General features: G+C 36.0%; 1 pseudogene; it reads left to right on the plus strand.

Moving 5' to 3' along the window:
• The first annotated feature begins 24,950 nt into the window (after positions 1-24,950).
• Positions 24,951-43,318, plus strand: LOC149255180 (uncharacterized; annotated as a pseudogene).
• The last annotated feature ends 28,771 nt before the right edge of the window (positions 43,319-72,089 follow it).

Genomic DNA, 72,089 nt, shown 5'->3' on the forward strand with positions numbered 1-72,089 from the left:
CATGAGCTTTCCCATAGTGAGTTATAGAGTACCTCTACCCAAAAAAAATTTACTTTTGAAATATTTAACAATGTCTAACTTCACGTAATGTAAATTAAAATTTGAAATGCATAAAAAAAAAACATCACTAAACACTATTTAAAATTTGAAGTGCATGAAAAATATCTTCATTAAATCATTTATTGCCAAAATCATTAAATCATTTATTGCCAAAATCACCAATATCAATTGTAGATATTTTAATAGATTGTTATTTTTTTTTATAAATTTTATGCTGCATTAAAGCCTTCCTTAAGTAATTTTTCCTTTTAATGAAAAATTCTACGACCGTGGTTATTCTTGTTGGATATACTATTTGTTAGTTGTTCTATCAATCCTCATTGTTGTGGTTTACCCACTCTTTATATCTTATAGGATTCATTGTTGTGGTGTACCCACTTTTTATATATTATGACAAACAAGTCATTTGCATATATTATCTTTTAAAATTTAGGTTTTGGTACATAAAACAATACCTTTTAACTAAATGATAATTTTTCATTCACATTTGACTAGATGTATTTGATATAGAATTATAAACATGTATAAAAGCATTGATCTTTTACATTAACTTATTTTAGCATATTTGATAACTTATTCACCATCATAGAAGAACATTATTGTGCTTATTACATGGTCCAATAAGTAGAAGAACATTATTGTGCTTATTACATGGTCTAATAAGTAGCCTTATTTTAGCATATTTGATACGTTATTCACCATTATAGAAGAAAATTGTGCTTATTACATGATCTAGTAAGTAGCTTTTGTCTTAACCTCTAATTGCATATCATGGATAATATTACGTAGATTTTTTTTTGAAAATGATTAAAAACACTACGGATTATGCTATATGCTTGATCTATATGTTCCAGTATTTTCTTTTATTTTCACTAGGTTATGTTATATATATATATTATATGGATAAATCTTAAAGGAATCATTTATATAGTAAATAATGGATGAAAATTGTGAATTAGATTTGGCATGGGTGGTTAAGAAAATAAGTTATTTTTTTTTTATGGTAAGTTTTTTTGTTAATGTGTATTTTTTTTTGGGTTAATACGAAGTGTTCCAACTATTTGATGTTGTTGGTAGTGAGAGGCATTGTGAAAGGCTATGAGTAGTTTCCTACAAAAATAAATGCATGTACACCAACTAATTTACACTAAGTACCATGCTAAAAATACAAGGGAATCCCTAAATATTTATTTAAAAAAGTTAAAAAAAAACAACTTTACCCAATTATTATAAATTTTTGAGTTTCCAACAAATACTCCTAATAATTTTGGAGATTAAACCAAAAGAAATACTAAAAATTTATGTGAAACCTTCATTATATAAAATATAAAAAAACTATATAAACTATAATAACAAAAAAAACAAACATGAACCAAAATCAAACATTCCATTATCTTCGAATCATAAATATATAAGTTGTAAATTAAAAACATAGAATACAAATGAAAATAGGGCTCGTAATCTTAATAGAATTATAACATTGGTTATCGTCCATTAGCTATGAGATTTTGGACATTTCATTATCTTCAAATCATGACTATATAAGTTGTTAATTAGAAACATAGAATACAAATGAAAATAGGGCTAGTAATCTTAATAGAATTATAACACTAGTTATGGTCGATTAGCTATGAGATTTTGGTTAACCTTATTATTTTCCTGCTCCAATTTTTTTTTGTTATGATCCGTTAGTTATGGAAGTTTGCTCATTTTATTTTGGTATATTTAGTTTTTGTTTATGTTTTAATATATTTTTCTTTGTAAGAATAAATTTGATTTTACATAACTTTAAATAAGAGAGATTATGAGTAATGATTTCATAAATTCTAAATAATTTTATGACGCTAACAAAATTAAGGAATAAGTGCCTTAGATTATGTAAGGAAAAAATCATTATTTTAATAATAACAATAATAATAGTTGCTGTGAAATAATATACCAATGTTTATTTTCATAATGTTTATTTTCATAATTGTGTTTAAATAATATATGAGTGTTTATTTTTATTGTAAAAATTACTAAAAGTAAATTTTTATTTTTATAATAAATATATGTGAATAAAATATAAAGATTATAATTATGGTACATATATGAAATCTATCTATCAAAAATAAAAATAAAGTAATTATCACTTATTTTATGTTGATTAAAATATTTCATGGAACTAAGTCATTAATCTTAATATCTAGAATTTATGTGTTAAAAATAAAAACAATTATCATATATTATATATTAAATAAAATCTTTAAATATGAAAAATAATTATCATAAACTTAAATTTATTTATTCACAGAAAATAAATAGTGATTTGAGAACGTATATTTAGAATGATATACGAGCCACCTATATTCATAGTTGGATTTGTATTTATTTACTTATAAATCAATATTTTTTTGACATAAAATACTTTGCTATACCTTGTCACCATTTTTCCAATTGATATTAAAAAAAATTGATTAAATAACTAAAAATTTAATATTTGAATTTTGTAATTTACTACTTAAACTGCTCTGCTCTTTGATATTATGATATACTATTATATTTATTAAAAATATATATAATAAAATTATTTAATATAATAATTGTTTATTAAGTACCATAAATTATAATCTAATTATTATAATATTTTTCTTTCCAAAATAAACAAAATTTTAGATCAATTTTACTAAAAACTTATAAATATAGCTAAATTTTCATATTTAAAATATGAAATATCTCAGGTGAAGAGTTGAATTTATTTATACAATCATACCATTTAATTAATTAAAAATTGTGATAAAACAATTATGTCATGAAATATATATAAAACTATCAATATATTAATAATCCTATTTCTATTATATTTTTATATATGATTAATGCTGGCCAACGTAAGCTGCGACCTGTATTGACAACCTTTACCAATGAATCCTGCTCCAGTCATAACATTTCATTTCATGTGGTTGTTGGAAATTCTACTAATAACAATGATATAAATTAATGGCGGTTAAGATATTTTCGTTGTTTTAAGCAATAATTATCTATTAATTTGGACTGGAGTCGGCATGAAGGTCCACGCATTCAACGTTATGATTTGAAATTGGTTTTTGATAATAGGCCTATATTTTTTAAAGTTTAGGATTTCAAGCGGTGAAATTACGTAATGCTTATAAGAGTGTTTGAGTCCAACGAGATAAAATCCCCATATGTTATAACTCCCAATGATACCATATCGAACCTGGCAACCGTGATTGCTCGTGCCCGTATGAAAGCATGACCTCCTTGCTGATGTCTTTCTGAAACTTTTGCTGGCCACTCGGCACGTAATCTAAGACAAAATCGACCTTATGTATTTTGGAAATATAATAGGCATGAAAGGGCACTATATGCATTGGCCAATCACGTCGTTTGGTTAGTTTTTTTTAATAGGTAAAGTTGTATTTTTAAATGGAAAAATATATTCAATTTTTATTATATTAAGACTGTGCAAATTTAAAAATTTTAAATTATGATTTTTCAATTTAGGAAAAAGATCAAATCTATATTAAATATTCAAATATATAACATTGAATGTTTTTCGTATCAAAATTATTTGACGCATTGTAACAACTAATGAAACATCACCATTATAAATTATGATTACATATTAGTTGATAAAGTTATAATAAATTAATTGTGCAGGTGTAGGTTGACACATACGCAACGTAATGTGATAGTACAATAATAGCATACAATAATGAGTAACCTTAGCCTAGCAAAGAATCTTTACTTTCACTGGTCAATGGAGAAGATGTTGCTCAATTTCTTGGTCTCTATAATGACTCCAATCTGATTAAATTTTTTTATGGTATTTATGTTACCGGGATTTACACGATATAAATATAATTATATACAACTATTCGAAACCATATAATTTCACCAATTGCACACATTTGCATGTGCCATTGGCTTTTTATCTACCCCGAAGTACTAGCTATAGAATAAATTTAATACACAGATTTGGTGATTCGCATGTTTGTCCACGCGGCAAATGAACAGATGGTAACTTTCCTTTTTTGTATTGGAGTTGTCTATAATGCGACTTTTTGAGATTCCGGTGACGGAATCCGGCGGAAGAAATTGAGATGAAATCATGATTTGTTGCAGTTAAAATGGTTTTTTAACTGCATATTCGGATTCAGCACCCTGAAAAACCCCTGGGACGCTTTCATTGTGCAGAAACTAGTTATCAAACTTCGATTTCAATAAATCACTGCCGGATTTTCACCGGAAAAAATCGCCGGAAAGGCTTTCAAAAAGTCGCGTTAAAGACTACGGCTTTTGTATTTCGCCATCACGTGGCTTGCCTTCTCTGTTACAGGTCTAATTAACACTGCCGCTCCGTTCTGTTCGAGGCTGGGCAGGCTGACGAGTCTCTTTTCTCACTTGGTAATCCCGCCTCATCAACGGTGAGGATCATCCTTCGCCATCCGACGGTGGCAACCATTCACGGGTTTTCGACCTATACTACCGGATGCTTTGTGACGGTGCTCATTTGGATGGGCAGCTCCTTGCGGAGCCTGCTCTGGTTCGGTCCATGCATTGCAGCTCCAGAGAGCCGACCTATCAAATCTTTACTCAATTGCTGGCATATTTGGCATCCAATTCCTACAGGTAATCAAATATTGTAGAGTTTTCATTCTGTTTTCTTTTAACTGAGCGCTACTCCATTCCACTGCATGTAATCTTGACTCGTTCATGGGCTTCATGCTATCTGCAGGTTGGTTTGGTATTCGAGGGCTTCCTGTAGTGCGAGAATGAGCTGCTCTTACGTTTGGTGACTCAACTCTTTCTGGGTAAGTCCTTTGTCAAATTGAAGTTGATTTCTCCTAATTTTCTGCCGTGGTCTACATTCATACCCACAGATATCTAACTATGATCTTTGTGGCTTGTTTTCATGCAGGTTGGGCACCTATCCCTCATGTGGTTGCCTAGCCTTATCTAAAGGAAACCCTCCTTCAGCATGGCCAAGGGTTCCAGGTATGAAATGTCTTCCGATCGAGGCCCTCGACTGAAGAGTTTTAGTTAAAGGTTTCGGAGGTCTTGTACCCATCGAAGGGTAGTCCTTCCAGGTTTTATATTCTGTTTGAAATTTGAGTGGAGGGTGATGCATCCCCTCATGAGCTCCAAGTTTCTATTGAATGGAATGTATAACTTTGTTTGTTAATGGTAATGGAATTTGGGCATCCAGCTGGAGATTATGTTATACTCGTCGACCTTTGTGGTTGGATTATCTTATTGCACAATTGTGCTTATTATGCTCGTGGCACTTTTTCTATTTATCGCTGTGATGTATTACCGTGAAGGTATAATGGTCAAATAGACACAGTAGTTTTTTTTTTTATTATTCATGTCTATAGACTCTACCTGCCACGGACTTCTCTACATTGGAAATTTAAATGTAGCTTTCTTTCATGGACACTTGGTCTCTGTTGAGATTGCAACAAGATGATGGAGCTTAGTGAAAAGAGTCGCTTTCACTAAGTGGGCCCGCGGGAAAATTATGGCACAAGTTCTATTTTTGATCACAGTGTGGATGATCAAAGTGTGAGTGATCACAATGTGGGTGACCAAAGTGTGGGTGACCACAGTGTGGGTGATCAAAGTCTATTTTTAGACTGGCTGTCAAAAATAGAAAAGTCAAATATTATTGTCTCATAATAATATTTGGACTATAAACTTGATCTTATTCTCTTGGAGCACTTTAGTTTGAGCTACAGATGTGGCCCATGTAGCTGTCAGAAGGAAGTACGCTTTTCTTATGAGTCAGTTGAGTTGTTGCATGCATGACTTCAGTTAGGACTCAATCAGTTGAGTTTGGTGGAGTTGATTATGGAGTTGCTGGAGTTGTGTTCAGTTTGACTTGGTTAAACTAGTTGTAGTTAGTCTAACTGCAAATAGACTAATGATGAGTTGTTAAACTAATTATTAACTCATAATACAACTATAGAATACATCAGTTAACTCAATTGCATGTCAGTGCATGTTCAGTTCAGCAGGGACAGGTGTTAGAGAATCAAATTGCTATCAGTTGTGACTATAGTTGTGCATCAGATCTTGGACAATCAAGGGATTGAGTACACCAATGAGTTTGCTCATGTATTTGCCCAGTTTGTAGCTTCTGCTCACGTCTTACACATTGTGAGTGATTCTTTGGAGGTGAAATACGAGTTTGGTAGACCATTCTCATTCATTCTTCAGCAGGTATTGAGCAGTGGAGGCAGGCAAGCAGTGGAATAGATTTGGAGATCAGATCTTAGCTGTATTGTGTGTAATAGGTGCAGCTGGTACTGGATTGCTTGTGATAAGCATTGTACTTTGTAATGTTACATGGTCTCAATCATTAATATACAAATAGTGTGGGGTTTTTAGCAAGATGCTTTCCCTGGGTTACATACTGTGTTAATGTGTGAATGCTCTTGATGTTTTATTGTTATTGATGCTGCTATATTGATGATCAACATAGAGGAGCTTATGTATTTTTTATGTATTCCGCAATAGTACATGATCAGGATAATCTCTGTTGAATATGTGTTAAATTATTCAAAATTACTACATGGTATCAGAGCTATTGATCATCAGATCTACTATTCAGGAAGTGTTTACATTCTATTTCTTCAGGCAGAGTCTGTAATCGGGTCAGGTAGCCTCTGGATTCATCCTTCCTTTGGAAGGTGAGATATCCGGTGAATGCCCATACAGTCAATCTCTGTACGAGAAATATTGTGTTCTCACGAATTTTAGATCAGAAGCAGTTGAGTTTGAGCTAGTGGAAATCGAATTTGCAACAGTGTTGTTGAAATGTCTTTCAACGGATTGCAAATGTTATTCCAAAGCAAGAGCGACCTGGTGCTCAAGGATAAACTCAGAAACAATAAAGGTGAGAATGGATCTTCATCAAAGGTATCTGATGAAGAGAATTGCGCTTTGGCTGCCAAAGCAAAGAAAGGGAAGAGCAAGAAAGCTTCTCAGTCTGGTGCGAAAGGAAAGAAGCAGGATATGTCCAAGGTGAAGTGTTTTCACTATCACCAGCATGGACACTATGCCACTAATTGTCCGCAGAAGAAGAAGAACAAGCAGGCTGCTGGATCTTCAGCCGGAGAGGCTCTAGACTCATAGTTTGAGCTTGATTTTTCATTGATCGCATGCTTGGTTTCAAGTGTGATGGGATCAGTGTGGTTCTTGGACAGTGGTGCGTCTTATCACATGACGGGAGATAGAGATTTGTTCTCTGATCTGGAGGACAAAGATCTTGGAGTGCACATCGAGATGGGCGATGATGGTAGATACAGTGCGACCAGTATCGGTAGCATTTCCTTTGAGAAGGAGTCTGGTAAACCCTTCGTATTGAAGGAAGTCATGCATGTTCCAGGATTGACAAAGAATCTCATCTCAGTGGCGATGTTAGAAGACAAGGGGTATGATGTTGTTTTTAGCGAGGGAAAGGCTTTCCTGCGCAGCAAGACAACTGGTGAGACCCGGAAGATAGGGGTTTGAGTGAGGAACCTTTATCAGTTGCATGTAGATGGATGCGCAGCAATGGCGGGCAAGGTAGAAGGATTGGTGATCCGAGATGATGGCGAGTTGTGGCACAGGATATTGGGTCACCTTCACCATGGAGCCTTGAAGATACTGTGGCAGATCACTACAGGGCTTCCTAAAGGCACACTTGCGTAGTCAGATCAGTGCAAGGGGTGTATTTTGGGGAAGTTTGTGAAACTTCAGGACGTGGATCAGCCACAGGATGAGGTTCATGGAGTGGAAGAGACCACTCATGCAGCGCCAACCATCAGCGGGCGAAAGTGCTTGACAGAAGCTGAGCGACTGGCTCAAGATGCAGAGAAAGTTGTAGGACCACCTACAGCCCAACACAGGCAGAGACACTCACTTGATCGGTACACTGGATACATGGCTCTGATGAGCAAGTGTGTTGTGACTGAGCCATCCTCTTTCAAGGAAGTTGTGGAGGATCCCGCATGGGTAGACGCCATGGTGGAAGAGTATGATTCTATTTTCAGAAACAGTGCACGGGAGATTGTTCCTAAACCGAAAGGGAAATCAGTGGTGGGTTCGAGATGGATCTACAAGGTCAAGCAGGCAGCTGACAGGAGTGTGGAGAAGTACAAGGCAAGATTTGTTGCTTGAGGCTTTTCACAGATAGAGGGGATCGATTATGACGAGACCTATGCACCTGTCGCAAGGTATTCTTCCATACGGACGATTCTTGCTCTCTCAGCGCAGATGGGATGGCACATTCATCAGATGGATGTGAAGACTGCGTTCCTCAATGGAGTCATTGAGGAGGAGGTGTACATTGAGTAGCCCGAAGGCTTTGAGGTCTTCAGCAGCGAGTCGCATGTGTGCAGGCTCAAGAGAGAGTTGTATGGGTTGAAGCAAGCACCACGTGCTTGGTACACACGGATAGACAACTATTTCACAGGTCTTGGATTCTTAAAGAGCGAGGCGGATCCTAACCTATACCAGATTGTGGTGGAGGGTAAGTTGCTTATCATTGTACTGTATGTTGATGATTTGATTCTAACGGGTGATGAGTTGTTGATACTGTCATGCAAGAAGGATCTTGTTACAGAGTTTGAGATGAAGGACTTTGGCCTCCTTCACTATTTCCTAGGATTGGGAATATGGCAGCGTATTGGTGGACTGTTTGTTTCTTAGGGCAAGTATGCTCGGGAGATACTGGAGAATTTCAACATGCATGGCTGCAAGCCTGTTGATACTCCTCTTCCTGGAGGTTGGAGGAAGGAGGATGCCACTTCGGGAGAAGAAGTGGATGCCACTGTTTATCGACAGTTGGTGGGGTCGCTGATGTATTTGGTCAATACACGACCTGATATATGCTATGCAGTTAACCAGCTTTCACAAGCTATGGTTAAGCCTGCCAAGCTCTTCTGGAAGGTGGGCAAGCATGTATTGCGCTACTTGAGAGGCACATCGGGATATGGTTTGTGGTACAGACAAGAGGATGAGGTGAAGCTATGTGGCTTCACGGATGCAGATTGGGCAGGGAGCCCAACGGACAGAAAGAGCACATCAGGAGGGGTCTTCAGTATTGGATCGATAGAAGTTTCTTGGTACAGCAGGAAGCAGAGATCCGTGGCACTCAGTTCAGCGGAGACCGAGTATATGGCAGCAAGTTTGGCGGCATGCGAGGCTATATGGATGAGGAAGATCCTGGTTGGTTTGTTCGGTTCTCATTTGGATCCTACTGTGATTTACTGTGATAACCAGAGTTGCATTAAACTCTCGGCTAATCCTATATTTCATGATAGATCTAAGCATATTGACATCAGGTACCATCATATCAGAGATTGTGTGCAGCAGAGGATCATGTTGCTTTCATACATTCCAACAGAGGATCAGGATGCTGATATTCTGACGAAGGCTCTCACCAGGAGCAAATTCGAGTACCACCGAGGCAGGATAGGGGTTGCTGATAATCCATATCTTGTCGAGAGGGAGTGTTGAGATTGCAACAAGATGATCGAGCTTAGTGAAAAGAGTCGCCTTCACTAAGTGGGCTCGCAGGCAAATTATGGCACAAGTTCTATTTTTGATCACAGTGTGGATGATCACAGTGTGAGTGATCACAGTGTGAGTGATCACAATGTGGGTGACCAAAGTGTGGGTGACCACAGTGTGGGTGATCAAAGTCTATTTTTAGACTGGCTATCAAAAATAGAAAAGTCAAATATTATTGTCTCATAATAATATTTGGACTATAAACTTGATCTTATTCTCTTGGAGCACTTCAGTTTGAGCTACAGATGTGGCCCATGCAGCTGTCAGAAGGAAGTACGCTTTTCTTATGAATGAGTTGAGTTGTTGCATGCATGACTTCAGTTAGAACTCAATCAGTTGAGTTTGGTGGAGTTGATTGTGGACTTGATGGAGTTGTGTTCAGTTTGACTTGGTTAAACTAGTTGTAGTTAGTCTAACTTCAAATAGACTAATGATGAGTTGTTAAACTAATTATTAACTCATAATACAACTATATAATACATCAATTAACTCAGTTGCATGTCAGTGCATGTTTAGTTTAACAGGGACAAGTGTTAGAGAATCAGACTGCTATCAGTTGTGACTATAGTTGTGCATCATATCTTGCACAATCAAGGGATTGAGTATGCCAATGAGTTTGCTCATGTATTTGCCCAGTTTGTAGTTTCTGCTCACGTCTTACACATTGTGAGTGATTCTTTGGAGGTGAAATACGAGTTTGGTAGACCATTCTCATTCATTCTTCAGCAGGTATTGAGCAGTGGAGGCAGGCAAGCAGTGGAATAGATTTGGAGATCAGATCTTAGCTGTATTGTGTGTAACAGGTGGAGCTGGTACTCGATTGCTTGTGATAAGCATTGTACTTTGTAATGTTACATGGTCTCAATCATTAATATACAGATAGTGTGGGGTTTTTAACGAGATGCTTTCCCTGGGTTACATACTGTGTTAATGTGTGAATGCTCTTGATGTTTTATTGTTATTGATGGTGCTATATTGATGATCAACGTAGAGGAGCTTATGTATTGTGTATGTATTCCGCAATAGTACATGATCAGGATAATCTCTGTTGAATATGTGTTAAATTATTCAAAATTTCTACAGTCTCGGCCAAAATTTGATTCTATAATGTATTTTTTTTAACATTTAAATAAAAGTACAGTTTTTGGTGATCTATATATTCGGTGCTTTGGTTTGGACATGTTTCCACTGTCGCGCATATTCTGGTTGAGACGGTCCGAGACCTTTCTCTCAAAGTCACAGCCTTAAGTTTCCTCCTGACGATTCTTATGTTTTACTTATTTCTTATATTTTGTTCTTAATATTAGAGGGTTATAATTTTGGAGGGCTTCAGACTCGACCCAACCGAGGGTACACAATCATGCTTTGAAACCCCAAGTGCCTTGGGTTCATTCACAGCTCAAACCCTGTTGCACCCATAGTGACTCTAACCTTATCTTTGATACAAAAGGAGAGGCATGCTTGGAGTACCTTATGTTCTTGCAGTAAACTCTATTTTCGGTTGGTGTTGTCTTTAAGGTTGCTTGCAGACGAGGCAACCGATGGCATCCTCTGCTTTGTTTTATTTCTGTTAAAATGCTCAGCCCTAGCATGATGCAAGCCATCTAATATTAGTACTGGAATTAGCCCTGTGTAAGAATAAGTTTTGTTTTCTTTCGTCTTCTCAGGACTGTCTATAATTTGCATAGTTTTCCCACAGTATTGTTTATTATTGTTCATTAGAACAGACAACCTAATTCGATTGTCTCCCTAAGATCGTATTTTGTTTCATTCTCCTAATGCATGGAACTGGTTAATATAATTTGTATGTTCTCTTTGGGACAAAATCACTCTTCCAACACCTTATCAATTATTGGTAACGCTAGCGTTAACTAAAACGTGTCTCAGTTTCCATCCTGAAGAAAATTATCTAGAACAGAGACTGTTAAATTTAAACTCTAAACTGAGATTAACCCTCTTCTTGACAACTTGCCTCTACTTTTACCCTTCTAGAATTAAAGATCCTAAATATATAGAAATATCTGATCTCACTGTGTTTTTTCTTTTCTGTAGGTAATAATCCTAGGAAACTGTAGCTCACAGAAATAAACACTTCTAATTTCAATTCAGGTATTGGTGTAGTCTTGGTTAGTGCCTCATACTTGTGTTGCTTCCAATAAGTAATTCCAAAGAAAAAGGTCACCTTTGTTTTCTGCAGCTAGCCAACCACATGACCATGAGATTGTCTTTCGAGACCAAATCTCCCCATATTCAAAATTGTTCTGTTCATTCTTTCAGCTAAACCATTCTGTTGAGGATTATAAGGCACAGTTGTTTGATGTTTAATCCCATGTTAGCGAAGATAGTGTTCAAATTCATTTGATGTATATTCTTTTCCATTATCAATGCGAATAGACCCAATATAAGATTGTGCATCATTTTCAATCCATTTATGAAAATTCTTGAATGTTTGAAAAGCATCAGATTTGTTCTTCAATAAATAAACCCAACACATTCTGGTGTAATCATCAATAAATGTCATGATATATTTATTTCCATTTGCAGAAGAAACAGGCATTGGACCACATAAATCTGAATGAATGAGTTCAAGCTTCCTATGTGCTCTTGAATGTGAATCATGAAAAGACTGTTTGCTATGCTTTCCTAGAATGCAAGCATCACATTGCTTATGTTTTCTAGGAATTGTAGGCAAACCAGCAACAACATTTTTCTTCAACAAGCGGAGACTATCATAGTTTAAATGTCCAAATCTAGCATGCCATAATAAACTTGATGGAAGTGTACCTTCTTCATGATGAGAAATATATGAGAAATGTTGTGTATGAGTAGAGGTTCCTTGCAATTTAAGAAGTCTTTCTTCTTCTATACCCCTCATGACAAGTGAGTGGTCAGATGCCTTTCTTACCTCAAGCTTTCTATCAAACATGTGAATGGAGTGACCTTGCTAGCGGATGTGGACCAGGGACAACAAGTTTCTCTTGAGCTGTGGGAGATATAGAACATGATCCAGAAGAATGTCTGGAAGACCAGGCAGTTTAAGCCTGATTGTGCCAAGCCCTGATGGCTTGATTTTTGACTGATCTGCAAAGTATACTGCTCCATCAACATTATCAGTGAAATCTTCAAAAAAATCTTTCCTATGAGTCATATGACAGGTTGCTCCTGAATCAAGCAACCAGTCATTTTTCGAAGAAGCAAGTGAAGCATTAAACAAATCTTCATTTACTCCAATGTTACATTATGCCTCAATATAGTGAGCGGATTCAGGTGCTTTGCCTTTGTCTGTGTCATCAGTTTTACCTTTCTGCTGGTTTCTTCTCTGCTCAATTTTGTCCCATGGTAGCTTGCATGTAGAAGCATCATGTGATCCATTTCGTTTGCAGCGAATGCAATGCATATCTGCTTTTTCACCTTGAGAATGTCTGCCCCCCCTGCCTCTGAAGTATCTTCCTCTTCCTCTTCGTCCACCTCTTCCTCTTGTAGAATCTTGAGCAGGATGCTTTTCTTTATGAGCAAGGCAAACAGTCTCTTCAGAAGATTCAGGGATTGTTTTCTTTCCAAAGGCTTTCTCTCTTTCAACAAACTTTTTCACAAGAGACTCAAAGGTTATGTCTTTAAGATTTCCATTTGCTTGTAAAGACTCAAGATAATTGGAGTAGGTAGGATAGAGTGCTTTGAGAAAGGCAATAAGAGAGATATCCAGCTCAACCTTAGTGGATTTAATATCATGCATTATAGACTTTATTTCAGATGCAAGAGCAAGAGGATCATTATTTTTCAGTTCAAGAGTGAAGAGTTTAATCATGAGCTGAACAACTTCAAGTGCAGAATGTGAATCATAGAGTTCTTTCAGCTTTTGTAAAGCTTCAAAGCCAGTGGAATATGATGAAATATGACGACTTACTTCTTCATTTACAGATGCTGCGATCAATGCATAGGCTTTGATGTTCTTGTTTTCCCAAATGACAAGTTCTTTATCTGATGTAGGCTGCACAGGGTCTTTGTCTTCTTCTCCGACACACACTCCTTTCCACAACTCATTGTAGATGAAGGTGTGTTTTACCATCTGGGACCATTCAGGATAGTTCTCCTTGCCAGTGAGAACTATTCCTACCATAGAAATGATTGAATGCATTCTGTAAAAAAAAAACTTCTGTTGATTGAAAAATACTTTTTCTGTTAATGTGGAGATGATATCACTTGTGCAATGTACCAAATAATACGATGTTTAAACAATACATATGGTTGCTTTAAAAAAATACATATGGCTGCCTTCAACAAAATACATGTGACTGCGTTAAAAAATACATATGGCTGTCTTCAAAACCATATAACAGCAACACATCTCCACGCAGATCATATGAAAATCTTCAGGTAAAAAATATGGTTCTCAGAAAAAACATGTAAGCCAAGAACACAACAACTGAAGTCATAAAAGAAGCGGTGAACGCCAAGAAGGAACGAAGTCTATGAAACAGTCTCACTGTAGTTGTTCCGTGGAGACCGCACCATTAACTGATCAATAATTTAAACACAGCGCGAATTTTAGAATACTCTGAAAACCACTTTAAAGTTGCATGCGCTGACTGAAGCACTGTGCCCTTCTTCCTCCAACACCATAACCTCTGCCACTTTTCCAAGATTCAGAGAATGGAATAAATTTCGATTTCGATTCTCTTAAACACCATTACCGATTACGAAGTAAAAAAATTGAGGCTCCTCATTACTACACCGGATAAAGGCGCAGCGGTTAGAGCGTGCAACAATCTCGGAATTGAAACAGGGTTATATCCTATTGAACCCCTCAAAGATACTAAGGCAATGCAGCTTGTCGAGGAAAAACTGAATGGCAGGGATGAGAAACTAGATTCTAACCAAATAAACCAGATAGTCCAAATATGCGGAGGAATTCCGAAACAGGTAGCACACCATATAGGATTATCGGGAAACAGAGAAGAAGCACAAGAATGGTATCGGAGCTCTTACCGAGCGCTCACAATAATCAAGGTCGCGGTCTCTCAGCAATAATCAGTATATTCTCGGCTTTGCCATCGGCTTCAAAGGGTGGTGATGCTGAGATCAATTCCTCAGCATAGCAACAAAAAAGAGTTGGTCTCAGATACGATAATCAGCGATGGAGCTACGCATAGCCTCCTGGATGAAAAATCGATCACTAATGGTGGTCGGGCTCGTAATCCTTGTATTTGTGCAGGTCTTCCTTGAAGATGGAATAGGCATGATCGATGGGAGGGGAGATGGTGTTGAGCCAAATTTGGAATTAGCCGAGGGGGAGATTTTTGCCGGAGATAAAGCCCTGGAGTTCCATGGGCATGGTTTCTGGAATACGAGCGAGTCGGAGCTCATTAACATCCACCATGCAATTCCTTCACCTCCATGCCGTGGGCATGGGTTATGGAATGCGAGCCAGTCAGAGATCACTAAGACCAGAGCCGAGGCGCAGAGCGGATTGGTAGAACGTTCCAGGCAGACAAACGTTCCAGGCAGAGGTCAGACAAACGTTCCAGGCAGAGGCGTTATTGCCAGGCAAACATTTCAGGCAGAGGCGCCAGGAAACGTTCAGGACAGAGGGCGCAGTCTCAGGACAGAGGGCGCAGAACGACAGAGGATAATAGCAGAAATGAAGGAGTTACGGCTATTTCAAGAACTTGGGACCTGTGCTCTGATACCATGTCAGGCCAGGGTAACTCCACATTGAACAGAAGAAAACTGAGATGATATTTCATTAAGAGAACTATTGTTTATATACCAGAAGGAGACGGAACAGTTCATCTTCTTGATGACTGTTCACGTTCCAGTTCACCCATCCGTTGAGGATTAGGTGTCAACAGATTGGAATGTACCTTTTTAACCAGTTCTTCCATTTCCTTAAGCATTTCAGGACCTAACATTGATCTATCTTCTGGTCCACCCCAACTTGAGGGGGTGCGGCACTTCCGCCTGTACAATACTTCACATGGGCTCATTTGCAATGATGTGTGGTAGCCATTATTGTATGCGAACTCAACCAAGTGTAGGTAGTCCTCCCACTTGGTTGGTTGCTACATCACATATGCTCTTAACATGTCTTCCACCACCTGGTTCACCCATTCAGTTTGCCCGTCATTTTGAGGGTGATAAGCCATGCTAAAATACAATTGATTCCCCAATTCTTGAAACAATGTTTTCCAAAAGACCGATGTAAATTTTATATCACGGTCTGAGATTATTGTCTTTGGTAACCCATGCAGCTTAAATATATTTTGCATGAAAACATGGGCGATCTCCATAGCTCTGTAAGTAGATTGCACTGGTATAAAATGTGCTGACTTACTTAGCTTGTCCACCACCATCATGATGGAGTCGTTATTTTTCTTTGACTTAGGAAAACTCATTATAAAATCCATAGATATGGTTTCCCACTTCCATTCTGGGATGGTTAATGGTTGTAATAACCCCACGGTGTTGGTGTTCTGCTTTAATTTGTTGGCATTCCAGACATCGTTCCAAATAACTAGCCACATCTTTCTTCATACTCGGCCAATAATATTCTTTTCGAAGTGTAGTGATAATTTTTTGATATCCTGGGTGTCTAGCGTAATGACTCTTATCATACTCATCCAATATCATATTTTTAATGCTATTCTGATTGGGCACGTACAGCCTTTTCATGTAATACAACATTCCAGTAGCATCCAAAGCATAATCTGACTGTTTTTCTTTGCTAGTTGGTTGCTGAATTTGTGGTTTTATTTGTTGATAAACAGTATTTTGTTCTGTTGCCTTTTTAATCATTTCCTCGAAGGGGATTTTCCCTTCACTGTAGGAAATCTCGTATAGGCATTGCAATTTCTGACTCAAAGCGTCCGCCACCTGATTCTCTTTCCCTTTTAAATGCTTGATCTCAAAATCAAAACCACTTAAGAAATCCACCCATCGTACATGCCTTGCATTTAAGGTGGGCTGGCTAAAATAATTGGTTAGACTGTGGTGATCCGTCAATAATAGAAATTTTCTTCCCATGAGGTAATGTCACCACATTTTCAGGGCTTGAATGATGGTTGCCAACTCTAGATCATAAGCAAAATATTTATGCTCATGCTTTTTTAATTTTCTTGATTCGTTGCTATCACATTTCCTTCCTGCATTAACACACCTCCTACCCCTTCCTTACTTGCGTCCGTGCACACCACATAATCTTTGCTAGGATCGGCTATGCTTAGAATGGGTGCCGTGGTGAGCAGATATTTAAGTTGTTCGAAACTTTTTTGACATTCAGGGGTCCACCTGAAGGTTCTTCCATTTTTCTGTAAGGAAGTGATTGGATAAGATACTCTCCAAAATCCTTCTACAAACTGTCTGTAATAGCCTACTAGCCCCATGAAAGATTGGATGTCTGCCACATCTTTGCGTACTAGCCATTCCATTATGGTCCTTATCTTTTTGGGATCCACTGCAATCCCTTCTTTAGTGATTATATGCCCCAAATATTATATTTTCTCTTTAAAGAATTCACATTTACTGAACTTAGCGTATAATTGGTGTTCTCAGAGGGTTTGCAATACTAATATGAGGTGCCTCTAATGCTCCTCCATAGTCCGAGAGTAAATCAGTATATCGTCAATAAAGATCAGCATAAACCTATCCAAATATTGATGAAATACACTGTTCATCATACACATAAAGGTTGGGGGCATTGGTCAACCCAAAGAGTAACACAACAAACTCATAATGGCCATATCATGTTCTAAAAGATGTCTTAGCTACGTCTTCCTCTTTAATCCTGATTTGGTGATACCTTGATCGCAAATCAATCTTTGAGAAAATTGTTGCTCCTTTCACCTAGTCGAACAGTTCATCAATACGGGGTAGAGGATACTTATTCTTGATTGTCAATTTGTTCAATTGACGGTAGTCCATACACATGCGGAGGGTCCCGTCCTTTTTCTTAATGAACAATACCGGGGCTCCCCAGGGAGACACACTGGGGCGAATGTAGTTTTTGTCCAACAGCTCCTGTAATTGCATTTTTAGCTCCGTCAATTCTGGTACGCTCATTCTGTAAGGTGCTCGGGATACTGGGGCTACCCCCGGCACCAATTTGATAGTAAAATCTGTCTCTTTTGGGTGGCAGTCTGGGAATCTCTTCCGGAAACACATCAGCAAATTCTTGTATCATAAGAATGTTCTCCAATGTGGCTGTTTTATCTTTCGAGTTGGCATAACCCACTTGGACGGCATAAATCTGACATCCCTTCCTAATGCATTTTGCTAACTGTGAGGCAGTTATGGGCCGAATCTACACTGGCCAGTTAATTCCATGCATCTTTTGTTTTATTCCAAGCTCGTCTTTATAACACATAGTCTTAGTTTTATAATTAATTATGGACTAGTGTTTCTCTAACCAATCCATTCCAATCAGCACATCATACGAACCAAGGGGAAGCACATTTAAATTTTCCGTCACTGGCTGTCCTTCTATCTTTAAATGGTAGTTTTTGACCCTAGCAAGTACCCGTCTCTTTGCCCTTGTTGCCAACTGTACTAGCCAAGGGTCCTTAAATTTAACAGGTTGCAATTTGCAATGCTCCATGACCATAGGACTAGTATAACTTAACGTTGCTCCAGGATCAGTTACAATAGTCACAACAAGGTCTAAGAGTTTACCTTCGAATTCCACCATCGTCGGCTAGTACTCCGCCTGATGATCTTCCAGAGCAGAATGAATCTTTGGTAGACTCTGTCCTACATTGTCAACTGTAGATGCTACATAGACCTAGGAAACCTGTTCGGTTTCTTTTCATTGGGGACAATTTTTCACGTAATGGGGTCCACCACAGCCCCAACATTGCATTGGAGGCCTTGCTATCCCTTTGTTGTCTATTTTCCCGGGTTGTTCATTGATTCTGGACTCAATGGGGGGATTTAATCGGAGCAAATTCTTATGTATGTTTCTACTATTTTTCCCCTTGGCGAATCCTTTGTTACCACCACCTCGATTACCTTTAGTATTTCCAAATAGCTTACTGCTTTTCTTATCGACCCATTTCTTACCCAAGATTTATCCATTCTACTTGCTTTGCTGGTAGCAAATCCAGGCTTTACGAATGGCCTCGTCCATCGTCTTTGGGTTGTCAAATTTGATTCTTTCCCTCATGCTCAAGGGTAAACTACTGACAAACCTCTGTACTTTAGCTTTTTCCTCTCGAATATAAGGCACATATAGGAGCAATGAAATAAAACAAGTGACAAATTCATCCATAGTTTGTTGTCCCAACCGTAGGTCATGGAATTCCCTTGCCTTCTCATCATAGAAGCACTCGGTCAATTACCTTTCCTTAAAGTATCTTCGAAATTTTTCCCAAGTGATATTCTGTTCACTTACTCCTCTTACCATCTTAACTTCTTCACACCACAGGGTGGCGTTTCCATGTAATTGGAAAATGGCCAACCGCGTCTTGAAGTTATGATCATATTCATATAGCTGGAAATATTTGTTCATATTAATCAACCAGGCCTCGGCTGCTTCCTCCTGTTCTCTGTCAAAGTGTGGCGGTTTGATTTTACGGAATTCCCCTTGCAACTCTATCTGTTGAATTTTAGATATCTGTTGTTCGAAAGCACTATCAGAGCGTTCCACCTCCCTTCCTTCTGACTCTTCGGGTTCTATGTGGTGATTCTGCTCTTCTGACATTCTTCGCTACTCAGCATTGGGATTCGGTGGCTACTGATTCTGTTTGTTAGATAGGCTTTTTATAATCCTCTCCTATTCCATAGTTAACCTTGAGTTATCCTCTCGCAATCGGGCCATTTCATTTTTCAACTCTTGTACTATCTCCAAAATTGCCATATTTGTATTGCGAGCCTCCTCTCCAAGCTGTACCCATAATTCGGGGTTATTTTCAGGACCAGTCGCAGGTCCCTGACCCACCACAAACCTGCGTGATGCACTGTCTGCTCTTCTCATATTGTCAGTCTTCTGTTTTCCTGTGCTTAACATAAGACAAGTAACAGAGGAAGGGTCAACGCATTATCTGTTTTTCTTTAACTGCTCAATAAAGACGAAAATAAATTGTATGTACTCTATCTTTCTGTCAGTTTCAAATCCCAGAGGCCACAATTTTTGTAACTTGGCTCTGATACAACTTGTAATGACTCCAGACCTGAATAATTTTTTTTTATGGTATTTATGTTACCGGGATTTACATGATATAAATATAATTATATACAACTATTGGAAACCATATAATTTCCCCAATTGCACACATTTGCATGTGGCATCAGAATTTTATGTACCCCGATGTACTAGCTATAGAATACATTTAATACATAGTTTTGGTGATTCGCATGTACAAACGAACAAATGGTAACTTTCCCTTTTTGTATTTCGCCATCACGTGGCTTGCCTTATCTGTTACGAGTGTAATTAATACTACCTGCTATGTTCTGTTCGAGGCCAGGTAGGCTGACCAGTCTCTTTGCTCACTTGGTAATCCTGCCTCATCAATGGTCAGGATCATCCTTCGCCATCCGGCGGTGGAAACCATTCATGGGTTTTTGACCTATACTATTGGATGCTTTGTGATGGTGCTCATTTGGATGTGCAGCTCCTTACGGAGCCTGCTTTGGTTTGGTCCATGCATTGCAGCTCCACAGAGCTGACCTATCAGATCTTTACTCAACTACTGGCATATTTGGCATCCAATTCCTACAGGTAATCAAATGTTGTAGAGTTTTCGTTATGTTTTCTTTTAACTGAGTGCTACTCCATTCCGATGCGTGTAATCTTGACTCGTTCATGGGCTTCATGCCATCTGCAGGTTGGTTCTGTACTCGAGGCTTCCTGTAGTGCTAGAATGAGTTTCTCTTACATTTGGTGACTCAACTCTTTTTGGGTAACTCCTCTATCAAATTGAAGTTGATTTCTTCTAATTTTCTACCGCAGTCTGCATTCATACCCATAGATATCTAACTATGATCTTCGTGGCTTGTTTTCATGCATGTTGGGCGCCTATCACTCATGTGGTTGCCTAGCCTTATTTAAAGGAAACCCTCCTTCAACGTGGCCAAGGGTTCTAGGTATGAAATGTCTTCCAGTCGAGGCCCTCGACTGAAGAGTTTTAGTTAATGGTTTCGGAGGTCTTTCTCATACCCATCGAAGGGTAGTCCTTCCAGGTTTTATATTCTGTTTGAAATTTGAGTGGAGGATGATGTGTCCCCTCATGAGCTCTGAGATTCTATTGAATGGCATGTATAACTTTGTTTGTTAATGGTAATGGAATTTGGGCATCCAGCTTGAGATTATGTTATACTGCTTTACCTTTGTGGTTGGATTATCTTATTGCACAGCTGTGCTTATTATGCTCGCGACACTTTTTCTCTTTACTACTGTGATGTATTACCATGCAGGTCTAATGGTCAAATAGATATAGTAGTTTTTTAAATTTATTTATTCATGTCTATAGACTGTACACGCCGCGGACTTGCCTGCATTGGAAATTTAAATGTAGTTTTCTTTCATGGAGACTTGGTCTTGGCCAGCATTTGATTCTATAATGTATTTTGTTTAACATTTAAATAAAAGTATAGTTTTTGGTGATCTATGTATTCGGCACTTGGGTTTGGACATGTTTCCAGTGTCGCGCATATTCTGGTTGAGAAGGTCTGAGACCTTTCCCTCAGAGTTGCAGCCTTAAGTTTCCTCCTAACGATTCTTATGTTCTACTTGTTTCTTATCTTTTGTTCTTAATATTGGAGGGTTATAATTCTGGAGGGTTTCAGACTCGACCCAACCGAGGGTACACAGTCATGCTTCGAAACCCCAAGTCTCTTGGGTTCATTCACAGCTCAAACCCTGCTCTTGGGGCAGACAACTTGCTTGCAGTACATTATGTTCTTGTAGTAAACTCTGTTTTTGGTTGGTGTTTTCTTTAAGGTTGCTCGCAGATGAGGCAACCGATGGCATCCTCTGCTTTGTTTTATTTCTATTAAAATGCTCATCCCTAGCATGATGCAAGCCATCTACAACGTAAACTTTGAAACAGGAACTGAAACTGTTACCCATTTTGTAGAGATTGCAAAAAAGTGACCTGATTTTGAAAAGGGATGATGCAGAACACACATGTCTTTTTTAGAGCATAGTTTTTGGCACTTTTTTTTTTTTTTTTTTTATGTACATTGCATTTTAGAATGCTAGTGATTTTCATGTTGATTTAAAAAAAATGGTTATTTTGCATCAGACCCTTTTTTTAAAGAACCTATTTTTTGACTTTAAATTTTTTTATTGTATGAAATGCAAATAATTATTTTGTAAATTTAATAGTTTTGGAAGTGGTCTTCTTTTTCATATTTTTTTTTTTTATTCTTTTTTATTTTTCTGTAGTGATGTTTTTATTTTCTTGCATATTTAAAGAAAAAGGTCGATATTTTGCATTTTCGATATTCTACATATTTATACATTGTTAACTAAATTTTCAATCCACATCAAATAATTGTCTCTAAAAAACAAATATAAAAAAGACAAAAATATGTTAAAAAAAATTACCTCATAAACCATAAAAGAATTTGAAAAAAAAAAACAAAATATATATATATATATATATATAATTAAAAAAAAAAAAAAAAAAAAAAAACATTACCAAAAACTAGGGAAAACAATAAATAAATAAAAACAAACTAGTTTAAAAAAAAATAGAAAATTAATGAAAAAATTAAAAAACTAGTAAAATTAATATTAAGAAAAAACAAAAATAAAATCAAATTGTAGAAAAAGCACCAAAAAAGATGAAAATGGCATAGAATATATATCTTTTCAAATAAAAAAAAAAAAATAAATAAATAAAAAAGCATTTACAGTTTATAAAGAAATACCTATTTTTGATTTAAAAAAGAAAACTAATTCAAATTAAAAATAAAAAATAAAAAAATTTCAAAAAAAAAAAAACAAAAAAACCAAAAAATATGTATTTTCAATTATATATATATATATATATATATATATATATATATATATATATATATATATATATATATATATTAAACCTGAATTTTTTATTTAATTAAAAAAATTGTGAAAAAAAAATAATTTTTTTCTTTAAATAATACGCATTTTTTTGGTTTTTTTTTTTTTAATTTATTTTTGTTTTTTTCAATATTAATTTTACTAGTTTTTTAATTTTTTTTGTTAAGCTAGTTTGTTTTTTATTATTATTATTTTTTGCCTTTTTGCTAATGCTTTTTTTTTTTTTTAAGTTCTATGTTTATATATATATATATATATATATATATATATATATATATATATATATTTTTTTTTTTCTTTCTGAATTCTTTTATGGTTTGTGAAATAAACTTTTTTTAACATTTTTTATTTTTTATTTTTGTCTTATATATATATTTTTATATTTTTTTTTTAAGTAATCAACATTTTAATCTTAATTTTAGTAGTTTTTAATTTTTTTTTTGTTAATTTTTTATTTTTTTAAATCTAGTTTGTTTTTATTTTTTATTTTGTTTTTTCTTAAATTTTTTTTAGTTTTTTCTATTTTTACCTACTTAATTTTTAGTTTATTTTAAATGTTTTTTTTCTTTTCCATATTTTTTTTTTGTTTTTATTTTTGTTTTTTTTTTTTTCCTTTGCCAATTTTTTTTTATCGTTTACAAGATATATATATATATATATATATATATATTTGTTTATAATTTTTTTTTTAGTTTTTTAATTCTTACCATTAATTTTGTTTTCTTTTACATTTTTATGATTTTTTTTAGTATATTTTAATTTATGTTTTGTTATTTTTTTAACTTTTCTTTGTTTTCGTTTTTTCATTGTTTTAATTTTTTAATTTTAATTTTATTTTATATTTTCATTATTTTTTTTTAATTTAACGTTTTTCAGGTCATGATAAAATATTTTACGCCATTATTTCGAAATGTTGAAATTTTACTTTTGAAAAAATAGAGTGTTCTCCCAGCATTAATACCTTTCATTTTGAGGATTTTTTTGGATAATTTTCATGCAAAATATTAGTTTTCACCGCCATTTTTAAAACATGTTGAAAATTTACCCAAGAAAAAAAAAATTATTCCAGCATCAACAATTTTCGTTTTTAGCATTGTTTTTGATGTTTTTTCAGGGTTTTTTTTGCTAGAGTTCCTATTTTGAGTTTATAGTTCTCGTTTTAAAGTTTACATTGTTCATCTAATATTAGTACTGGAATTAGCCCTACGTAAGAATAAGTTCTGTTTTCTTTCATCTTCTCAGGACTGTCTATAATTTGCACAGTTTTCCCACAGTATTGTTTATTATTGTTCATTAGAATAGACAACTTAATTCGATTTTCTCCCTAAGATCGTATTTTCTTTCATTCTCCTAATGCATGGAACTGTTTAATATAATTTGTATGTTCTCTTTGTGATAGAATCACTCTTCCAGCACCTTATCAATTATTGATAACGCTAATGTTAACTAAAACGTGTCTCATTTTCCATCCTGAATAAAATTATCTAGAATAGAGATAGTTAAGTTTAAACTCTAAATTGAGATTAACCCTCTTCTTGACAACTTGCCTCTACTTTTACCCTTCTAGAATTAAGGATCCTAAATATATAGAAATAACTAATCTCACAGTGTTTTTTTTTTTTCTTTAGGTAATAATCCTAGGAAACCGTAGCTCACAGAAATAAACACTTCTAATTTCAATTTAGGTATTGGTGCAGTCTTGGCTAGTGCCTCATACCTGTGTTGCTTCCAATAAGTAATTCCAATGAAAAAGGTCACCTCTGTTTTCTGTAGCTAGTCAACCACCCGACCATGAGATTGTCTTTCAGGACCAAATCTCCCCCCTAGCTTGCTCAAAGACTAACAGTCTTTTACAAGTTGCACACGCTCTGTGCCCTTACCATCTGAGCATCACCAGACATAGTAAGCTCCTTTTCCCTTTCCTTACTGTCTATCCTCTACAACACAGTTCCCACCCCCCACTTCCCTTCCTTTTCCTAGAAGCCATCAACGGTTGGGGGGGGGGCAGTTAGGGTTTTGCAACTATTTTTTTTCTTTAATATTAACTTTCCTCCTCAGCAGTTACATGATATCCCTGTTACTAGGAAATCATTTCTCATTTTCATTCACTAATATAAAAATATTAATTTATGAAAAATATAATAATCGCCATCCTTCAGTTTGTTTCTCTTTTTTTTAACTATGGTAAATAAAGTATTTACAATATTCTGGGGATATTACAGTTTCCTCTTTGTTTTTTAGTACAACCCCACAACAACGTAGAAGAATCTCTTAGATTGATATGAAAGGGAGGCTTTTATGAATGGAGGAAAATATGGCCCACGACTCTATTAGTCTTTAGGAAATTGAAACAATGGACGATGCGAGAGCTGGTCACGAGGGTTTTGAGGTGGACGATTCACTGTTCCATCCCGATTGCGTCTGCGAAGGGGGTTTCTTCGTCAATGGTTCCAACCCCATTAACTCCGCTGAATACCACGCCGGTTAACGGTGTCAAGGGAGAGAACTGCAAACATTGTCCAACCTTCATGAAGAATGGGCAGCCAATAATGGCAGCGGTAGCCCTATGTATTTTGATTGGCCAGTAGCATCATCAACTTCCGAGGGGATGCCACAAAGTAGTAGTAATAATTTTGCTATGTGGCCTACAATGGAGATTTATCTATCCAGTGGGGCTCAAGGTGAAATGGGCTCTAACGTTTTCCTCTCGAATCTTTCATTTCTTCACGAGAAAGCTTAGCAACTAGAGGCATTCGTTCATGAAGGTCGCGATGATCAGCAAGCTTCCTTTTCACGATTTATTTCGTCAATGTTGTATGAACTTATCGCGACTGCAGCATCACTATTTCTCTCAATCCATAACCCAAAAAGCACGAATTTGTCATCGACAAATGTTCCACCACACTCAAACCCTAGCTGTAACGCCCACGAGCTGCAGTTGGTGGATGAGTGAGGGAACACCGGGCGAGGCGCAAACAAGCGAGACGAGTCGCAGGTCGCATGAAGGAAACGGGTGAAAACTGCAAAGTTTGAAGTGTTGGTATGTTTATACTGTGTGGGTGGTCCCGAGCGACCCGACAAGCTGGTAAGTCGATGGGCGAACCAACACACAGGTGGGTGGTCCAGGTGAGCCGACAGACGAGTTTTTTGAAGCGGTGGATGGGCCGACGCATTTGGAGTGCGGACGGTGGGTTTGGCGAACGACCACACAAATGAGCGAACATGTGTATATATAACCGAACGACGGTGAGGTTCGAGGACATTCGATCAACGAGCTCTAGTGGAGAAGTGTGAAAGCAAGCTCTGTGGTTGGTGAAAAACTATGGTGCGGATGTGCCCGCACAACAGGCTGATCGAAGTGTGAACGAAGCAGAGAACTGAGTGAACCGAACAGGGCGTGCGAGGGTGTCGTTCAGGAGTTGTTTGGGTGGTTCGTTCAGGGTGACCCGGTGAGGGCGTCCGCTGAATGGAGAGTTCGTGTAGGATGACATGGTGAGGGAATCTGCAAAATGAAGTGTGGTTGAGCCAGAGGGTCTGAATGAGGGTTTATGTAGGCGGTACTACGTGCAGCCCACCGAATGAAGGGAAGTCAAGTCCGTGAACGGGAGTTCGAGCGAGAAGTGACATGGGTGCGTGTGCGCCCGCTGAACCAAGGCACGGTTGGCTGAACGATAATGTCGAGTAGGGTAACACGGTGAGGGCGCCCACTAAATGAATAGTGAATGAGTCGGTTCGTGAACAAAACAAAGTGCGATAGGTAAAGGCAATCGACATGTGGACGTGCCGGGTAGGAATGCACAGTGACACTGAGAGGGTGCCCAAGTTGGGCAAATGGCATGAAGAGCTAAATGAACATGTTCAGGGGTAAATGAAGAGTTGGGCAGAATGTGCAGCGACCATTGAGGTGTGCTGACGAGCTGGGCAACCAAGTTTGCCGATGTTTGACTAAGTATAAATTTGGGGCTTCCCAAGATTGAACTTATATATATTGATATTGTGGGCAGACTCATTATAGGGAGTTGCCCCTCCCTTTATACTATTGTGCATTTATATGTTAATGCTTTTTATGGTGAATGTTAATGGTTTTCACTGTGTATAAAAGAAAACATAATACTTGGTAAAGAAAAATATAAACTAAGTAGGAATGTTAGGTGTAGTCCATGATCGCAAGTATTGGTGAAAAGAAAGTGGTCAGTGGTGCCGCACCTCACTATAGTGCAGTTGGAAGAGTATTGCCAGTGTAGGGGCGTGAAAGGTGATATCAGAGTTGATTTATGATAAGGAGCTGATCCCACTGCACTAACATGATAGGTGATATCAGAGTTGGTTTAGAAATATGAAGGGTGATTCAAGTTTGCAAAGGAAAGTGTAATACTTTGTGACAAGTTTAGCAGGGGTGAAGCATCTCGCTTGGGCCAAGCTGAACGGCAAGACATGGTAGGTTTGGAAGAATGCAAAGGAAAGCTCTTACAAACCTTACACAGGTTGAAGCGGATGAAAGAAGAGAACCCACGAATTTGAGATAAACTTGAAGTCTTGGAAAGGAAAGTTGAAGACAAACTTCTTTGACTTGGTTGGGCAATGGAGCAGGAAGAAGATGTAGGTTGCGATAACGAAGAAGAGGAAGTCGTGATGTTTGGGGATGTTGTAGGCATGACAACGGTGGAGGATGAACTTGAAATTGATCAAGTTGGACCAGGATTGTGTAGGTTACAAACATTGGTGGATGAGGAAACTCTCATGGAGGAGCCTTATGATGAAGTAAGTACTATTGATACTTGTGTTTCAGTTAAGCTTTTGGAAGATGAACGGGATGCAGGGAATAGCAAAAGAAATTTGCCAATGAAAAGGAGGATCTTACCATGGATGTCTACGATGAGACCTTGTATGGAGAAGCAAAAATCATTAACTGTTATAGGACTTGTCGGGGTTGTTCGTGACCTTATGGTAGAAGGTGCAAAGGGCCATGACAAGGGAGGAATGTGATGATCATTGTAAAGGAATGGGTCATGCTTTAGCCATATGGAGAAAATGGCTAAGTTCCCGGCATGACTCATGATCAGATTGGAAGAGGGCACACACTTGTGTATGGTGATACTTAGGTGGACTTCTCATTGCTAAGACCAAGAAGAAGTCTTGGTGGAACCTTTAGTGGGGGAGCTATGATGGAAGAGACTCATATGATGTGATGATGATATGGTTGGGTGACCAGGTTCACTAGACTGGAATTGCAGACTTGGATGAGGATGACCGATTGTTGTAATGGGTCTACTTAGTAGGACAACATGGGCAACTTGAGTTATAGACATTAGGTTGGAGACATGGAACATTGCAGTCTTATGCAGGGACACTATGGAGGAGCACTTGTAGAGGTGTCACTTATGGGCATTCAATGAGGAGTGCCAAGGCAGGGATGTTGTGCAAGTAGATTTGCTGGTGTGACATGGAGACTTATTACTTATGAGTCGATGGAGAGGTTGTGCACTCTTGTACAACAAGGCCATGGACCAGTTGGATTATGAGTAGACTATGGAGCATTCTTATTACATGGAGAGTTGAGGCATCTTGCAGAGACCTTTGGGCTGAGACATGTATGCTAGGTAGAATGTTGGTTGGGGATGACTTATGGAGCTCATGATGACATGAGGTTGTGACTTTTGGGGACTTCATATATGGTGGACTTAGAGGATCTAATGCATTGAGGAGCCGAGGTTAGAGACTTTGATGCAAGATGGGGTGCATACTTTTGATTACATGTATGGGTGTGCTTGAAAGAGTGACTTGATGAGGAGGATCGATATGAGACACTTTGGAGTGATGGAGTTACAATGATGATGATGCCTTGGTGGCAACACTTAGGCATGGGTTGAGCCAAGACTTAACCACTTTTGACACATTGGAGCTAATTGATCTATGATCATGGGTAGCACATGGATGGATGATACAAGTGCATATTTGTTTCTGTGACAGACTTGAGGGATGGCACATTACAGATATGATGGAGGTTACTTCATGGACCTCGATGTGGCACATCGAGAGTCAGTTTTGATGAGAGGATCTCTTCACTTTGAGGAGGTGGATGTTTTGGAGATGGATGATGATGTTGGGATAGTTGTGACTGATTTTATGCAGCACATTGATACCAAACATCATGGACAACATGTTGCAGATGTGATGAAGACTACTTCATGGACCTGAGCATGGCTTACACTTATATGGAGATCGATTCTTGATTGAGTTGACGTTGTGATAAGATGTTTTGAGAAACGACTGATGATGGCATGAGGATGTGCATTCTTATGGTTTGAGCACGATAGTTATACTGATCACCGACTAGTTTGAATCATGGGGGTCGACAGTGTGCAGAGATTTATGGCAGCATTTTACAAGATGACGATACATGATGAGGTTGACAGGAGAGGTTGCAGTAAGCATGTAGCATGAGATGGAGGGGCCAGCCTTCCACGATGGGAGCAACATGTGGAGATTGCGATGGATGTGGTTGATGATCATGGATTGAGGAGACTTTCTGATGTATGACACACCGGTGGTTTATACGACATTGGTATGGATATCGTGGTGACATATGGTTGATGTGATGAGAGATTTTCGAGGACAACAATGACTTCAAGTCAGGGAGAATGTAACACCCATGTGCTGTAGTTCGAAAACGAGCGAGGGCACGCTGGGCAAGGGTGCGGATGACCGAGACAAGCCACACGTTGGATGAAGGAAAAGGGTGAAAAATGTGAAGTTTGAAGTGTTGGTATGTTTATACCGTGTGGGTGGTCCCGGGTGACCCGACGGGTGAACCAACACATGGGTGGGGCGTCCCAAGTGAGCCAACGAGCGGACCGACGGACAAGTTTTGTGAAATGGTGGATGCGTTGATGCATTTGGAGTGCAGATGGTGGGTCGGCTAAATGACCAAAAAAATGAGTGAACAAGTGTATATATAATGGAACAACGTTGAGGTTGGAGTACATCCAATCACTCGTCTGGGCGAGGGCACAGATCAGTGAGATGACCGACACGTTGCACGAAGGAAAAGGGTGAAAAATTTGAAGCTTGAAGTGTTGGTATGTTTATACCATGTGGGTGGTCCCGGGTGACCCGAAAGGTGGACCAACACATGGGTGGGCAGTCCCAGGCGAGCCAACAGGTGGGCCGATGGACAAGTTTTATGAAACGGTGGATGGGCCGATGCATTTGGAGTGTGGATGGTGGGTCAGTCGAATGACCACACAAATGAGTGAACATGTGTATATATAATGGAACAATGTTGAGGTTGGAGTACATTCAATCAAGGAGCTTCATTGGACAAGTGCAAAGGCAAGCTCTGCGGTTGGTGTAGAACTGCGGTGTGGATGTGCCTGCATCGCAGGCAGGCCAAAGTGTGAACAAAGCAAAGAACCGAGCAAATTGAATAGGGCATGTGATGGCATTGTTCAGGAGTCATTCGGGAGGTTCATGCAGGGCGACTTGGTGAGGGCATCCGCCAAACAGACAGTTCGTGTAGGATGACATAATGAGGGCGTCCGCTGAATGAAGTGTGGTTGAACCAGAGGCCGTGAACAGGAATTTGTGCAGGCGGTACTACGTGCGGCCCACGGAACAGAGGGAGGTCAAGTCCGTGAATGGGAGTTCGAGCGAGAGGCAACATAGGTGCGTCTGCGCCTGCCGAACGAAGGAATGGTTAGCTAAACGATAATGTTGGGTAGGGTAACATGGTGAGGGCGCCCACTAAATGAACGGTAAACAAGTTGGTTGGTGAACGAAACAATGTGCGATAGGTTGTGAACAAAGGTGACTGATGTGCGGATCTGCCGGGTAGGCGTGCATAGTGACACGGGGAGTGTAAGGATCTTCGGTCCTTGACTCTCCCACTGGATGAAGTGCAACCATGGATGAGGCTTGAACAAATGACAGTTGAGGCTTGAATGAGTTGCGGTTGAACGAAGTGCGAGCTCCTTGGTTATGCGAGCGAGATAATGCGCATAAGGAAGGGGAGGTGAGCATGTATATATGCGTGGAGCATGTGCTAATGCATATGGAGGCCGAACAACATTGGATGAGGGGCCGACATGACATTTTGTGGCATTTGCAATGGCATGTGGAACATGGAGGACGAGTCGGCCGAGTGAGGCAACTCGCCTTGCCATGTGTATATATGGAAGAGCGTTGGCTCTCATTTGGACATGGATCACACATTCGCTCAACATCGTCACTCAAGGGAGTAAAGGCACAGGTCTTAGTGTGCAAGGCTAAGGAGAAAGGCGCAGATGGAGTAATGCGCCCATTCTTGGGCAAGGCCACACGGAGGAGACTCGCTTGACTTGGTTGTCGGTGGAGGCACGGGTAGGAACGCCCGGTGGTTGCGTGAGGGCGTGCATGGGTGTGTGGTGCCCGGGTGATGTGTAGGAGTGCCCGACGGTGAAACGGAGGAGCGCCTGGTTTGTGCGACGACTTGGCACGGGTTCTTGGGTGACTAGGGTGAGTGCCCGCCCATCGTGCAAGTGTGCACGGTGTGACTTTTGGTGAAGTGTTGAGATTGTGAAGAGAGGTGTGTTTCGGGCAGAGGCGCCTGTGTGTGGCGACTTGGAGGCGCGCCCAAGTTGGGAAAACAACATGATTGTGTGACGAGGTGAACGAAGGGTTGGTGAGTTGTGCAGAGACCGTGCGGAGGCGCCGACGCGCTGGGCCACCAAGTTTGCCGAAGTTGAAAATTGGTTAAGTGTAAATTTGGGGTTTCCAAGATTTAACTTGTAAATCTTTGTAACATTGAAGATTGTATAATATATTGATTCGGGCAGACTCATATTGCAGGGAGTTTCCCCTCCCTTTATATTGTTGTGCGTTTCTCTTGTATAATGCTATTTATGTGAATGTTATGGGCTTTCACTTGTATAAAGGAACACATTAATATTACTTGGTTGCGAAACACAAACTAAGTAGGGAAAGTGGAATGTTAGGCGTAGTCTGCAATCGTAAGTATTGGTAAAAAGAAAACTATTGGTAGTGCCGCACCTCGCTATAAGCAGTTGAAAGACCACCGCAGGTGTAGGGGTGTGATAGGTGGTACGAGAGCTGGTGAACTGAATCAAGGAGATGATTGTTCGAAGACCAAAGACTTGGCAGGGAGGTCAAGTTTTGCAAGTGACAGGTGGAATATCAAGGTGATTCAGGTGCATGGTGAAATAGGTTTAGCAGAGGAGAAGCTTCGTGATTGGGCCAAGCTGAACGACAAGGCATGGCAAGTTTGGAAGAATGCAAAGGGAAGCTCTTGCTTACCTTATACAGGTTGAAGCGGATGAAAGAAGAGATTCCCTGGATTCGAGAGAAGCTTGAAGTCTTGGAAAAGAATGTTGAGGACGAACTTCTTCAACTTGGTTGGACAATGGAGGAAGATGAAGTTGCAGATTGTGCTGATAAGGAAGAGGAAGGCGTGATGTTTGAGGATGTTGCAGATGTGACAACGATGGAGGATGAACTTGAGATTGATCAAGTTGGACTAGGATCGTGTAGTTTGTAGACATGGTTGGATGAGGATACTCATATGGAGGAGCCTCATGATCATGGTGATGATGAAGTAAGTATTGATACTTGTGTTTCACTTGAGCATTTGGTAGATGGACCGTATGTAGGGAAGGGTAAAATCAGTTCGCTGATGCTAGGGAGGATCTTACCATGGATGTCTATGATGAGACCTTGCATGGAGAAGCAAGGGTTGTTGTCTATTGCAGGACTTGTTGGGGTTGTTTGTGACCTTAGGGTAGAAGGTAAAAAGGCCCGTGACAAGGGTGGAACATGATGATAGTTGTGGAGGATTGGGTCATTCTTTAGCCACATGGAGAATTGGCTAAGTGCTCGGCATGACTCATGGGAAGATTGAGGAGGGCACACACTTGAGGTATGATGATACTTGGGTGGAATTCTCATGGCCGAGACCAAGAGAGGAAGTCTTGGTGGAACCTTCAGTGGGGGAGCTATGAAAGAAGGGACTCAAGATGATGATGATATGGTTGGGTGACCGGGTTCACTAGACTAAAGATTGCAGACTTGGATGAGGATGACCGATTGTTGTGATGGGTCTACTTGGTTGGACTACATGGGCAACTTAGTCATGGACATCAGGTTGGAGACATGGAGCATGGGAGTCTTATGCAGGGACATGATGCAGGAGCACTTGAATAGCTGTCACTTATGGACATCCAATGAGGAGTGCCAAGGCAGGATGTTGTGTAGGTGGATTTGCTGGTGTGACATGGAGATGTTTTATTTATGAGCCGATGGAGAGGTTGTGCACTTATGTACAACAAGGCCATGGACTTGGATGGACTTGTGAGCAGACTATGGAGCATTCCTACTACATGGAGAGCTGAGGCATCTTGCAGAGACCTTTGGGCCAAGACTTGTATGCTTTCTAAGATGTTGGTTGGAGATGACTCATGGAGCTCATGATGACATGAGGTTGTGACTTTTAGGGACTTCATATATGGTGGACTTGGAGGATCTGATGCATTTAGGAGCTGAGGTCAGAGACTTTGATGTAGGATGGGGTGCATACTTTCAAGTACATGTATGGGAATGGCTTGAAAGAGTGGCTTGATGTGGAGGATCGATATGAGACACTTTAGAGTGATGGAGTTACAACGATGATGATGCATTGGTGGCAACACTTGGGCATGGGTTCAGCCGAGGCTTAACCACTTTTGGCACATGGGCGCTGATTGATCTATGATCATGGACAACACATGGATAGATGAGACAAGTGTATACTTGTTTCTATGGAAGACTTGAGGGATGTCACATTGCAGATATGATGGAGGTTGCTTCATGGACTTGGATGCGGGACATCAAGAGTCGGAAATCGATGAGATGGTCTCTTCATATTGAGGAGGCACACATATGGATGATGATGTTGGGATAGATGTGGCTGATCTCATGCAGCACATTGGTACTAAACATCATGGACAACATGTTGCAGATGAGATGAGGGCTACTTCATGGACCTGAGCATGGCTTACTTGTATGAAGATGGATTCTTGATCGAGTTGATGATGTGACGGGATGTTTTGAGAAACGACTGATGGTGGCATGAGGATGTTCACTCCCATGGTTTGAGCAGGATAGTTGGACTGATCACCCGACTAGTTAAAACATGGGGACACGTAGTGTACAGAGATGTGTTAGCATTATGTTGAAGTATCATGGCAGCAGTTCACATGAGGATGACACATGATGAGGTCGACACGAGAGGTTGCAGGAAGCATGTAGCTTGGATGGAAGGGTGAGCCTTCCATGATGGTCATGGATTAAGATGATTTTCGATGTATGACATACCGATGGGGTGTATACCTTGGTATGGTGATCTTAGTGACAGATGGTTACCAAGACGAGGCATGATGGAGACGATCGTTCTACATATGTTGCAGGGGTTTTTGCAGTATGTGGAGGAGTTGACATCATGGATGAAACAGTGTTGATGATCTTGGTGGATGGCTACCAAGATGGTATGTTTTCGAGGACGACAACAACTTAAGATGGAGGAGGATGTAAGGACCTACGGTCCTTGACTCGCCCACCGGATGAAGTGCGACTGCGGATGAGGCTTGAACGAGCGACGGTTGAGGCTTGAACAAGTTGCAGTTGAACGAAGTGCGAGCTCCTTGGTTATGCGATGGAGATAATGCGCATAAGGAAGGGGAGGCGAGCATGTATATATGCATCGAGCATGTGTTAACACATATGGAGGTCGCCCAACATTGGATGAGGGGACGAACATGACATTTGGTGGCATTTGCGATGGCGTATGAAACATGGAGGACGAGTCGGCTGGGTGAGCCAACTCCCATTGCCATGTGTATATATGGAAGAGCGTTGGCTCTCATTTGGACATGGATCACACATTCGCTCAACATCTTTGCTCAAGGGAGTAAAGGCGCAGGTCTTAGTGCACAAGGCTAAGGAGAAAGGCGCAGATGGAGTAATGCACCCGTTCTTGGGCAAGGCCGCATGGAGGAGACTCGCTTGACTCGGTTGTGGGTGAAGGTGCGAGCAGGAATGCCTAGTAGTTGGGTGAGGGCGTGCACAGGTGTGTGGTGCCCAGGTGATGCGTAGGAGTGCTTGATGGTGAAATGGAGGAGAGCCCGATTTGTGCGACGATTTGGCACGGGTTCTTGGGTGACTCGGGTGAGCGCCCGCCCGTCGTGCAAGTGTGCACGGTGCGACTTTTGGTGAAGTGTTGAGATTGTGAACGGAGGTGTGCCTCAGGCAGAGGCGCCCGTGTGTGGCAACTTGGAGGCATGCCCAAGTAGGGAAAACAACATGATCGTGCGACGAGTGAACGAAGGGTTGGTGAGTCATGCGGCGATCGTGCGGAGGCGCCGACGAGTTGGGCAACCGAGTTTGCCAAAGTTGAAAATTGGTTAAGTGTAAATTTGGGGTTTCCCAAGATTTAACTTGTAAAGCTTTGTAACATTGAAGATTGCATAATATATTGATTTAGGTAGACTCATATTGTAGGGAGTTGCACATTCCTTTACACTGTTGTGCATTTTTGTTGTATAATGATATTTATGTGAATGTTATGGATTTTCACTTGTATAAAGGAACACATTAATAATACTTGGTTGCGAAACACAAACTAAGTAGGGAAAGTGGAATGTTAGACATAGTCTACAATCGTAAGTATTGGTAAAAAGAAAACGATTGGTAGTGCCGCACCTTGCTATAAGCAGTTGAAAGACTACCGCAGGTGTAGGGGCATGACAGGGAGGGTGCCCATGTTGGGCAAACGACACGATGAGCTGAGAAAATGCGTTTAGGGGTAAAAAGAGAGTTGGGTAGAACATGCGGCGACTGTTCAAGCATGCCGACGAGCTGGGCAACTGAGTTTGCTAATGTTGTAAATTTGGCTAAGTGTAAATTTGGGGTTTCCCAAGATTGAACTTATATATATTGATATTGTGCGTAGACTCATTATAGAGAGTCACCCCTCGCTTTATACTGTTGTGCATTTATGTGTTAATGTTGTTTATGGTGAATGTTAGTGGTTTTCACTGTGTATAAAGGAAAACATAATATTTGGTAAAGAAAAAATAAACTAAATACTAATACTAGGCGTAGTCCACGATCGCAAGTATTGGTGAAAGGAAAGTGGTCCGTGGTGCCGCAGCTTGCTATAGTGTGGTTGGAAGAGTACCTTCAATGTAGAGGCATAACATCGGCAGTTGTGTTAAGCCGAGCGCTGCCGCTAGCGTTAGGGTTTCGAAAACACTCAAACTCCGATGGAGCGAGTGTTGTACGGTTTTGTGGTGGAAGCGATTTACAGGACAATAAATCTCCCTCGAACATCAGAGCGGAGGGAGCTACCACGAGTGACAGGAATCCCAAAATCATAGAGATAAACAAGACTGATATTATGACAGAGGATGCGCGCTTTTGTGAAATGTGTGGGAAGAGTTTCAGGCGTGACGCTAGTGTTTGAATGCACATGCCAGCCCACAGAGACGAATATACGATGAACCAGGCACTGATGTCCAAACCTTTTGCGGCTGCTTCTTCTTTTTCCACGATGGCAAGCGGGTATTCGTGTCCATCCGAGAGATGTAGGAAGAATAAGAACCACCGCAATTTCAAGCCTGTTGGGAATTTTTCTGGTAAAATTCCAAAAACAAAGTAACTAAACACAGAGACAATGCTCTGTTTATCTCCAGGATCTTAACACAGGGAAGCAATTTTTTTTTTTTCCAGAGAACAAAGTTTCAACAACACACATAAAACTTTCTATTCATTAATAAACTGCCTGTTACATATTTCTTCCTCTCTCTCAGAGGTATTCACCAAGAACTTCCACAAAAAAAAAACTACTCTATCTCCTTTTGAAAAGATTTACACTACTGTGTGTAAAATTTTCATTTCTATTTACTGTTGTAAATAAAAAAAATTCTTACAAAGATTTATTGTTGTAAAGTAAAAAAAAATTCATCATACCCTCCTGCGTATTACAAAAACCTCCAGCACAAAAAAGATTACATGCTCTGTTCTTGTTTCATTTCATCTTCGCACTGTTGTGCGTATATCCTCTCTCACACTACACAACTTACATTACTCTTCATATGTTATAACAAAAAGCATTACAATTTTTTTTACAAAAAACGACTACCAAAATAAAACATTACAATATTACATGCCGTAAAAAAAAAATAAACTTAAAGACTTTTACCTACTATCTACGACCATGATAAATTCATTAAATGCCTTAATGATAAAACCGGCGGTCAAACCAATTTTTTTTTTTACTCCACGCAATCTCCATGCCCTGCAGACCTGTACGCAGCTTTGACTTGATCGACGGCGGACAGTCATCCTCGCAATCAGACGAATATCGCTTGCCCAAACTGAACGAGTGTTACGTCCCGATAAAAAGTGGTTTTGCAGAGAGTACAGTGGACGCGTGGCAGATTTTTATTGCATCGGGGGCGATTGAAGGAATACCACTCCTTCCGCAAAAGCGGTCTGATGGAGTCTGGGTGGTTTTCAGCTGAATTAATGCGCAGTTGAAATTAATATTTCAACACTCCCCTTTAATTTCAACTGCTGGGTTATCAGTCATACCCAAACATTTCCTCAAAAATTCAAAGCTTTTCTGGTCCAATGGCTTTGTCAGAATGTCTGCAACTTGTTCCTGAGTCCTGCAATGTTTTAAAACAATTTCTCCATTGCTTACCAATTCCCTGATGCAGTGAAACCTTGTATCAATGTGATTCCTTCTCTTATGAAACATAGAATTCTTGGATAATGCAATAGTTGAGCTATTGTCACAAAAAATTGTTGTTCCTTTTGCCTTCTCTTGGCCTAAGCTCCGTAACATTCTTCTCATCCAAACTGCTTGACATGTTGCTACTGTAGCTGCCACATATTCTGCCTATGCTGTAGATAATGCTACAATAGGTTGTTTCTTAGAAACCCACGAAATGGCTCTTGAACCCATGTGAAAAACATAACTGGATGTGCTTTTCCGATCATCTACACTTCCAGCCCAATCACTATTAGTGTATCCAACTAAATATGAACATTCTGAGACAGCATATAAAATGCCAAACCTTTTAGTACCTTTGACATACCTCAGAATCCTTTTTGCTGCCTGCCAATGTGCTTCCTTTGGCCTCTCCATGAATCTAGAAATTAAACTAACAACATGCATTATATCAGGGCTAGTTGCAGTTAAATACATAAGGCTGCCAACTATGCTCTTATACAAGCTAGGATCAAAATCCTTGTTGGTGTCCTCTTTGCTGAGTTTTAATCCCATCACTGTGGGAGTGATTGCTGCCTTGTTGTCCTGCATATTAAATATTTCCAATACTTCATTTACATATTTTGCTTGTGAGATAAAAATTCCATTTTCATTTTGATCTACTTCTATTCCTAAGAAGTATCTCAGCAAACCCATGTCAGTCATCTCAAATTCTTCTTTCATGACTGATTTGAAATTTTCAATGAGGTAGTCATCATTACTTGTCAAAATAACATCATCAACATACAACACGACAATTAGTAATTTACCATCCTTCTCTTTGATGTAGAGGGTGGGTTCTCCCTCACACTTCTCAAATCCATTTTCTAGTAGATAGGAATCTATCCTACTGTACCATGCTCTTGGCGCTTGCTTCAGCCCATAAAGAGCTTTCTTCAATCTAAACACTTTGTGCTCTTGGCCTTTCTTTTCATAGCCCAGAGGTTGCTCAATATAAACCTCTTCCATTAACACTTCATTTAGGAATGTTGACTTCACGTCCATTTGGTAAACTTTGCACTTGTTTTGTGTTGTTATGGACAGCACTGCTCTCACGGTTTCCATTCTTGCAACCGGTGCGAAGGTCTCCTCATAGTCTCTCCCATACTGCTGCTTATATCCCTTGATAACCAGCCTTGCTTTGTGTCTTTCTATTTTGCCTTCAGCATTACTCTTGGTCTTGTAGACCCATTTAACTCCAACGACTTCTTTACCTTTTGGTAGTTCAACCAAACCCCATGTCTTGTTTCTTTCTATGGCATTAATCTCCTCATCAGCTTCTATCCATTTCTTATCCTTAATTGCATCTTCGAAATGAATAGGGTCATCAACATGACAATATAAATTAAAAAAGAATTCATACCTTCATCATAAATGTCACTTAAATTTCTGAATTTCTTACTTCTTTCATTTGGTGTACAAGTGCTTGAAGATGCACTTGAATTTCCTCCTTGTGGTGTGCTTGGAGAAGCACTTTCATTTCTCCTAAAGGGTGTCCCTTACTGTCCTTGTGTTGGCGCTGCTGTTTGGGGATGTATTTCAGCCATCTCCTCATCATCTTCATCTTGAGGCAAACAATTTTTAACATTAATTGTTTTCTCTATGCTTCCATCCCAAGCTTCCTCCTCAATGAATTGAACATCTCTGCTCACAAAAAATTTCGTGGTAGATGGGATATACAACCTGTAAGCTTTGGATTCCTCACTGTATCCAATGAAAATACATTTCTCCCATTTGCTGTCCAACTTCCTCCTTAGCTGATCTGGAATGTGTGCATAGGACAAACATCCAAAAACTTTCATGTGGGTGACTCCTTGCTTTCTCCCACTCCATGCTTCTTTCGGAACTCTGTTCATCACTGCTTTTGTAGGACACCTATTCAAAATATATACTGCACAGTGTACAGCTTCAACCCAATAATCATTTGGCAAATTCTTTGTCTTCAACATGCTCCTCGTCATATCCATGATTGTCCTGTTCTTCCTTTCAACAACTCCATTTTGCTGCGGGGTGTACCTAGCTGTAAACTGCTTATGGATTCCATTTTCTCTACAAAACCGTAGGAATTCCTTGGAGATATAATCACCTCCTTTATCAGTGCTCAAAATGTTGATATGCAGCCCGCTTTGATTTTCCACAAGTGCTTTGAAATTTCGAAATTTTTCAAACACTTCACTTTTGTTCTTCAGGGAATAAACCCAAGTCTTTCTGGTGAAATCATCAATGAATGTTAGGAAATATTGGCTGCCTGCTAGTGATAATGTTTGCATTGGTCCACATAAGTCTGAGTGGACAATCTCTAAGGGTGCTTTCGCCCTTATGCTTTTCTCTAATGGAAAACTTTCTGTGTTGTTTCCCTAAGATACAACCTTCACAAAGGTTGTCCGATTTCTCTATCAATGGTAATCCTCTTACCATTCCCTTTCTACTCAACAAGTTAAGACCTCCAAAGTTGAGATTCCCAAATCTCAAATGCTACAACCAATTTCCATCTTTTGGTACGCTTTGGAAAGCCTCTTGGGTAACTGCTGCAATTACTTCTTTATTTTTCAAATCTGCCCTTATTCTGGGAGGGAGCATCCTGTTCCTTGTCATCTTCACTTTAGCAATACATCGTTTGTTGGGTGCTCTATCCATGATGGTATATACATCATTCTCAAGAAAAACATTGTAACCCTTTTGAACACGCTATCCAATACTTAAGAGGTTACATTTCATTCCAGGAACATAATAGACATCTGCTATGTTTTTCCTTTCTCCTTTCTTTGTAAATATTTTTACTTCTCATTTTCCCATAAGAGAAATTTTACTATCAGTCCCAAGTGTGACTTGTGACTTCACACTCTGATCTAGAGCAGAAAACAGGGCTATGTTTCCTGTCATATGGTTACTACAACCGGAGTCTAGAAACCATATATCATCACTGTTTGTTTCAGCCATATTACAAGCTAACAACACATTATCTTGGCTGATATTTTCTCTAGTGATATTTGCACTGGATCTATTATTTATATCATGCTGCTTCTTCCTACATTCATTTGCATAATGCCCATATTTTTTACAGTAATAACATTGGACATTGGATTTTTCATACCTTTGTCCTTGAGCATGATGTTGTCCACTTTGTTGACTGCTACCTTGGCCTTGGTCCTGATTTGGATTGCTGCCTCTTCCTTGAGCATTTGCTGGACTATTTCTTCCACCTCTGTTTTGGTTTCTGCCTCTTCCTCTCTTGTTTCCTCTGCCTTGACCTCTTCCTCTTCCAAAGGAGATCTGGGTCTTGAAGGCTTGCTCTAGAGATGAGTTTTCATTTCTACTCAACCTCTGCTCATGTGTTATCAGTGATGCGTGTAGTTCATCAACTGAAATGTTTGTGAGATCCTTTGTCTCTTCTATGGTGGTGACAATCACATCGAACTTTGAGAGTAGGACCCTCAATAGTTTCTCCACAATCCTCCTTTGTTCAAGAATTTCTCTATGAGATCTTATTTGTGTGACCAGACCAATCACATGTGTGAATAATGAGTCAATATTGTCTGACTCCTTCATGCACAGATTCTCAAAATCTCTCCTCAGCAACTGTAGTTTTGTTGTCTTCACTTTCTCCATGCCTTGATAGGTTGTATTGAGAGTTTGCCAAGCTTCTTTGGATGTCTTGGCTACTGCTATCTTTGGAAACGCACTCTCATGCACTGCTTGATATAAAAATACGAGGGCTTTTGAATCCTTCTTCCTATTGCTCTTCAAAAGATCTTTCTCTGCCCAAGTTAATCTATTAAACTCATATTCATTTCCTGGTTCTTCAAACCCATATTCAACAAGTTCCCATAAATCTTGTGAGGCAAACAGAGCTCTCATGGTTATTGCCCAATAGTCATAGTTTTTCCCATTAAACTATTGGAGCTGAGTATTAAACATACTCATGCTAGTGCTCGTGCTGGAGTCAACCATTCTTGCACTCTAAACTATCACTGTGTATTTAAAAATCCTGATTGTCTTCAACAACAACACAAAAAAAAACTTTGAGAAATACCTGAATCCTTTTGCCTAAGAGTTCACTTTGCTGGAGAAGTTGCTGCAACTAAAAGAACCTTCCTTCAGCTTCTTTGACACCTTCAAAGAGCCTGGATAAGCTCTGATACCACTGTTGGGAATTTTTATGGTAAAATTCCAAAAACAAATTAACTGAACACAGAGACAATGCTCTGTTATGTCTAGGATCTTATCACACGGAAGCAATTTTTTTTTCAGAGAACACAGTTTCAACAACACACATAAAACTTTCTATTCATTAATAAACTGCCTGTTACATATTTCTTCCTCTCTCAGAGAGATTCACCAAGAACTTTCACAAAAAATAAAACTACTCTTTCTCCTTTTGAAAAGATTTACACTGTTGTGTGTAAATTTTTCATTTCTATTTACCGCTGTAGATAAAAAAATTCTTACAAAGATTTACTGCTGTAAAGTAAAAAAAAATTCAGCATACCCTCCTACGTTTTACAAAAACCTCTCTGTTCTTGTTTCATTTCGATTACACGCTCTGTTCTTGTTTCATTTCCTCTTCGCACTGCTGTGCGTATATCCTCTCTCACACTACACAACTTACATTACTCTTGATATGTTATAACAAAAAGCATTACAATTTTTTTTAACAAAAACTACTACCAAAATAAAACATTACAATATAAATAAACTTAAAGACTTTTACCTACTATCTACGAACATGATAAATTCATTAAATGCCTTAATGATAAAACAGGGGGTCAAACCAATTTTTATTTTTACTCCACGCAATCTCCATGTCGTGCAGACCTGTAAGCAGCTTTGTCTTGCAGACTTGTACGCAGCTTTGACTTGATCGACGGTTGAGAGTCATCCTCGAAATCCGACGAATATCGCTTGCCCAAACTGAAGGAGTGTTACGTCTCGATAAAAAAGTGTTAAGTCGCTATAAAAAGTGGTTTTGCAGAGAGTACAGTGGACGCGTGGCAGATTTTTATTGCATCGGGGGGCGATTGAAAGAATACCACTCCTTCTGCAAAAGCGGTCCGATGGAGACTGGATGGTTTTCAGCTGAATTAATGCGCAGTTGAAATTAATATTTCAACAAAGCCCCTGAAATCGATAAGTTCACTGAGCAACCATTACAAGTGTAGCCACTGCACGAAGATGTATACATGCCAGAAATGTGACAAGCAGTTCTCTGTAGTGGGAGACCTCAAAAACCATGGCAAGCACTGCGGGCAGAGCCTGTGGCGTTGCTCCCGTGGCACCACATTCACCCGGATGGCACCACATTCACCCGGATGGACAAGCTCTGTAGCCACACCACTTTGTTCCAAGGCCACAAGCCCCTCCTTCCAGACCGTGAATTGGTCCTTCCTCCTGCGCCCAAACGACACAAAGCCACCAGCAACGGCCCCGCAAGGAGGGGACGGTCCCCCGGCTACGGCAACAAAGCAAATCTCACCGAATTTGCTGCAGGAGATTTAGCAGGTCTTGCTGGCGATAAATTTCACGGCTATGAGCATGTGATTCGGATGTGCCATGGCCAAAACGAAGTGATTCTGGAGAGTCGGTTAACGGATTCTGTCTTTTGGGTGAATTCTTAAGGAAAGTTTGTCGATTGATGTAAATCATCTTTGTGCAATTTTCTTTTGTTTTCAACGGTTTCTTTCTTATCGTCTGAACACAATTTTCTTTTGTTTCTAACGGCTTCAACGTTAAATCTGCTCAAATGTAACTGTGGGGAAGACAGCGGGTTTTCTCAATTGCCATAGAATGCGATCATGAGAAAGCAATCCATTATCACCAAATTAAACAATTGTGTCGTGGTCGTTTATTTAGATGCAATCAGTGAACTGCCTGCCAGTTCTTGATATATAGCGTGTGGATCTGGCTATCTGTTTGTATGAGTCTTGTGAGACTTCTGATTGAGGAATTCTGTAGTATATAGCCCATAAATTGTCGCCCCTTTTGTGGATAGTGTCTTTTGAAAATGTAGCATATTTTTATGTGTCTGGTGAGACTTCTGATTCAGGAATCCTACGGCATATAACCGATAAATTGTCGTCTCTATTGTGGATGGTCTCTTTCGAAAATGTAGCCTATATGTATAGGCAAATACTGTCTACAGTGAACTTTCTGTACATTAATCTATCTTTTAATCACATATGATGTAGCCTATATCTATAGGCGAATAGAGTAATCTTGTTGCGTACCAAGATACTGTCTACATTGACTTTACGGACGATTAATCCGTCTATCAAACAAATTTACATAGATGGAACAAAAGTAATTATCATGAAATATTTGAGATCGCTCAGATGAGAAGCACTTAAACGTTTGGGTGTAAAGACAAGTTGAAAATTAGTTAATGATTTTATGATGTAAATAATATGCATATAACAACAATTTTAAAATACCGTGTTACGTATAGAACATTTAGATTCAACTATATTCATCAAGTATGCAAACAATATACACATAGTAAGAGTATATTATAAGTTCACTGGATTGAAATATATATTGAGATTTACAACCCTTAGTTCCATGGTTAAATATCTACATCTATATAGCATTTAATATAACATTTTTTGAATATTGTATATTAAATTATATATAATTTAAATTTATATGTTCACAATTATGCCATAACGATTCGACCATGTGAATTGTGCTTTACTCTATCTCCATGTTATCCATTTTGCTTTCAAGCTCCAGAATTCTTTTATATTTTAACAATTAGGGATCTAGTGCATCCAAAATTTTATAATTTCTATAAATAACCTTATGAGCAACAACACTGAGGAAATCTTACCCTCTCGATAAATTCTCTTCTACTAATTTTAATTGTCAAGTTTGTAAGTCTCTCTCACAAAATGAAAATGAGCAAATATGTGATGGAGAAAGGTTCATGATCATCAATGTTGGTGGAGACCACCAAGGGGTAGCTCTCACAATGTGGGTGGAACGTTCCGAAAACACCTTCATGGAGGGACTAGACACGAGACATTTGACTCAAGGTGGAAACCATAGTGTGTGTACGGAAAACAAAGCATTGACCCATATCCTAAGGAGACGGTTTTTGTATTGTCATTTGGGAACAACACAATAGCTGATGCCTAATTAAAAAAGTTGGCTATTAATATGTAATATTAATATGTAATATGTCATCATGTGACTAAAACCCAGATCTCCATAAGCATAATCAGTAGTGAAATGGTAACATATTACATGGTATGATGAAGAAAATTAATGGAGAGAAAGATAGGGTAAAATTTTATTAGAACAAAAACCACATCATTTGTATGACCCATATCATCTCAAAGGTTGAAACAAATTAAAAATTTATGATGCCAATATGACATTCTTGAAATAATTTGGCATGTCTAACTCTATTCTTTAAAACAATAATTGGTGTTACGAGAACTCAATTACAAGAATATAGAACATGATTTCTTCATTCGTGAGTATATTAGGAACAATACTTAACATTGTTTTTGTGATGTTATATTTAAGGCATGACCACAACTCATGGAATTATTCTAACCACAAAGTGAATGGTTGATGATATCTTTTTAGTTGAGCTTCCCATGACGTGACTGTATAATAGGATAAGGAAATGCGCTGGGAGTGATCCTCTTAAGATAAGCATGGTGAATGGCATCCACCGGCCAAAGCTACAGAGTATGGTGAAATGAGTTTAGAGGAAAACACTGAAGTTTATGATAGATACGAACTATATATTTCTTGCTCTTAGTTTTCATTCTTATAATTCACATTGCACATGTTATGAAGGACCGACATTTTAAGGAAATTTCGATATAGCCCTCTCGCTCTATATTCTAACTCCTAGGTATCATTCTTGTAAGAAAAATAGTAAAGTGAGTGTAACATAGTTATAGAAAACACATTAAGCATGAGATGATATGATAATTAGGTTAGCTTTATAGGTATTAACTAGAACATCGTAACATCTATATGAATTTGAATTTTTAATTTTTCTTATTTTTAGACATTGAATTATTATTGGATTAAATGGCTATGGAATTTAAGAGGAAACTTATGTGATGATGTAATTACTTTATTATTATTTGAATAATAAATAAATTGTTTCCACATATTTTGGAAAGAGAACTAGAGTTATAAGACTCTTTGTGAGCTTAAAAAAGTTGTTGGTGGTAAGTCCACCTGATGGACCTTCCCTAAAAGTCTCTTAAAACTACCTAGGAGAAAATAATTTAAAAAATTAAATTAACATAATGGGAGAATTTGTTTAGGTTAATCACTTAGTTGAAAATAAATACCAAGTAAGGTGGAAAAAATAATTGGAGGGGAGAAAGATGTGCTTTAAAGAAAAATAACTTAATCTATTTCGAAAAAACTAAACCAAAAAAGCCAAGGAAAAAGGTTGACAAACCTTAAAGCAAGACATTGCTTAAAATATTTTGGGAAGAAATCTATAAAATAAACCACGTCTGAATCAAAGAAATTGTTGATTCTAGAGGGAAAGGAGATCTTAGCTCAGGGAGAATTGAGAGAGACAACTTGTGGTTGGGTGGAACATGCTTAGCTCCTAAATATTCCCCAATAAATTTATTATGGTTAGGAAAAAAATATATTATATTCAAAAATTTTCGATTGGTATTATAAATTGTAGAATGCAAACTGAAAGATTATGCATGAAACTAATGGCATAGGTATTGGGTTAATGTACATCTAAATCACTCTATGTTTGTTCAATTTATGAGAAAGTTGATAGTCGAAAGGTGATAGGTTAGACACTATATACTTATCCTAGATTTTATGCATGTATAATTTATAGCTTTGAGAATTTCATGCATACATGTACAAGTTATAGCCATATTTAGATCGAATGCAAATAAAAAGTATGATTAGCGATATTTAATAAGTAGATGTTTATGTTAGAAAGACACAATTTGTATTCATAGAAGTGAATGCATGGAAGGGATTAAAGAGATTTGTTAGATGATTTTAATTAGCCATATAAATTTATAAACTAAACTTTCGACAAAGAGATACAAGTTAATTTATATAACCTGAGTTGAGAAAAATAAACTAAGATAGATATGGCATATCTATACTATTCCTAAGAGCTTAAGCATTAGTTATTATGTTTATCGGTATAGATTTTATAGCGAATAAATATGTGTATTTTATCAAGAAGAAGGCTTAGAAAAGAGTGATATAACTACACTATTGTAATATTAAATTGAAATTTTCCAGTTTTCTCTCTAGTAATCTCATAGTATGTCTGAGAGAGATGAGAACGAAACATGTTTGTAAAAGAAATATGAAATTCAGTATTAGAAATAAATGAATGAAACTAACAGATCATGAAGAGGCGTTTTATGTAAATAATATAGGAAAATAACGAATACATCAAAGAAGCATAATTACAAAAGGGTTTTATGACCAATTATATATTTTAATAAATTGGGGCTACCTTAAATGATCATGGATAAATGAGTGAGTGCAACATAGTACTAGTGAAAATTCTTACTAGGGTCGAATTAAAACCTCCAATTAGAATTGTCTGCCAATTTATATAATAAGTTATAGAATTAATACATGTGCATGTGTTATGGAAAACAAAACAATATATTTCCTTTATAACTCATATGACCAGCATCATGTAATTGAGAACTCATGTGATTGAGAAAAAAATGAAAGGATGAAATTAGATTAATCAAAATGTTCTTATCTAGACTGTGAGTAACTGGAATTTCATCAATGTACATTTCTAAGGAATTGAGATGAACAAAAATAAATAAATACATTTCAATAGTGAGGAACACATATACAATCCCAAGGGTGTGAATTGAAAAAGAACATTAAAGTGTTACATTCATATTGTCTCTCACTAAGACATGGGAAAACCTCAAAAGGGATCCATTTGATAACAGAAAGTAAATGGGTTCGTGAATGAATAGATGAAAAAAAAATTAATTCTTATTACAATGAATAAAACGACCGAAGAAAGTGAAACCTTGGTTATGGTTTGGAAATCCATGTCTTGAAACTACGAGAACACTAACTTAGGGTTAATTCCACAAATTATGGTAGAAAGTAGACATGGAGACATTGCAATGCCACAAGTGAGTGTACTAGAGAAGAGGGTAAGGTGAATCTCTTACTTATTCATCAAACCAAAAGACACTATTATACATTTAGATACCTTTTCAATTATGCAAGAGAGACATCATTCAAGTCATATGAAAAAGTTATTCTTCCATAAAGTTGATATTTTAGTTTGAACACTATGATTTGAGAGGATGCAATGTTATCATTCTTTGCACATGCAAACGTATATAGCCATGTGTGGACTATGAATAATACTATAGAAGAGTCAATGTTGTAACTCAATTTGAGAGTTGAGGGATTCAAACTTGACCCCTTTTGGCTATCAAGGTATATTACAATCAATGAACTAGGAGCTGCAGAAGTTTCATTCTATGCATTTGTATCTTATTCCATAGTAGAGCATAGAAACTAGGAGTACGAGATAAAGAGCTTAAAAAACGGGGTTAGTGTTTGTTAGTAGCTTAAAAATCCATATCCCTAATGTAAATACATATAGAGCATATTTTCCTTTGTAGATGTATTATGTCCATGGTAGAGAATAGCGAGCATAGTAGCATCTCATTTTAGCTAGATTTTCTACCATAAGGGTTTCCCAACGAAAATATTTTTCTTCATTTTGTATGTTTTGTGATTGTATTTTTTGTTCTATATTTTCCCCATTTTATCACATTTATGGGTAAGCATAAACTTAGTAATTCACAAATTTGGAATCTAAAGGAACATAAGCTTTAAAGCATACATTTCAAGGTATTTAGCAAATTTATTATGATAAACTATCAAGTGGAAATATCCATGAGAATTTATATATCATATTAGGTGTTCCTATATAACTTTTCTATATCTCTTATGAATCATAGTAAAAGGTATAAAACCATCAAATTTAATAATTTCATCATCAACATAATGACATAATGGGCCATGCTAAATGATTTCATTTAAATGTTTACATTTTGAATAGCCATATACTATTTTGATGTCATAAAAGAGATTTAATTCACATTAAAAAACTTTGGGCCTGCGATGGATAGTAAACAATTACATGTTAGGATTGGCTAGATAAATTGGCTCTTCAATTTGATCTCCTATCCTCGTATATTATCTTACACAAAATAATAATTTGCAAATGTTCTTGCACATCTAAAATTAACTTCAAATAAAAATTCAACAAAATTCAATATATATACAAATTTCATATAAATTCAAGAATATAAAGAAATAACTATGTTCAATTCAAAATCACATAAACTAAGGACTTTGAAAAATAAACTATTTTATATTATCAATTTTTTCTTTTCATTTGAAAGGTCGAAAAGATTTCTCTTTGATTCTAATTAGATTTATGCACAATTACCAAATGATAAAAATTTATGTACAATTTACCATATTGATGATGTGTGCCAATCATTCTTCCATTGTAACGAGTCCTTCGTAGCTCCCTTCATGAAGAGACTCTCTGGTGAAGATTCATTAATTTCCTTACCATTTCTCGTTTTTATAGTCATAAAATCCATGTTAATTCATGCTATGTAGCTTTTGTTACATTGAATCTTATTAGTCCCTACCATCTGGCAATGGCATGGAGCTATAGTAATAAGTTTTTAGTTACTTAGCATTATTTGGTTTTCTGCTTAATAAATGTTTTTATTTCATGTTTGTTATTTAGGTTGTCATTGAACTTAATAGTCTTATTTGGCCTCAGGCACAAGAGGCTGGAGTATAGGTTATTATGGTTTTAGGTTGTTCATTTTTTTAAATGTTTTGGACTACCTAACTAATTTTAACATTAGTTTGACTGCCTAACAAATGTTAACATTAGCTCAGTTGCAGCGGAGCAGCACCTTCAGGTTGTTGCAGTGGAGCGGTAGCCTCAGGTAAGCTACATGTGGTGGATGCATGCATATTACAGGTGGATGCTTGCATGCAGATTACATTACAGATGGATGGTTGCCAATTGCTTAACCAATTGAACCGACTGGAGATCTGCTACAAGCTTTCTACTTTCTGTGTGGCTTTGGAATTGATATTTGGAAAATGTAGTCGAAGCATATCTGAGCCTGGATAGAAGCTCACAGATCTCTTCAGCTTCTCTGTCTAGCTTTGGAACTAGATCTTTGGCAAAAGAAGTCAAAGTAGATCTGAGCCTGCACAGAAGCTCACAGATTTGAGCATCTAAGAATTTGAGGAGTTGTAGAGTCCATGCAATATTCATGCAGATTTTCCTTGACGCCTTGTTTTTTAGTTATCTGAAATTGTGATATGAAGAAGGCTGTGAAGAAAGTTAAGACTGTAAAGAAAATGATGACGCAACTAGATCTCTTACCTTTTCTCATGTTTCATGATGTTCTTGAAGCTGATTGTTGGCTGGAGGTTGGAGGTTGGATGTATGTCTAAAGGTTTAATGTTCTAGGTCAAAGTCTGCTCGTTGTGCTTCCTCAATTGAAGTGCTCCATTCTCCACTGTAACTAATTTCAATGACATTAATGAGAGTTTTCTCATTAATAGACACATGTGAAGACTGAGGAACAACAGAGGTGAAGACCAAGGAAGGGCCTAGCTTACAGAAAGGCTGAAGAATAACAGAGGTGAAGATCGAGGAAGGGCCTGGCCTAGAGGAGAGGGCTTGATATTGGGCTTTGGAGTTACTTCCCCGTGACTTTCTCTAGTTAAGGAAAGTCTTAAGATGGAAGGAAAGCGAAGCGAGACCTCCATTCATAGTCAATATCTTTATTCAGAAAAGGTAGCCAGAATATGGTTTCCAGAGATCCTGGATATATTCTTTTATTAACGAGATTTCATGCGGTTATGGAAGGAATGCACAGATAGATGGAAGGAGATGCTTCGTTTTCTAATAGGTCTTCTAAAGATAGAAGGATAAGTCGACATGGAGTAAATGAAGTTTCATCGATCTAGGCTGAGGGTTGTTCTTATAGGCTCAGAACAGTAGGGTCTATGCTCAAAGTCAGAATCCCAATTGCAATGGCTATTCCATACCCTAACCCTACTTTACTTACATTCTTTGCATCAGTGAAGCTATTATTGTTGCTCGTCTGTGCTATTCTATTTTGGAACTGTAAGCTCTCCTTTCAATGTGAAGTTTTCCCTTCAATATTCATAGGAAAATAATTAGTATCACCATGGGCATTCGCCATTGATGAAAGCCTACATTCCAAAAACCCAAAACTATTTCTTCAAGCTCTAGCCATGGGTCACCTACTCCATTAGGTAGATCTTTAAGGCTCGAAGGCATGAAGTTGAAACTAGTGCACCTGCAGTGGGTTGTTCAATTATCTTGATGTCTCCTGTATTGGCATATTAACAGACATATTACCATGATACGATGTTAAGTGGCATGGTTTATGCCCTCCATGTTATTTTATGGAGGAGGTGATGCATATGGTGCTCATGGGAGGGCCCACATGCTCCATGGACGTCTTTTTATTTTTATTTTTTTAAGCACTCTAATGACTTTGTGAACCTTAAATTTCGACTAATTCTTATTGCTGCAGAGTTGGTTTGAACTAATTTTTATTGTTGCAGAGTTGGTTTGAAATAATTGTTATTGCTGCAGAGTTGGTTTGAAGTTCTTAGTGTTAGAGCTACCAGGGAAACAATGGTAGAATATTGTGAGATTGCAGTGTGGGGACAAGGATATTGCAGCAGATGTAATAGTTCCTTTTAATTTACACAGAACCTGAATTTAGGTACTCCTCTGTAGTCCACACAGGTATGCATTCACTCTTTCTAAATGTCATATTCAGATGCCAAGTGGCCATTCACTCTTTCTAAATTCAGAGTACTTTTATACAAATCCATACATGCATCAGATTCATTTTTCATGAAGAAATATTTGATTCCTAGCTATTTAAGTGCATGTTTATTATCATTGTCATTGAAATGCTTGAATGCATCCTATTAATTAACATACAGAGCTGGAGACCTTATTAGACTTGTATCTTTTCTAGTTTCAATATTACTTGTTTTACAAATAATTTCTGTTAATAAAATGTTGGTCCAACAAAATATCATATTTGATAGTAGCTAACAATCTTAGTAGAATATGATAGCAGTACATCACTTAGAACACTGAATACAAGAGAGGAGGAAATCCAACTCAATTTGTTGCGCCAATGGATTCTTGAGTGTGTTTCTCATTCCATTGCTGAGGTGTCAATGCCATCTTTAGGGAAAGGGCATGAATTCCCTTCAACTCTTCTGCTAGTGCTAAATTTACCATACGATGACGATCAAGCCACCTCTTTCCATCAAATTGGGATGAAACCATCTCAACAACAAACTTTGCTCCACATCTGCAAAATTACAACTTTCAAAGAGCTTGAGCTCATGACATAACTCAACAAATGGGTGGTGATTTCTCTCAATCAGATACATGTTTCAAATCCAAGTGGAATTACATTTATATTGACAACGTTCAAATCAATAAAAATGTTTTACTAGCAGCAACTGGATTGAATTATCTTGAATTGATTTATACTTTGCAATGTTTTGAGCAGTTTTTGGAATAAAATCAGAGCAGTCAAAACTTCCAATACTGGTTGGATAACAAATAATTCTACTGTGCGTGTGTGGAGGTAGTTAATTCTATCATTCAATTTGCACAACTTTGAGGAAACTACAAATATAACTTCACTGAGCTTAAAGTTGGGTACTTACCCACTATATGTGTCCTCAACATTATGTTACATTCACACAAAACCATAACAGAATTAGCAATAGAAAAATGAAAGACATGGTCAATACAATGAAACTTTTGGCCATATATCCTCCTGGCTTTTTTGGGACGTGGATAGTTTTCTGGAGTGAATTGTGTATATTAGTTAATGGATTGAATTGTGTGTATTAGCTAATTTCATTCAGGTGTGGATAGTTTTCTGGAATGAACTGTGTATATTAGCTAATCTCAACTTATCCTCCCAGCCCTTTTTGGAAGTGGATAGTTTTCTAGAGTGAACTGTATATATTAGCTAATGGAGTGAACTGGGTGTATTAACTAATTTTATTGAGGCATCAACAGTATTCTGGAGTGAACTGTGTATTATGTGTATTAGCTAATCTCAAAGTATATAGTTTTTTGGAGTGAACTGTGTATGAGAAAATCTGTTTTTAAAAATGACTAATCATGGAAAAATTGAAAAAATGAAAAGCATTATCAAGAAATGGAAAAACTATGGCAAGGTTTGAAGATCACATAGTGGCTTGGGTAGCTCCAACCATATAGACGATTCCTGTGATTTTGGAGACCAAGATGAGAAAAATTTCGAGGTGCCTATAGGGCATAGAACAGTGTACGTTGGTAAGTCTAGGAGATGTTATGTTGTAAGTGAAAATCATCTCAATCATCCATTGTTGAAGGTGCTCATTGAGAAATCTCATGAGGGTTCACGTGGAGCTGACCTTAATGGGGAAACAATTTCCTGTGAGGTCATTCTTTTTGAGCATTTGTTGTGGCTGCTGAAAGATGCAGATCCAGAAGCCATTAAGAGTGAATGTTTGCTTGAATTGGTTGAATTCTATGCCTCTTAATAAAAAGGGGTAGGGATATATTTATGTAGAGCACAACTAATTCTGGGAGGAAATTCCAAATAATGTCATAATGAAGAAAGGTATTTGGAGTATTTATGTCTTTGAAAGGATTTTAAAGGTATCAGACTCAATAATGGTACTGTGTAGTGTTGTCAGTGAAATGCAACATCCTCTACCAACCTTCTAGGTGTCATGCCTTCCAATCATTCTCTGAACACATTTTTTGGTTATAATTTATCACAAGCTATTACTATGATGGTAATGGTATATGGCTATACGGGTTTTTCTTACAATAATAGTTAATATGGTCTCTTCTAAACATTTTTTTAGGCGGTATCAAGGTTTTAGAAATTTAACTTTCATTTGTAATATTTTCAATGGGATTCTCCCTACTTGCAGTCTAGGGCTAAGTTTTGAGTCTGAATTATCAACAATACTCGTAGAAATCGATGCTAGTCACTTAGCAATGTCAACAGAAACAAGCTTTGGCATTGTATATTGTATTGAGAACATCTCAAATTTATGATTTCTGTGTCATTGTATATTGTATTCTGAATCGCTGGGCTTTATGAATTTTGTGGCAATGTATATTGTATTCATAACTTCTCAGCTTTATGATTTTTGAGAGCTTATAAAATCTATATTAATTTACTTTTGCAGAGTTGGTCGTGACAATTTTTTTTTTTTTTTTTGGAAAAAAATATCCATAATTTTATTCATAAAAAAGAAAGAACAATATTTAACTCTTCAATGGAATGTATTAATCTCTTGCAGATTTAATTTACTTTTCATGCATGATAAAGTACTCAATGCTTGGTGCATCAGAAAGCTGTTACTCTGTGAATCATATTTGCATTCAGAAGAAAACAAATTGATATTGTTATTGGAATTGATTGGGTCCCTTAATTTTCTAAAGACTGAATAGCAGTCTGAATACCCGGACATATAACTATCAAATTTTCAAAACCATTATAAGTTAAGTTATTATTATTTTCCAGAAGTATTATGTTAAATGTTGTACTAACAACATCACTTCTGGCAAAGTGATACATTGCAAATCTTAATCAAATGCTTGAGATTGATTGATGGACTAAGATTGCCACTCCTGACCTACTGAGCCTTTCTGGTGAAGTAGTCAAACTTTCAGTTATGTTCCTGGATGCTCTATACACCTTGATAGAAAGCCTTCTACACATTGTTCAGCTAATCTTGGATTTTTATGGCTTGCTCAATAAAGTCCTGGACTGAGTCAACCAGACTTTGCTGGAGGTCCCCCTTGTCCTTAGAATCAATAACGGGATAATGAGTCCAAAACATTATCTCCTAACAGCCATCATATTTCCAGATCATATTGATTTAACATTTTTCTCTGCAAGCTCTTCTCTTGAGGATAACATAACAAAGGATTCGATAGATGGCTGCACATACATTGAGCTCAGGATACCATGAGAAGCATTTGGTTGCCAGGCTTGAGTACTCATTTATCAGAAGAGAACTAAGAAAATTTATGCTATAAAAGTTTGTAGAGAGCTAGATAGCAAGGAATACATAAAGACTGCTTGCATGATTTTCAAAGTAAGCTGGTAATTCCTTGTAGGTATAAATTCTTAGGTTGCCCATGAATATGGTACTTCAAAAGACATGATAAGTTTCATCATAATAATCTCTCAAATCAACATTATATTAATCTTTATTTCCAGCATGCTCCTTTATGCATATGGAACTGTAAATATTGATGAACTATCCATATTTTGCACTGCATGTGCAAGTGAAATGAATTATGGCCTGTGAATGGTATCCCCCTAAATATGAACCATTTTATCATTCAAATTCCTTGCCCTTTTATCCTCATCTCCCAAGGGAGCAGCGATGCAATATGTCACATGAAGGCTATCAATAAATGCCTCATCATCAAATTTTAGAGACAGCTCAAGGTCCTTCTTTAAACCTAGTGCTTCTTCTTTAATGAGGATAGGATCAAAATTGTCCTCTACCCCAAACATGATGATATCTCCTGTACTATAAAAATCTTGTATGGCACTGTCATCATTGGTGAACCATGTTATATCTTCCAACCCTGAAGGTTGTTCTTTGCCATAGTATTGCTCCAATTTAATAGAAAAATTAGCACTGCTAACACTACTAGTCATCAGATTCATGGCTGATGTTTTCCCTTTTGCGTATTGTGTCTAATTCCCTTTCAGCCATGCTGTAGAATCATTACCATATTTTTCCTTGGTAAAAAAACCCTTATCAGAAAACTTATAGGGCTGTTGAGGGTACTCATCATCTGTCCCTTGCTTCTCATGGCAATTACTGCAACTTAAGGTGCTTTGAATAACAGTGCTCTTGTCATCAACTTCCCCTTTGGTAGAAGTAAGTTATTCTCTATTGTTTTTAGTTTCTAGGCTATCAATAGTGGCTGCACAAAGTGAATTCTTGAAGAATTCCTAGTCATTTTCATAAGCATTGAAATTTGTACCTTACACCATGCCACATCATAATCAATCTTTATTAAGAAAAAATTTCATGGACAACAATTATATCATCATAATCATCTCTCAAATCGACATTGTGTTCATCTTTATTGCCAGCATGCTCCTTTATGCATATGGAACTGTAAATATTGATGAACTGTCCATATTCTACACTGCATGTGCAAGTGAAATGAATTATGTCTTGTGAATGGTATCCCCCTCAATCTGAACCATTTTATCATTCAAATTCCTTTCCATTTTATCCTCATCTCCCAAGGGAGAAGCGATACGTTGGTCTCTTCTGGGCTGTATTGTTTGCTATGTATTTCATTCAGTCACTAATTGCCATTGTAAGCCAATAACCCTATATAGAAGGAAGTGCAGGAGTAGGAAGTGTACACTTCCTTGGGCATTTCAATTACATGTCATATGTAAATGAAAAGACAATGATTAATGTACTATATTGTATACTTGGTCATGACTATCAAAATTTTCAATCATTTCAAGATCCAAAATAGTTGTGTTTGCTGATTAATGTTTTGTCTTCTATGGTTGTTTTGATGCATTCCCAAATCAAGAAGAGCACAAAAGACAACAACATTTAACATCCAAATTTATGTTTAGACAACAACTTTTAACATCCAAATTTATGTTTTTTGGATAAAAAATGGGGCCAAACATTTCATGCTCGTGTTTAAGATCTGTCCATACAATATTAGCAACATTCTTTGATTCTGGTCTACTGAAGAACAAATAGTTTTATATTTTGTTCTTGTTATTCAAATGCTTTGAATGAACTATAAATGTTGGTTAGTTTTGTCCTACTCAGTTCACTCATTTTGATGTTCCCATCATTTTTTTCTTTGAGTATGCCTTAATGTGCGGAGCTCAGTAAGATGAAATGTGTGGTTCAAGGGAAATTGTGTTCATTTTTGTTGTTAGAAGAGACAAATCTATTTGTAAAAGTAGTTGTGTAGCCAAACAAAGAGACTAGAGTTCTTTGGGCTTTTCAAATGATACTTTTTGGAGTTGTAGGCTCTTCTAACTTGCATGGTGGCTAAGTGGTCACTACAATTGTGGAGGCAGATAACAAGGGCATGAAGCATTTTTCTAGAGTAGCCGATTTAGTGAGTTCTGTGCCACTAGGTGGACCTGTTAAGGCCTAAAAGCAGCAAAACTGGCTGGTTCAACTAGTTCCAGTCTGATGTTGATAACACTGAACTTTTCTGGTCTTATATGTCATCAACCTGTGTGATACCCATAGTTAAGGCCTGAAAGAAGCAAAATTGGTTGGTTCAACTGGTTCCAGTCTGGTGTTGATAACACTGGACTTTTCTGGTCTTATATGTCATCAACCTGTGTGATACCTGTAGTTAATTGCTCTGCACTACACTTTTAAGCATTCAAGACCCTCTGATTCTCTCTAAGAGACAGATTGTGCATGCTCAGTAGCTAGCAAGCTAAAATTTCTTTATAGATGCAACTCTCACTCATCCTTGAAAATTCAAACTCTAGCATTGGAGTTGCTTCGATTCAGTGACTGGCTTTCAATGCCAAGCTTATGGATCCCCAAATCATGTGTAATGCCATATGTAACTATCTTAGTTTATAATTCTATTTGTTTAGTGTACAATCAGAAAGTCTCTTACAAGTACTCTTTGTCCTTGGGCCCTTGTTCCGTTAACTGTTCTTTTCTTTGTTTCTTCATCTTGTAAGTCAAGAACCACGGCCACTGTTCTTCAATATGAATTCTCTATTTCTTCATCTTGTAAGTCAAGAACTACAACCCTTATTCTTCAATATGATAACCTTCAGATGGAGACCTCAGTCCCTTGTTCTGTTAACTGTTCTCTTCTCTGTATCTTCATCTTGTAAGCCAAGAACTATGACCCCTTTTCTTCAAAAGACCTCAGTCCCTGCTCCCTTGTTCTGTTAATTGTTCTTTTCTCTATTTCTTCATCTTGTAAGCCAAGAACTATGACCCCTATTGTTCAAAAGACCTCAGTCCCTGCTCCCTTGTTCTATTAACTGTTCTCTTCTCTGTTTTTTCATCTTGTAAGCCAAGAACTACGGCCCCTGTTCTTTGATATCACTTCGTTGTTTCTTCATGTTGTAAGTCAAGAACTACGACCCTTGTTCTTCAATATGACTGGCCTTTAGATGGAGACCTCAGTCGTTAGTATTACTTTAAACATCCACATAGGACATTACTTTGAACATCCACATAGGGCAGGGACTAGCTGCCCCGCAGTCCCTCTTGTTTAAATTTGAGTTGTGTACTTGACATAAAGTTTGGTATTCATGTCACAATCAGTATACATTTGAATTATTTCTGAGAGGTTTGGGTAGTATGTAATATTCGATTAAAATTTTGAAGTAAACAATGTGCCTAGTTTCTATTTACACACCATTACATTTAATTATAATATATGAACCCGTGCATTTTATTTCTTATGTTCATTCAAAATCTATACTTATGGAAATTTTGAGAAATTATTAATTGTTAAAATTTTAGAAGTTTTATGTTTATAAAAAATATTAGTTGCGTTTATTAGAAGAAAGTTTTTTATTTCAATATAAGGTGGATGAGGATTGATTATTTATTTATTTATTTTTATTTGACAACATAGATTGATAGTCAAGGGAATCTTGTGAACATATGCTTCATAAGAATGTTTTTCAGCGGTTGTAGTGTATTAGAGATTTTGTTAGGTTGAATTTATTTTTAATAAATCGTAAAAATTTGATGTCCAAACTCTTACAAATTTCTTAGGTATTTTCAAAACATACCTAATTTTAGAAGAACTACCTTATATATTGGTTGTAAAGGATAGAAACTCTTCAACAATTTTGTTTCTTGAAGGTTAAGTAAAATAAAAGTTAATAATAATATTTATGTTGCAATAGTTTTATTTGTTATATATTTATCAATGGTAAATAGAAATGAAGCCTTAGGCTATATCAACTAGATTAACATTTTTAATGTGGTTGTACTATTTTTAATACTATTTTGCATTGGTGCACTTTCCTTGAAAAATAGACTACACATTTTTATCTAACACCTTAGAAAATAATATGAAAATTAAGTAGAAATATTTGTATGTAAAAGTAACTTAAACAAAACCATAAACCGTAATCTATTATTGCGTCAAAATTTGAAAGTGACTTATGGAAAAAGATTGTGCAATTAAGAAACTGAAATAGACATACACCACACTTTTTTACCAATCCATTAAAAACTCATATCAAAAAATAAGTAGAAAATTTATATAGTAACAGTAACTTAAACAAAAACCTAAACCATAATTTATTGTTGTGTCCAAAATTAGTAGAGGTTGGTGCAAAAAAAATTAAGCAATTAAAAAACTTAAATTGACTTATTTTTCTACGAACAAAATTTACAAAAATCATCCCAGATTGTACACAATTTTTAAATATTTTTATATGTAACTTATACTTTTTATTTTTTTAATTATTAAAACATTTAAAAAGTTGAATGTAATCATCATCAAATTTTAGCAATATTTAGAATATGTAAAATATTAAATTTAAAAAGAAAATACTCTGTGCAATAAATATAAAAAACTTAAAAAACAAAAGTCAACTATAAAGGGAAAAAACATAAAAGAAAAAATAAACTTCAATGAACAAATGAACAAAATAATAATATGTAAAATATAATAATCAAATAATATATCTAACAATTTAATATATAAAATTTAATAATGAGGTAATAAAGCTAAAACTTAAATTAATATATAAAAAAATGATAAAGTATAATAAACAAAAAAAAATTATATTAAATAGTAAAATACTAAAAAAAAAATATTTTATACTTCTCCATTACAATAACCTAAGAAAAATATTAAATCATTATACAATAAATTATATATATATATATATATATATATATATATGCGCAACATAAAATTATAATAATTATCGTCAACATAAAACAGAAGAAGAAATTAATGTAAATCATTTTGTTTTTCTAAAATAATTGTCATATAAATTAAATAATTTTTATGTAATAATTATATATATTTAAATATATATAATAATAAACACGTGAAAGTATAATAATAATAATTAATATAAAACCCAAAAAATTTAATGTAAATCATTTGTAAATTAAAGAGGATTTGAATTTCAAATTTCAAACTCTATAAAAGCATTATATGAAACCAATCTCCAATAAAATTATTCCTTAAAAACCTCATTTTATTTAATACTAATCTTATAATCTTAACAATCTCCCATTAAATTATTCCTTAAAAACTTCATTTTATTTAATACTACTATTCTTATAACTTTATTGTTATCAATTTTATTTCATTTTATTTAATACTACTCATCTTATAACCTTATTATTATCATTTTTATTTTGTTTTATATTACTAGAATTTTATAAATAATTGTGTAATTATTTAAAATTTTTATTTAAATTTAATTTCTTTTATCTTAATAATTATTAATTAAAATAATTATTTAGTAAATTGGAACCTCTAATCTGGTCCTTATCATTTAGAAAGAGAAAAACATTTTCCAGTTTCACACTACACACGATATGTTAAATAAAAATACATTTTCCCGTTTCACACTACACACGATATGTTAAATAAAAATACATTTACACGTTTCACACTGCACACTATACGCTAAATATAAGCTGATGTGTTTATTAATGTACAAGCGAGAGTGCGCTTCCCTCCGAGTGCTTTTAAAACAATTTTTTGAGTTTGATGTTGTATATGGTGTAATATATATGTACCATTGTCTATTTTCCTAGCGTACATTGATATTTTGTTTCCAGGCCAAAAAAAACTATATTTCATTTATATCAGTGATATAAGCAATGACATTATATCAGTTTTTCTGGTTTTTGTGATGAAAAATATACAAGATATTTTATCCCAAGGCACAAGCTAGATTTAAAAAACATAAATGTTCCACATATATGTGTCTAAAATAAGATTAGCATAATCCAAAAACTCTCATTGAATATCATCTGAATCAAAACTCCTAACTACACCAGGAATGAAGTTATGACGAACACACAACCCATAGCATATCGCAGACATAAAAAAGAAGCGAGACCTGGCATACTGCATCCAGCAACTGTATATTGTAAGCACTCATGAAAAACCTGTGATCATTGGAACAGCATGATTAGCAAATGGAAACCTTCATCTACCAGAAAGAAATATTAGAGCTTTCTTGAAACAAAACCAGAGAAAGAAGGAGCTAGAATCAAAACAAGGATTAGAAATCAAGAGGGAGAAATTCCTGAATGGAGATAATGTTGCCTTCAAAAGAAACCTGCAAAAACCACAAGCCTGGAACCACCACCCGGAGACTTTTTTTTTTTTTTTTTTGATATAATTTGTTTATTTTTTTCTATTATTTATAGTATTGAGTATAAAAATAATTATATTTTAAAAAGATATTTTAAGAAGTTTTAATATAAAAATAATATATTTGATTAATTTATAAGTTTAATGGGGTGTATGGATTATGGCAATGGAAAAATTCAATTACACACTTTTTTTTGTAATATATACCAGGAAACAAAAACTTTATGAAAATAGTGCAAACAAAGAAACTCGGTGATTAGAAGCAGAAGCAATTGTAACCATGTTTCAAAAAGTAATATTTCATAAATGTTGAATATTTATTGGGCATTGAGAGTGAGGAAGAAAACTGTTCTTCCAAGAATAAAAAGGTTTTGAAACATTTAAATAATAATTAATAGATTTTTAAGATTATTTGAAATTGTAAAAAGGTTGTGAAACATTTACATAATAATTAAGTGGTTTTTAAGATTATTTAAAATTGTAATATGGTTATAAATTCAATTTACATTGATATTTATAATCGGAAATATTATTTTTATCATGGTTAACGAAATAGTTGAACAAAAATTATTATTATTTACTTGGTAATCAATTTGAATTAAATAAAGAAAATGACAACCCATAGAGAAGAAAGAATGTTCTATAAGTTTTTTAAATTCATTCATAAACTGGAAAAACCTACTTTCATCTTCATCCAATGGAGTTTTTATTATGTAAAGGCTAGAGCCATTCATCAAGAAAACTTTGGTGAGGAATTTTGTAGCATGGGGTTTTACAAGTTCTTTTAATTTATTCATACACTGAAAAAACTACTTTCATCTTCATCCAATGGAGTTTTCATCATGTAGAGGCTAGAGGCATTGATCAACACAACTTTGGTGAGGAGTTTTGTGGCTCCATGAGTTATGCACATGAGAGGCATTGATCAACACAACTTCGGTGGGGAATTTTGTGGCTCCATGAGGTATGCACATGAGAGACCTGAACATGAGGTATGGACATGAGAGGCATTGAGCAACACAACTTTGGTGAGGAATTTTGTGGCTCAATGAGGTATACACATGCGAGGCTTGAACATGAGGTATGCACATGAACATGAGGTATGCATGTGAGAGGCATTGATCAACACAACTTTGGTGAGGAATTTTGTCGCTCCATCAAGTATGCACATGCGAGCTTGAACATGAGACTTCATGGTTATTGCACATAAAATACAAGTAACCACGACTTTCTTTGCAAAGAAGTTGGATATTTGTTTTGTGAAAGGAATGATATTTTATTTTAGTAATTGGAAATATTGCTCTATACTTTTGAAAGTTGTAGGTATTTTTGTGTAGAGGAATTAATTATTTCATTGGAAGGTTGTGCATGGTTTCTATGCAATAATTTTCTAAAACAATGAACGAGAACTTTACATATTAAAAATAAAGAAATCATGTTGCTTTGTTAAAAAATATATATTACAGATGTGGTTTTTGAAAACAGAATGCACTTAAATCCTATCCAAATAAAGAAACCATGTTGTTTTATTAAAAGAATATATGTGGTTTTTCAAAAGAGAATGCACTTAAATCATATGCACAAAAAGATTTAAGAATTCATAGTACTTGAATGCATGTGAAATTTCCATGGTAAACGATAAAGAAATCATATTATCTTTTTGAAATAAAATTACATGGTAAAAGATAAAGAAATCATATGCTTTACTAAAACAAAAATTGAATGGAAAAGATAAAGAAATAATATTACTTTACTAAAACAATTATTGCATGGTAAAAGATATGTTAGGGATGTTGTTTTCTTAGAAATAAAGCACACATGAAACTTGCATACAAAAAGATTAAAGATGATATTTTTTATGAAAACAATGTATGTAAACTTTAAGAAAATAAGTTTCCTTTTTTTGGTAAGTAAGCACCCATGGGGGATTTCAAGGAGTGACTTATCGCAAGGAGTGCCTTAACAGTGCACCCATTCACCATCAATGCAAAGCCCCATGTGCTAGAAAATAAGTTATTTCATTAAAGAAAAGATTCTCAATTGACAGAGAACATAGACTATTAATTTCCTTGGAGATATTAGCATGAATAATATAGATTCTTAGTAGGAATGTGTGCACAATAATAATATCCATTATATTAGAATTCTTGAAATAACTTTATATGTTAATTCTTGAACACAAATATATTGCGTGCATCATTTCATTAGATTTCTAACCACTATATTAGAATTCTTGAAATAACTTTATGTGTTAATTCTTGAAAACAAATATATTGTGTGCATCATTTCATTAGATTTCTAAGTAAAATGCCTTTGCACAGGTTATCATATTCTTGGAAAAGAAAAAAGTTAATTAGATTCATTTTACTGGAAAGGTTTTCATGAATATGTATCGATATATTACCCATGTTTTTTATTTAAATAGTGCAATGATTTGAGTGTAGAAGGACTTGCATAGGAGTGAAAAATAAAGACTTTTTTCCTAAAGGATGCATATGAATCTTATTCATACAAGAATGAGTGGAAAATAAAGATTATTTTCTTAAAAGATGTATATGAATCTTGTTCATACAAGAATAAGAATGTAAACTTGTTCCTTGAAAATATTATGTGCATTGAAGTAAGGGTCAATGTGTTAAAAAAAAGCTCATGGTGTATGCACAAAAGGGTAGTCATTGTGATATAGAAAATATGTTTTTCATGTAAAGAAAGAAAGTTATTATGTTAATTTTCTTGAAAAGAATAATCTCTTGATTGAGGCGCATAAACTGTTAAGTTAACCCCATTGTTGTTGCTTGGGTTTCACACATAAAAGATGGTTGTATGCATTTGTTTACATGAAAATAATATCTAATGATGGTAGAATTATAGAGAAGGGAATATGAGTTGCTTAAATTGAAGAAATGCTATTATGATAAATCGTTTTTACACAAATAATAGTCATTTTGTTATGGACACATGTTCTTTGCATGGATAGAAGAACTACTGAGCTATATTTCTTTAGAATAATTATATGCGATTATTACGATTACTTTTATGGTATGATAACTATTATGTTAGTTTCATTTGGAATAAGTTCATGTATATACATGCAATATTTGTACTAACTTTCGTTTGGAAAGAATATACATTTGCATGTGGGAAATGATAACATGTTGTGTTAGCCAACATTGAAATATATTCCTTGGGGAAAAAGATGAATTTACATGCACAAAAACAATAGCAATGTGTTTGTTTCCTTGGAATATATATATATATATATATATATATATATATATATATATATATATATATATATATATATATATATATATAATTGGTATAATCTTTGGAAAGCAAAACATGTTTTTGCATGCCCTATTGTGTTAGATTTACTTGAAAAGGAAACATGAGTTAAGCATTATTTTGGGAAAATTATTTTATAAATTATATTCATTTGCATGTATAGGAAAGACATTCATTGTGTTAGATTTCTTTATGTATTTGAATTCACCAAAAGCAAGAGTTGAAGGGCTAGTTCTTTGGATAGATTTTATGTAATTTACATGCACGGAGATCATAACTCGTGTGTTAGTTTCTTTTAAACGAATGCGTGGAAAGTTGTAATGATTTGTATTGCAAGAATGTTTGATTGTGCGAGGGGGATAAAACTTAATGTGGTATTGATTTATAGACATGCTTTGGATGTTATATACTTATAACTAATGCATATGCAGTGTTGTTAAAGGAAGCACGTTGTGATATTTTGTTTGTATTTCATGAATGTACATGAGAATTTGGTGAAGCACCGCTAATATATATTTATGAATTGGTTTATACTATTTGATTTATCATGGTATTTAAGGTTATACGAATTCAAGATTCTGCGATGATGCAGGAGCATCCAAGTGAAGAGGCAACAACTAGGAAATGTTTTTTATTTTATTTTATTTTGCTGGATAGAGAGGAAAACACTTTGAGTTTCTGTTTCATTTGGTCTCATTTTGTTTCATTTAAAATTAAGGCTGACTCAACCATTGTTCGCTTGTAAAATTAGGCAAGCAGATCAAGATAGGATTAGTTAGGGACATGTTTGAAGAACATGTTAAAAAAATAAAAGGTAACTAAGGAACAGTTCCTTAACTCTAAGGAAATTGCTAATAATGCATTCAAAAGGAAAAACTAGAGAGGATGGAGGGGCTACCATCTAAAGAGGAGAGAGAGCCCAGAAGTTGTAATCTACAATTATTTGAATCCGTATATTAGCAAATAATTCAAAATCTCTCATTAAGGAAGTAGATTACTTTTTATTATATTCCTTGTGCATAGATGTTTCAAGCTTCAAAATGGAAGCAAGAAATTGAAACCATTTATTCAAAAGATCTGAATAAGCATCGACAAGCATTTTGTAATAGGAAGCATTTCAAAACTGAGAACCAAACAGAGGTACACCAACATATATATTTCTTTTTTTTTTCCTCAACAAAAATAAAACCTAGGTACTATTATATTCAGCATTTTAAAGCATTTCCTATACATTTCATTTTCATTTTTCATTCAACAAAATTCACTGTACAAACTCTATAACCTGGAAATCGTGGAGGGTTCCAAACCCATGCAAACCAAAAACATTACAGTCCATAGGCTAGACCCTAACCAAACAGGGAGGGCATGAACATGTTAGAGACCACATAAAAACACGAAGGAACCAAAACCCCAAGGGCATAACCGATTATAGACAAGAGCAAGCGATAGAGAAATTGAAGAAAAAATATGCAACAAAGCAAGCAAGAAACTACTACAACCAGGAAAAGGTCCTACCCGGGTTTTCCCTAAGCCCGCAAATAATCCTAAGGATGAAGCCGTGGAGCAGTGTTCTCTTGGGAGGCCTTGCACACCACCACAGAGTAGGATAGCGGTTAGTTAGGGTCATGAAACCAAAACAACAATGAAGAGCCAACTAGAAGGGGAACGAGGGTTTTTTACCTGGAGGAGGATCGATTTTGTGATGGAGAACGAGAGTCGATACCCGTAACAAAGGGTTTCCACCAGTAGAAGTGCCATGAGTGTGTTCTGCTTGCTCACCAAGGAGCTAGAGCGTTAGAACCTCAAAAACAAAGGGTGGAATTGAAATTGGAAGGAGAAGTTTACCTGAGAGCGAGTTCACCAAGTTGTCCTGTACAGCAGCTAGACCCAACATCAAACATACAAATTCCCATAAATAGAGCAGTAATGAAGCTTGAGCCAAATGAAAGACACAAATAGACTTGCGGGTGGAAAATGACCTGAAACCCTCCAGAAATCAGAGTCGTGAATCGCCACAGAGAACGAGCAGAGGCACAACACCAACAAACCATAGAGAACTAGAAAAGCACAGTAAACCACCATACAAGACAAGCAAGGCACGATACTTACCAACCATCGCAAGAACCAGGCGAAAGCATGGAGCACCCACAGAGCCAAACCATAGCAAAGGAGAAATGAATTCCAAACACCCTCGGTGAAAGTGATAACCCATGGTTGCAAGCCTGAGGTCAGTACAAAGGGTAGACAGTATACAATAAACCACATTAAAGTCATATACCAAAACCCTGCCACTAAATTTAATTTGAAATAAAAAGAATTAAATGGTCACAACTACGTGTCCCTCCTTAGGATCGCCACCATGTGATCCATATCATAATGTATAAAAACATAAAGTTAGAAGAAATCACATTGAATATTTTGGTCGACCCGTTTCAAAGCAACAAGGTTGCTAACAATAACAGTTGCAGGAAAGATCTGTGAGATATAAATATGGATTAAGTTACCGTTATGGAAGAAAATAAGTTAGTGGTTGATGTAGATTGAAGGAATGTGAGCTGCAGGATAATCCACTAATGGAAAGAACTATGCCCTAAAAACACAATGCTCAAGGGTTTGTGGGTAAATGATGTCATGATGATTGTAATATATTATAACAAGTTATGTTGTTTTTGAGATTATATTCCTTGTAATATTTTATGACAATGGTCAAGGGATAACCTGCCTTATAACAATTGATTGAGGGGTTAACACCGTCACAAGCATTTAATAATAAAACTAGATTTTAGCTCATTTACTCCCTATGTGGTTTCTAGGGTATATCGGCGTCTAATGATGTGGTTGCATGCTGTGAAATTTATATGATGTTGATTCCTTATATGATGTGATGTTTATATTGTCAAGAATATGATTAACTAATAGAGTTAAAATAATCATGGAATTTATGCAAGGTTACATCAGCAATATTATGTTAATATGCTACAACAATGGTTGTTAATGGCTATGTGATTTACTATTCCATTACTATAGTAATTTTGATAGTTACCACTGATTAAATTGTGCAGAAAAATTCTAACTCAATACATTTTCACGCGAGGCTACACAAGGATGTTACAAAAAACTTACTGGAAGTTGAGAAAAATATGTAACTATATGAAGAATTATTTTCACTTACAATATAGAAATCCAACAAAACAAAAAATAGACGTATTCTTAAACTAGGCCTTGTGCTTTCAGAGCAATAAATAATTATAATTGTGTAGTAATGAGATATACTTATTTTAAAACTGTTAATGTTAAACATGGTGTTTTCTAATATAATAGGTGTATACCACTTGAAAAAATTGAGAAATTAATATTTCAATTATTGTTTCTTCTTATAAATATTAATTTTTTATTATGCTTTTCATCTAGAGATTAAAGAAAATAAATATGTCAAATAATATATAAATAAACATTTAAGTAGGATGTCTAATAAAATGCAGAGAAATATGGTCAAAGAAAAACCATTAAATCATTAAATAAGCTATTCCAACATTAATTTTCATCAAATTTATCTACTCATGAGTTTTTTAATACTGATTTAAGAGTTAAATCCTTAAATAAATAAGCTATTCCAACATTAATTTTCATCAAATTTATCTACTCATGAATTTTTTAATACTTGATTTAAGAGTTCAATAATTTCATGAAATACTAGTCTTTGAATCATAAAATACTAGTCTTTGAATTACTTTCTTGTTGTAAAAAAGAAGACAAAATAAAACCATAGTCTTTGAATAATGAAATACTAGTCTTTGAATTATTTTCTTGTTGTAAAAAAGAAGACAAAATAAAACCATAATTTAAGATAGTAGTAAGTTAATTGCTTTTTTATTTTTTTAGCATTCCATATTTATTATAATATTTACATTTTTATTAATTTACAATCATCCATTGATATTTTTACCATATTATGTACAAACTAGAATCATTCAAACTTTTGATTAAAATTGTATTATATATATAAGTAGTGAATATATTTTAGAGTATACAAAATTTAATTGAGCAATTTGTAAGTGACTACGTTATTTTAATTTCCTTATTTTATAAAATAATACAACACTATGAAACCTTTAATTTTATATATAATTACAATGGCATATGAAACTTAGAAAAAATAAAGTATAAAGTGAGGCCACTAAAAGATATATTGAAAATGTATTTTTTATTAATGATTTAATATTATTGTATGTTTTGTAATTTACACTATCATGTGTATTATATTACACATATATACATAATGGTTATATTTTATTTTTACTTTTACACATAAAACATGGACTTTCAAACAAAAATCACATTGCTAGACAAAAAATAATGTAAATAATCCACATACAATATTCCTAGTAAGTGATGAAGAAATGCTGTATGCAAGTGACTCAAACCATGATAACACTCTCATAAATGATCTTCAATATAGTTGAATGTTAAAATTTTGATATTTTAAAATATTTATTTGTTAAAATAATACATTTTTTAAACATAGATATAGTTACAATTGATATGATGAAGTGTTACTAATAACTTTGGAAATTATTTATTAATATCTTGATTATTGTGGAGCTTTATGTTGTCATGACAATGGGTCCATTGTTCACATGTAATAAACTATATTTATTATTCTATTGTAGTCCCTAAAGTTGTAAAATAGTAAGTTATAATTATTTGAATCATTGCAGTGTAGAAATCTTGAGATGATATATTTATTCCAATAATATAATATATTAATAGAAAGTAAATTATTATCCTATAAAAATAAATATTGTTATAAAAAATATGTGATTTTATGAAAATTAATTTGCTCGATGTGTGTTATATTTTTTGCATGAATAAATGTGTTATATGTTTTGTTGAGTGTAGTTTGAAAAAATCCATTTGCATTGGGAGTGGGGATGGTTCTACCTAAAAATAATTTGGGTATAACTTTTTATTAATTTTTTCGGGATTCTTTGGCACATATTTTGTTTTTTAGCAATTTCGTGGGACATGGTGGTTTATCCCATTGTTTTCTAATTTAGATTAAAGAACTAGGGTTGTATTTTAATTTAGAGAAAATGAATTGTTAGCTTATGAATATATACATATATAGATCTACACACACACATACATATATATATATATCTATATATGTATATATATTCAAATATTGTTAAAAATAATATATTGAAAAATATTTTTGGTTTTTTCAGTTTTGGGTTCTAAGGTAAAATATCTATGTTAATGTGTGTGTGTACCATTACATTTTTACTATATATTAAGAATACACTTGAAATAACTAACTATATAGTGTTAAAAAACATTTTTGGTATTAGAGTAATTTTGACTTCACGGGGTAACTTTTATGGCAAAGGTTTTGGCGTATGATTTGATAGACCATTTTATAGTAGGATATTTATGAAATTGATTCTTAGGGTGAAAGACAATGGAAAAGAGTTTACATATCGAGATTAAGAAATTTAGTGGGCATAGTTTTGTGTTATGGAATCTAAAAATGAAAGATTTGTTGATGGAAAAATGTTAGTAGATCAATGTAGATTTAGGTACTACACCAAGGGGGGTGTAACAAAAAAGTAGACCAGGTTGGATTGAAAGGAAAATAACGCAATATGATTGTATCTCAGATTTAGTATTATTGAATGTTTGAGAAGAAGCTACAATGAGGGCATTATGAAATGATTTAGGGATATTGTATCAGTTTAAGTCCCCAGGGACCAAATTTTTCTTATGAAAAAAGTTTTATAAACTAAGGAAAATGGATGGAGACTCAGTGACAGAGCATCCAAACAACTTCAATAGCATTGTAAGTCAAATATTATCTAATGACATTAATATTTTAAAATAATATAAGTGTATCAATTTGTTGTGTCCTTTACTAGATTGGTGGGATAGTCTTGTTATGGACATATGTTGTAATAAAAGTACTTTCATTTTCATGAAATATTCTCATCCTAGTTTTTAGAGTAGATGATATGGAAAAGCGTGGAAAATTATAACAAACATTCCTTATTTGTAGGAGTACGCTCCAAGAATATAAATAAAAATAATTCCTTAAGTGGAATATCTAAATCTGGAGGAAGATATAATTCCCCCCAAAATACCTGAAAGGTATGTTTGAGATGTGGAAAAGAAGGGAATTACAAGAAAGGCTATACACCAATTTTTTTTTGAGAAATGGGGGGGATCTGATGATGCTCATTCTACATAAAGAAAACATCCTCATAGGAATGAGAGGCTATGTATTTGGATTCTTCAAGTACACATGTAGATCATGAGGCATGGTTTTTTGACTTAATGACATCCATTTCTTTCACTCACATGGATTTCATTTGCACGTATTAAACATATGATAGGGGTGATGTTTTCCTAGGAGATGATTCAATAAATAAAATCATAGGATGAGAAAAATTAAAATTAAAGTTGAAGGATTGAAGGATTAGAATAGACCATATAATTCTACACATACTAGGATCATGCAAAAATTTTATCTCTACAAGAACGATGCGATATCTAGCTCTTAAAACAAGGTTTTAAGAGGATACCTACAAGATGGTTTGAGAAGAAATTTTTTTTTTAGGGGATGTTATATTGGAACTCTATATAAGTTACTTCGAAGAATTGTTAAATATGGTTGCAAGAACTCCATTGTTTCTAAGATTGGATATTAAGAACAAAATAATCCTATAGTCTTTAGAGAAAATACTATGTTGAGACATCAAAGAATAGTGCATATTGGAGACAAGGTCGTTCGAGTATTACGTGGTAATGGAATGTTAAAATCTATGTCTAATTACTCTCTAGACTTTCATTTTTATTAACATTTTTTATATTGGAAGAAAAAGCAGGCAAGGTTCTCCTTTGGTGCTATTAGGGTAGAGAGACTATTGTAAATGGTGCAAAGTGATGTGTTTGGACCTATGTGGATTCCATCAATAGGTAAATTTGAGTATCATGTCTCACTAATAAATTAATTATTAAGGATTACATAGATCTATTTTATCATGAATACATTTGAAATATTTTCCAATTAAGGATTGTATGGAAAATCTCACAGAGAATAAAATTAAGGTGTGGAGGATATATATGGTGGATAATCTTGTGTGAATGAATTCAAAGAATTATGTAAGAAGTGTAGTATAGAAAGGTGGATGCATACCATATACATGCCTCTATAGAATGGAGCTATATATAGGATTAATAGGACAACACTCGAGATATCAAATAACATTTTTATTAGTTTTGGGTTTGGATAGGAATTCTAGATAGAGGCAGTGGATACTACATGTTACGTATTAAATAGATCACCCTCATTAGAGTTGTGTGATAAGGCTCCACATGAGGTATGGACTGGTATGAAACCATATCTTAAATATCTCAGGGTATTTGATTGTGATGCTTATGTACAAATTCAAAGGTAGGTAATAATAGGGTAGATAAGAAAGATGAAAAGTTCATCTTTATTTGATATAAATATGGTATTCAAGGTTATAATATTTGGAATGCAAAATCTAGGAAGCTTGTGTATAGTCAAGATGCAGTCTTCAAATAAATCAAAGATGTTTTTAGAGAGGAAGTCCAACCAATGGAGAAAGAACAAAAGGGGATAGAGTTTGAATTGAACGATGATGAATCAAACTCTACAGAAGAATAGGAATTAGAATAAAAATAACCACATCATCCAATTTTGAGGGAATCAATTCAACAATTAAAGAAACTAAAAAGATATACTCCACCCCTTTTATCCACCCCTTTTATATTCAATTTTTTGTTTGTCTATTACCGATGATGATCCTATAATTGTTTGGGAGGGAATGTATTGAAAGGATGGAAAACTCTAAAAAAATACCATT

This window comes from Pinus tabuliformis, chromosome 7 (genome assembly GCF_031772625.1).
Source record: "Pinus tabuliformis cultivar Carrire ecotype Pingquan chromosome 7, CPIR1, whole genome shotgun sequence".
Taxonomy (NCBI): Eukaryota; Viridiplantae; Streptophyta; class Pinopsida; order Pinales; family Pinaceae; genus Pinus; species Pinus tabuliformis.